The 72,089-nt window shown below is 41.5% G+C and overlaps 1 protein-coding gene and 2 long non-coding RNA genes across 3 annotated transcripts; all 3 read left to right on the top strand.

Annotated features, from left to right (window-relative positions):
• Nucleotides 1–2,762: 2,762 nt before the first annotated feature.
• On the top strand, nt 2,763–9,733 carry LOC138967622 (uncharacterized). Its single transcript, XR_011455997.1, has 3 exons — nt 2,763–2,936; nt 6,629–6,711; nt 9,314–9,733. It is a non-coding gene; the product is annotated as an uncharacterized lncRNA (long non-coding RNA).
• Nucleotides 9,734–44,963: 35,230 nt separating this feature from the next.
• On the top strand, nt 44,964–55,963 carry LOC138967621 (protein rtoA-like). The gene is made up of 6 exons (XM_070340228.1): nt 44,964–45,665; nt 46,519–46,583; nt 49,755–49,876; nt 52,737–53,147; nt 53,838–54,097; nt 54,349–55,963. The coding sequence occupies exons 4-6, from the start codon at nt 53,022–53,024 to the stop codon at nt 54,746–54,748; spliced, it is 786 nt and encodes a 261-aa protein (XP_070196329.1). The 5' UTR covers nt 44,964–45,665; nt 46,519–46,583; nt 49,755–49,876; nt 52,737–53,021; the 3' UTR covers nt 54,749–55,963.
• A 5,029-nt stretch (nt 55,964–60,992) lies between these two features.
• On the top strand, nt 60,993–62,120 carry LOC138965914 (uncharacterized). The gene is made up of 2 exons (XR_011455562.1): nt 60,993–61,400; nt 61,681–62,120. It is a non-coding gene; the product is annotated as an uncharacterized lncRNA (long non-coding RNA).
• Nucleotides 62,121–72,089: the final 9,969 nt, after the last annotated feature.

The raw sequence follows: 72,089 nt of genomic DNA, 5'->3' as shown, positions 1-72,089 counted from the left end.
CCTGATGACTGGGTCTGAGTAGGTTACCTCCCTTCTGTACAGGTGACGCTCGTAGTGTCCTGATGACTGGGTCTGAATAGGTTAACTCCCTTCTGTACAGGTGACGGTCGTAGTGTCCTGAATACTGGGTCTGAGTAGGTTGCCTCCCTTCCGTACAGGTGACGGCCGTAGTGTCCTGATGGCTGGGTCTGAATAGGTTACCTCCCTTCTGTACAGGTGACGGTCGTAGTGTCCTGATGACTGGGTCTGAATAGGTTGCCTCCCTTCTGAACCTAGTTGCTTCCCTCAATGTTCGGCCAGAAAACGAACTTTGATTTTAACAAAAATCTGTCACTGAAACAAAATCCTCGGCGCCGTGATATTTCCAAGTGCCTTGTACATGATGTATACCGCATTTTGTTTTTCAAATGTTTTTATAGCACAGAAATGTACGTTTGCCCAGTGTCATTTCCGCCTACTTTTAAGTGATCATGTTGACTAATATAAGAACCTATCGTTGGTTCTGTGAAATTCACGTCAAAATTTAATGTCTGACAATTGCAATGCACACACACACGCGCGCTCGCACGAACACACTGATGCACGCACGAACTTGCCGTCAGAATGATAAGTTCAGACTTTAGTACAGTTGAGAGATAATTCACAGTACCAGGTACCATCAATTGTTGTCTGTTGTGTGTATTTTGTGTCCACTTCAAGGCCGATAGTTCCAAGTTCTTGTCAATTTTGTTTGTTTGTTTGTTTGTTTGTTTGTTTGCTTAACGCCCAGCCGACCACGAAGGGCCATATCAGGGCGGTGTTCTTGTCAATGAAACTTCTAGTGCTGACAACGTTATTATCGATCAGTTTAATATACTCTGAATAAAACAGACGCAAAACCCATGCCATGTGTGCGTAAATGTGTGTGTGTGTGTGTGTGTGTGTGTGTGTGTTAGTGTGCCGCGAAATGTGTGTGTGTGTGTGTGTATTGTGTGTGTGTGTGTGTATGTGTGTGTGTCTGCGTGTGTGTGTGTGTGTGTGTGTGTGTGTGTGTGTGTGTCTGCGTGTGTCTGCGTGTGTGTAGGTGTGTGTGTGTGCGGAAGTGTGTGCGTGTGCATAAGCGCCTGCAGACACATGTCCACGCACTAAGCTTTGTTGTACTTTTACTCTCATAACCAGGGGCGGACGAGGGGGGGGGGGGGGGGGGGGGCAGAGGGGGCACGTGCCCCCCCCCCCCAACAAAAAAAAAAAAAAAAAGAAGAAAAAAAAAGATTTTTCTATGCTGATTCTATGACCATTTCTAAGTTCAAATGGCACCAGATGGCACCATTTTGCTTCTTTGGGCAAAACATTTTTTCCGGGGGGGGGGGGGGGCATGCCCCCGGACCCCCCTAGCAAATTCGGGCGCTTCGCGCCCATCACATTCACTTTCGATTCAAAGTGCCCCCCCCCCCCTTACAAAGCAACTGATCCGCCCCTGATAACCAATGTAGATTTTTACCTCAACGTCAATTGAAAATTTCCAATACCCTCAGGGAAGGACCTTTTGAACCTTCACCGATTTGGTTTTCGTTACATTTCAATGCACTCTATGTACACACGAGTCACACATGGGACCTTACCAGGTGGTGTCAACTCCCAACGTTATTACAACATCATCAACATGAAACCAAAATCCCGGTTGGAGGTGACTCACTTTCCCATAAATCGAACATATATGAAATATTGATATTTTCGTCAACTATGTTCTCACATATGTAGCTGTTCAATCGGAAAGCAAATGAGGGCGAAAGCGCGCGAGTGCTTTAACACGCTCACGCAGAATCATGTGCACTGGGGTCAGATTGAGAAACGGTGCAAAGTCACACAGACATATTATGAGCTTTGATCCACACATAGAGCTTTCATCTGGCGGCAAAAACTTCCCCAAAACAGTCACATTCTGAGCAAAGCCCGGGCGCGCGAGAGGGGGGGGGGTGTTGTGGAACACACACGCACGCACACACACACACACCTCGCATGTGCTGTCCGACAGACTGACAACGCATCTAAGCATGTGCAAAAACTTCCCAAAACAGTCACAGTCTGAGCAAAGGGTGCTCTGAAGTGCGCGAGGGCGGGGTGGAGTGCTGTGGAACACACACAAACACCTCGCCTCTGCTGTCCGACAAACTGACAACGCATTTAAGCACGTGCATAAACCTTGGGTTCGGCGGGTGGGCTTGGGTTGTAGAACACACACACACACACACACACCTCGCCTGTGCTATCTGACAGACAGAGAACGCATTTAAGCAACGTGGTGCATATCTGATTCGATCTGGCTCCTTGCTTGCAAAAAAGAATCGCACCGAGAAAAAGCGTCTAGCCTGAATGACACTGAGCATCAGGGCACACCAACCAGGTGGCTGGGGATTGGGGTCGGGGCGCAGGGGTACGCGCACGTACGCAAACACATAGACAGATACACTGATATGTTGCTGCAGAACATACATGCACAAGTATGCGCGCATGCACCCACGCACACACGCAAACTCGTATGACTGATGCATCCAGACATGCACGCTAACACAAAGTGACCCCATCCTCCACCCTCGCACACACTCACACGTTGTAGATACGTTCAAAATAATCAACCAACAAACCAACCAACCAACACACACACACACACACACACGCGCGCGCGCGTTGTAGAAACGTTAAATATTAATCAACCAAAAAACCAGCCAACCATCCAACGAGAACCAACAAATCACCACTATCATCATCCACAACAAACGAACTTGACTGACATACATATGACTCACATGAGTTATCAGATATATCTCAACAGATAACAATGTTTAATGGAAATCACCAGGATGTAAAACCCGAAATGAAAAGGATAGAATGATGAAAACATCCGTGGAACAGATGGTGTAGCTTTCATTTTGCGTTTGATTGTTCGCTGAAAAAAGGTATATATAATTATGTACATGTACTGCAGTCTCGTGATTTTTGCTTTTATTTTTTTATTTGGTGTTTAACGTCGTTTTCAACCACGCAGGTTATATCGCGACGGGGGAAGGGGGGAGATGGGAGTGATTTTTGCTGTTTTGTTGATCTATGTATACGACGTCAAAACAGACTTTCATGTCTTGTGCGTCTGGACACAAAGATGTGCTTCTTCTTGAAAACACGAACATCAGTATTCTCCACATTTTTCTTGCACTCTCCCAAAAAAGTTTAGCCGACCCAGACTGACTGGAGTGCGACTATTGATTGCTTGAATCGTAGCAGACCCCGAACTAGTCCAAGGGCGTTGGTCAAATGCGTCGTCTTTTTCTTTCCACAGCTGCCGTGCACGAGACAGCCAAGTCCCACCACTGAAAGCGAGGGTTCGTTTTGTATTGATCGGATGTGACTGGACTGTTAAATCTAAGGAATGTCTGGGCTGACGACGTAAACTGAGGGGTAAAAAAAACCTAAATTAACAGTCATGCTTTCACCGTCCATCTCTGCTGCGTTTCTGGTTCCCCGACCGATCACATCTCTACATTCCGACCCTAGAATTATTTGCAACAATAATTCAAAATGTAAAAACACGTTACTATCTTTAGTGACCAACGACCAGCGACAGCTGGACGGATTTAATTGGGGTTGACCTTGAACTTCGAATTCATTGTTCGAGGATCGCGGCTGTCGCGGTGTGTTGGTCGGTTATTATTATTTTTTTAATTTTTATAATGTCCCTACAACCGATATGGCTGTGCGGGACAGACTCGATGCAAGTTTGTGTACTTTCTCACTGTTCTTGGTGGTCTCTGTCTTTCAAAGTTTTTACCTTTAAATATATCGCTGTAAAACGAACGTTCTAAAATCTCTGTTACTACTAATCTTGTTAAAATTATTGATCTCATTTAAAATCTTGTCTGGGGGGACGTCCTGGAATAAAAAAAACTTCAGAATATCTGCACTGTGGTGTTTGACATGAATTTCATGTACACACACACACACACACACACACACACACACACACACACACACTCGCATGCACTTACGCACGCGCACTGAGGAAAATTGCTTACAATTCGTTTGCTTCATCATTATCAACATTTAGTCTTGCGTATTTGAACAACTCGGGTTCATTCAGTTCCACTCTTAAACACTCATACACTTGTTCACATACTGTCCGAACCGCGTGGCTTGGAAAAACTAAAACTTGCGCAAAGTGCAAACGTGTACTTCTATCAAAACGATCAGTATTTGTTTGATTTCATCAGTCACGACCATGACACCGATCTCGAAGAACACGTCACAACGACCATGACACCGATCTCGGAGAACACGTCACGCGTATAACGGCTTCGCGAAAGAGGTGTTAGATTTCTACTCGGTAAGAGAAGCATGTACCTACACGTGGCTTAAACCAATACAATATTCATTAAACGTTTCTCTTTCATCACGAGTGTGCGACAGGTGTATGAACGGCCATCTTCAGACACGTGGATAGATGCACAGGTGGGAAAATAAAAGTCTGATGCAACTAAGAAATATGATGGCTGAGCTATATGAACAATAACATAAGGAAATACAAAAACAAACAACACTTCACGTACATACACGCTTGCATAGTACACGGTGGGACGCACACGAAGAGGCAAGTTATGCAGCGGATCGAATACGAACGCCTGGATGTTTGGAAAAGTAAAGCTACACGCACCAAAAAAACTATCAACTGATTTTTTTATTTTTTTATTTCCATGTTCATGTTTGTTGCTCGTTCAGAAAGACTATGTGTAGAACCAAGAATTAAAAATTCCAACGTCAATTAGTCATGATCACAACTTATCCCTCACTCAAAAATGGTCTCTCACTTCAGACATGGCGACAACATAGGCACTTCGCACACAGCAATAGCATGCATGACTGAACGTCGGTGCGTGCATGTGTCCGCCGAAAGTACAAACTTACCCACTGAGTTACAGCTGATCGGTTGGTTGTTGGTTGGTAATGTCCCTTCAACCTATGTCTATAACCTCTTTGTCTCTGTTCAACATAGTTGTCTATTTTGGTGCGATTCACTTCGAGTTTTTTCTCTCAGTTTGCATGATGGTCTCCGTGTTTGAAACTACATGTATATAGTTTAAAAAAAAAAAATCTCTATTCAGCCTATTGTCCCATCGCTGGGAAATTCGGATCGCTTCCTCCCAGTGGAAAGCTAGCAGCAATAGAGTCGCGCTACCCCAAAGTCAAGGGATTCATTAGATTTGTTTTACTTTCTTTTTCCATTTCGTTATTTTCCTTCATCGCTGGCGAATTGGGATCGCTTCCTCCCAGTGAAAAGTTAGCAGCAACAGAGTCGCGCTTGTGGTCTAAGTTGTGGAAATTTCCAAGTTGTGGAATGTGTCCAAGTTGTGGTATGTGTCCAATATGTGCAATGTTGTGGTATATGTCCAAGATGTGGAATGTGTTGAAGATGTGGTATGTGTCCAAGTTGTGGTATGTGTCCAAGTTGTGGTATGTGTCGTCCAAGATGTGGAATGTGTTCAAGATGTGGTGTGTCCAAGATGTGGAATGTGTCCAAGTTGTGGTATGTGTTTAAGTAGTGGTATGTGTCCACGTTGTGGTATGTGTCCAAGATGTGGTATGTGTCCAAGTTGTGGTATGTGTCCAAGCTGTGGTAATGTGTCCAAGTTATGGTATGTGTCCAAGTTGTGGTATGCGTATAAGATGAGGTATGTGTCCAAGTTGTGGTATGTGTTCAAGATGGGGTATGTGTCCAAGTTGTGGTATGTGACCAAGTTGTGGTATGTGTCAAAGACGTGGTAATATCGTCATGTGTCCAAGTTGTGGAATGTGATGGGACAATAAAGAAATGGAGAAAAAAAATCTAATAGATTCACTGACTTTCGGGTAGCGCGACTCTGTTGTTTCTAGCTTGTCACTCGAAGGAAGCGACCCACATTTCCCAGCGATGGGACAATAAAGAAAAGGAAGAAAAATCCCATAGATCTCCCTTGACTTTGGGGTATCGCGACTCTGTAGCTGCTAGCTTTCCACTGGGAGGAAGTGATCCGAATTTCCCAGCGACGGGACAATCTAGTAATGATATAGAGAAAGAAAACAAAATCAATGGAGTCGCGCTACCCCAACAGTCAAGGGATTTTGTTTTTGTGCCTTGACTTTTGGGATGACAAGAAGATATCGAGAACATTAACATGATTAGTAAAAAAAAATGATTACAAATCACGGGGCGCGCAGACCCTTGATTTTAACTCCCAGGCTCAAAACTGTAAGGTCAAGTTCAGCAGCTAAAGTTGCTTCTATGAATACGGCTTCTGACGTCATTTAAAATTTTAACCAGAATTCACCACTTCCGTACTCTCGCGGACGTTCGAGATACAATGGCCGCCAGATCAGAACGCGAAACGCTTCGTTTCAGCCACGAAATACTTCGGATTATGGCCTAAACGATTCCGAAATAAACTAAACCCTGTGAGGGAAGGTGAGAAAACATTTTCCTACGGCATGCATATTAGGTTAACCTAAGTCATGCCAAAACGCAAATAAACACGTTTTTGACACCAGCCTGTTGGGGTCCTTTAAGTTTGATGATTCCACAGAACATTGGCACTTCTTGATATTCTATTGCAATTAAATATTACAGCCAATCAAAGACGTGCAGAGGAAGTCAAGCCTCTGGCTGAGGTAAAACAAGAACAGCCGGCTGAAAACGAGTCAGTGACAGTGGTAAGTAAAAGTTTGTATAATCTATACATCTAGAAGAATTAGCTGTTGAAGAAAGGTTAGATTAAAGGCACAGTAAGCCTCCCGTAAACCATCACAGATACGGTCAGGCTTTTACACACAGTACAAACACTCTTTCATTTAAACACTCACCGATTGAGAACATCCTAGGTGCCCTCCGTAAAGAGCGAACAATTTTCAAAGAATTTATTTTTGCGTGGTTTATCTTACCCCTGAGCCATCGTGAACCCGTGTGATCCAGTTTCCCTTTTTCACAATGTAGTCGCCATTAGTCATTTGAATACGACTCGATGTGAGCTTATCTACAATAGCACGTTTTTATGCACGAAACAAACGGCTGTGGTTCACAAGAACTCTAGCGATGGCTTTTGACTGCAGAGAGGAACGGCGAGATGCATAAACCGTCGTCTGCTACGACCCTTGCGTGATCCTGCTTCCGGGCTTTTCAGTCTTTTTTCAAACTTTCAAAACTTCGAATTGTACTGATCTTGTCTTGATGAAAAAAGAATTCTTTTATGATTAAAGAATGTTGGTGTAACAAGCTGTCAATTTATTATTTAGATTTTAAAAGTTAGGTCTAGCGCAAAAACGCACCACGGTCGGGAAGTAACTCATTTTTGACAATCTGCAAAATTAATTCTTTAAAAATTGCTCGCTCTTTACGTAGGGCACCTAGGATGTTCCCGTTTGGTGAGCGTTCAAATGGAAGGGTGTTTGTACTGTGTGTAAAAGCCTGACAGTGACTGTGATGGTTTACGGGAGGCTTACTGTCCGGGCGTGATTTCCGGTAAGTTGAATATTCACAACAGCCGTCCAGCACCAAAACGAGGCGCCATTGTTGTAAAGCACTAAGTCCACGAAAATAAATTCTTAGAAAATTTCTCACGCTCGACAGAAAGCAGCCAGGATGTTCCCGTTCGGTGAGCGTTCAAATAATAGTATGCTTGTACTGTATGTAGACGCTCGGGGAGCTCTGTGATGGTTTACGGGAGGCTTACTGTGCCTTTAATTACACATTAACATGCTTCCATTTGAAACTTCGAGGTCTTCATCGGGGATTGACGCCCGACCAAAGCTAATTGAAGCCCGACAGAGCAAAGCGACGAAGGGCTTCAATTAGACTTTGGGAGGGCGTCAATCCACGATGAAGACCGAGAAGTTTCAAATGGAAGCATGTTAATGTTATTGTAATTCAATCTGACGACGATCTCTTTCCTGCTTTCATGCGGTTGTAAACAGACATAATTGGTTCTGTTCTGTTCACACACTACTTTCAGTCCACCTACCTGCAAGGGTCAAGTCCCAAGAAATATGTTTCTGTGTTCCTATCGTATCACTCTGCTCCAGTTTTGTTTTCTTTCACACACATGTTTCCTTCTTTTTTGACGAGTTTCTGGACAGCAAACTCTAAAACAAATTCTGTTCATCACAAAAGCGATCTTTGGAATTGACTGACGTAGTCCGGAAGAATTCATGCATCAACTTACGTCAAATAATGTTTAAAATCTCAGTCGAAAAGGGTACCTAGGTTGTTCTCTAGCAGTAAGTGTTTTAACGAAAGGGTGTTTGTACTTTTGTGTAAAAGCCTAACCGTGTTTGTGGCCAGAAACTGATGGTTTACAAGAGGCTTTCTTTCTTTCTTTATTTGGTGTTTAACGTCGTTTTCAACCACGAAGGTTATATCGCGACGATTACAAGAGGCGGAGTGAAAACATGTTTCACTGCATAAATTTTCTTGCCAAGATATATTAAGGTGCATACCTTCTTGTGAAAACAGTTCTGATGACTAAATTGTTTGTCACATCTGCCAAGGCTTATGCATGGGATAAGACCATTCATCCACTCATAAACAAATTCAACAGCATGACATCTTTCTTTGCTGAGTGTGTGCATCGTTTGTTGGCTCACGTAAGTGTAGCCTATGCGATGCTAACTTTTGTCTGTCTGTGCGTGTGTATGTTTTTATGTGTGTGATAGAAACTTTAACATTTGACTGAACTGAATTGCGGAAAAACTCAATTTTTCAACATAAAAGCTGATCGAACACACATTCTCAGTCAGTGGGACTCCGGTGCCAGATCGACAGCAAAATGTGTTAAGAGAAGAAAAACAACCTATGATGAGTTGAACGAAGAACTCTTCGAGTGGTTTTCAACAGCTTGATCAAAGAATCTTCCAGTGAATGGCTCATTGCTTCAGATAAGAAACCGATTGCACCTCTCTCTCTCTCTCTCTCTCTCTCTCTCTCTCTCTCTCTCTCTCTCTGTATGTGCGCAGTCTTTGCTTTTGTTTACAATTATTCTCTGTATATGTTCCAAGGACAGGTTGGAAGTATCCTTATGTAATAAAGTTCTGAGCTCTCTCTCTCTCTCTCTCTCCTTTTCTTTGAACAAAAAACAAAAACAATAAAACTTGAGGGCTTCAAAACTTTGAGTTTTAATAATCACTGTGAGCCTTGCCACTGTCCTTTGCTCGCAGGTTTTACTGAGTAGTTCACTCTAATGATTACCTGCATATGCAGATGGAATTATATGTGTTTGTGTGTGAATGAATTGGCATGTTAACAAATTACCTACTATTTCAGATTCCAAACCATTTGCTTGGCAAAATAAATCGAATCTGCGCCCAGAAGACAGTTAATGATATTCTCCATGGCCTGCACAGCACAGACTTTTCAGCATCACACTGCCTGACTGGTAGCTCCGACATGGAGGGTCTGCCAGTGCATGAGGTGAACGCCATAACCCGTGAGTAATCAAAAATTATTATGTTTTATAATAAGATAGTACAGTAAAATTTGATATACTTAATTTGAAATTTTTGTTGTTGAAAGGGAACGGATTCTAAGAATTGCGTTAAAAAAGAGATGTAACGGTCGTTTTCCGGAAATAAATTAACCCTTTCGCTGCCAATCAAAACTTGCGTATGTGCATTCCTGACTGCCAGGGAATATTGGAGTTCGGGGTGTAATAATTCACAAAAAATTCTAGCTCCAAACTGGCAGTAGGTAGGTTATATACACACACAAAAAAATAGGGAAAAAAAGGAGGTTCTAAAAATAAAATTAAAAACACAATTACACGCATCTTCTCACATTTGTTACTTCAAATCTTGTTTAAAACAAATCTTGATCTCCTTTCAAAAAATAAAAACAACTGTTGCCAATGGTAATGTTCCGGGTTCACGTCCTTTGAACCCGGAAGGGTCACGCAGGACCTGTTCAGTTGTGTTACTTCCCCTGTCTTAGGATCTGTTCAGTTGTGTAACTTCCCCTGTGTTATGGCTTCATGCGACACGTCTGATAGTGCGCCTGTCCAATACAGGGATTTTGTCACATCCTAATCATTTTTCATTTGTCAGCATATTTGCGCACTTCAACGTCTCCTTTAATATACAGTGATGTTCAGACATGAAAAACGTTTCTTTTATGATTAAAAAAATGTAACATTTCATGATCATCCACATTATTTGGTTTCTTTTCTTTAAAGATTTGTGTGAAAAACACGATACTATGTGTTTGTGTCGCTTGAAGTTTCAGTCTGATTCGCAGTCGTTCACATCTAGAGATTGTTTACGGTGGTCCTGGCGTAAAATAAAAAGAAATGTTCTTGCAACACGTACTGATAAGGGTACAGAAAGTAAGCGATTGTTGCGGAATTCTCTTTATCGTTCATTCTTTATCGTACACAATCATTACTACATATCGCTCTCAGTTCTCACTAGCAGACAACAGAATTTTAGCTTTTAAGGTTTTAATCATTAGGTGCATTTCAGTGAAAAATGGACAAAATGTAAGAAATATATTTTTCAGCAGGACCATGTTGTGACGATTTATTGGAACGACCTACAATTGAGGACAACCGAGACTATCGCGGAAATATTCTATCGCATTGACCGAGACTATCGCAGAGTAACATAACTCACGTCATCAATCACAGATGACGTAAGCAGAATTTTACTTGTGTCATTCCGAAGCAAGAAACAGTAGAACAGATTGTTTAGAATATTGATTGCTAACAAGAAAAGAAAATACAGGTAGACAATAGAAAGGAACACCTGAAATTATATTTCTTTCTTTATTTGGTGTTTGACGTCGTTTTCAACCACGAAGGTTATATCGCGACGGGAAGAAGTATATTGAATAGTCCATAAATGTAAAAGGTGAGAGGATTATTTCTTGGTGATAGAATGTAGGAATTTCATAACCAACGTAAAAATAGTTCTAACCGATTTGTGAGATGGGAAGGCAAAATCTTTCCATGTCCACAGGAGAATTCGTTTGTCACAAGCTTAATTTGAAGTAAGTACACGAGATTAATTATCGTTCAAACCAAGCAAGTAACAGGCATACTAGTATGTGAAAGCGGCATAGTTAGAACAAGAACAAGATGTAGAATTCATAATTCATTGACTGTATGTAATTGACTTTCATGACAACGGACATCAACGATTCGTTTTAGGAACATAACTAGAATTTTGGTTAGTTGCTTGATATTAACGCAGACAAGCATTGTTGATGTTCGTTGTGTGTAAGTCTGTCTGATAATCCTTCACACGTATTAAATCATATCCAAATTCTAGTCTAAAAAAAAAAGGAATGTACAAGATAAAACCCTAGACAACAAGAAGGGCAAAGCCCATACGACTCACATGCTTGACCTTGACCTTTACATGACCTTGACCTTCAGGGTCAAGGTCAAATAACTAAACCTAGCAATGACATCATACACTAAGAACTGCTTTACACATTTTTCCTACCAAAATACATGTGACCTGACCCAAGGTCAAGGTCATCCAAGGTCATGCAACACAAAGCTGTTAATTCAAGACAGGAAGTACAATGGTGCTTATTGGCTCTTTCTACCATGAGATATGGTCACTTTTAGTGGTTCACTACCTTATTTTGGTCACATTTCATAAGGGTCAAAGTGACCTTTTTTTTTTCTTTTTTTTTTGGTCAAAGTGACCTTGACCTTGATCATATGTGACCACATGTGTCTCATGATGAAAGCATAACATGTGCCCCACATAATTTTTAAGTTTGAAACAGTTATCTTCCATAGTTCAGGGTCAAGGTCACTTCAAAATATGTATACAATCCAACTTTGAAGAGCTCCTGTGACCTTGACCTTGAAGCAAGGTAAACCAAACTGGTATCAAAAGATGGGGCTTACTTTGCCCTATATATCATATATAAGTGAGGTATTCAATCTCAAAAACTTCAGAGAAAATGGGAAAAATGTGAAAAATAGCTGTTTTTTAGACAACATTTTTGGCCCCTGCGACCTTGACCTTGAAACACGGTCAAGATGCCATGTATGTTTTTTTGGGCCTTGTCATCATACACCATCTTGCAATTTGGTACTGATAGACTGAATAGTGTCCAAGAAATATCCAACGTTAAAGTTTTCCGGACGGCCGGACGGACGGAAGGACGGACGACTCGGGTGAGTACATAGACTCACTTTTGCTTCGCATGTGAGTCAACAATAATCATACATTCCTCCAAGAAAATCAGTAACACCTGTTAACAAAATAAAGGCGGTATGAAAATAAGCCGCTATTATGGGACTGGAGCTATATTGGAATGAAAACAATGTTCTGCTTTTCGACCATAAAGAGTTAGTTACAGCACGTTCTTATAGATTACATTTAATAATCTAAACAACGAAGTGACTGTGGTAAGATGAACAAAGTTAAAAAACAAAGGAATACATTTAATAAGTAAAACTGAACACAACCCTTGTCTGAATTTCTGGATGCATAAGTTTAATATAGAAATAACTAAATGGCATTGGCTCATCGTAAGGAATGTATCTAAAGAATCAAGACTGAGAGAATTGCACTGGAAGATACTGCATAACATATATCCGACTAATATATTGCTGTGTAAAATGGGAATTAGAATGAATAACAAATGCTCATTCTGTCCAGATAAGATTGATTTTGTGGAACATTTCTTTTATGAATGTTCTGCTATACATCCAATTTGGGAAAGAATAACCAATAAGGTATTTCAGCAGTATAATGGTAATATAAAAATTGATGTTCAAACAGCACTGTTAGGATACATGAAAACACCTGGTATTTCAAACAATTTAGTAAACTATATCAATTTACTTATTATTGTGACAAAAATGTGTGTGGGAAAATTCAAATACGGGAAACCAATTGAAATTGTGTGCATGTTTAATTCAGAGTTAGATTTGCGACACATATAGACTGAGAATAATGGTAATTGTAAAATATTTTAATAAAATCGTCCATTGTTGGTATTTGTCCATGATAGAGGTGAAAAGATAAGGGCAAAAGAAGTAAATTTAAATGTGTTGTTGGGTTTGGGTTTTTTGTTTTTTTCAAACCCTATCTTTAAGCTGTTGATTTAAAAAATGTAAGAAAAAAGAAAAAAGAAAGAGGGAGAAGGAAAAAAAAAAAAGGAAAAAAAGGAAACTGAGCTGAACATTAGGAATAAATTTATGTTATGATTATTTTTATTTATTTATTTATTTAAACATATTAGTTTACTGATAAAGTTTGTTGATTTAAAAATGTACACATTTGACAGAGAAAAGAAAAGACCTATGAAGAAGGTTTGCTCCAAGCAAAAAAAAAAACAAACAAAAAAAGGCAAAAAAATAATTGTAGTAGCAAACCTGCATGCAACTGAGGTTAAAAAAAATTAAAAAAAAGGAACAAAAACGTGGAAACACTTGTTTTCTTCTTTTTTTTCAGTTGCATGGTTGCTTCAACTTATCTTTTGTGTGCCTGATTTCTGGATGGGGTTTTGTTGTTGATTGTTTTGGTAACACAGGCAAATACTTATATAGAACTTAATAAAATGACTGTTCAGATCCACTGTGAAGGTGGAGGCGAAGGCCAATAACGGAGATGCACGATTGGTTGGCAACCGGCGTGTGGCCATGAATGAAGTACAGACGATCAGACAGTATGTAGAGGAGGGTTGGTTGGTAGGTTATCATTTTTGTATGATCTCTTCAGCTGATATTGCTATTCGAGATCGATGCAAGTTTGTTTTCCTTTTCTCAGTTCACAAGGCGAGCTCCATACTTAAAGAAAAAAGTCCCCCCCCCCCCCCCCAAAAAAAAAAAAATACTGTAAACATCTGGTCTAGTGTAATTATTATAATGTCAATATCAAAGCAAGCTTTTATGTCTACGTGTACGACGCCAGTTTATAACTATGTTACTAAATCTAGCTCTCCCTGTGCACATCTGCCTCACCGTCTCATCACGCCATTTTTGCCGCAGCTGCTACAACTTGTTCAAACAATGTGACGCACACACACACACACGCACACACACTACATGGCAGCGTTTGCCGCTCTACAAAGAGGTTGCAGAGAGACCCGCCGAATACGGAACCGAGACAAAGTTGGTTGGTAAATATTGTGTATCGACCAAGGTCGATGCAAGCACGGTCTGTTTCCTTTCTCAAGTAACATAGTTAGCTCCAAGCTTAAATGCATATGTACTCGATGACTATACACGCTAATTGCTTTACCCACAGCTGGAGACATGCTAAATTAAGTTCCCTGCAAAATATTGTGGTCTAGGACCCCTTCAATGTTGAGATATGTTAATTTTCATTTTGATCTGGATCGTCCTATTTATAGATTTGGCAACACATGTAACGTTGATGCAAGGGAGCTAACACCGCGGCTTTGTTGACATCCTCACTTTTTCAGAGGCTAGAACAAGCTGTAATGCATGTATTATGGTCCGCGCATGGTGACATATCGTCATTATATGGTCTTATGGTGCGTTTGACATCGATTATGGGCAAACTACACTTTGTAAACACGGGAGCGCGTACATATGTCTTTAAAACTCTTGACAATGGCGTCTATAACCGTACAAAGAAGGGTCTAAAAGTTCATACCTTTCACTTTTCTTGCATTAAATGTTGCTAAAAATATTGATCTCCTTTTAAAAGGTAAACATACCGAGACAAAGATGACATGCATTGACTTCGTCTCAGACTCTTGATTCAACTAGTGTTCTGCCTCCCTACCCCCCCACCCCCCACCCCCCACACACACACACACACACACCAAGACGACGAACTGTTATCTCCAAACGGGATGTTACCAAAGCTATCCGAGACGAGAATAAGGGACACCAAAAATGATCTTTGTAACGGTTCCGTATATTGGGTGTGCGGTCGTTCTGCCCGCAATATCTATATTACAGCAAACAACACGTGGTGTTGACTGTTGATTTAGGTCGATAGCGAAAGCGACAGTTTGTGCTGATGTAAAAACTAAACGTGGAAGTGTCATTATAAGTACAGAGCGTACGGTGCGACTTTTAGTGAATCATTTACTTATTGTAATCCATTCATGACTATATATGTTCCACACGTGGAATTGCCTGATGAAACACCTTGAAACAGCTTGCATCAACTGGGCGGCAGAGGAGGATGGATGTGTGTGTGTGTGTGGTGGGGGGGTGTGTGTGTGTGTTGGTTGGTTACTATTTTGTATTGTTTTGTATTGTCTCTTCAGCTGTTATTGCTATTCGAGACCGATGCAAGTTTCTTTCTCAGTTCACATGGCAAGCTCCATGCTTAAAACTATCAGGTATATCACTGGGTTTTTTAAATCAAAGTTTAAAACTTTCACATTTATTTCTTGAAATCTTGCCAAAGTCCGTCCGGGGGAACATCCCGGTGTGTGTGTGTGTGTGTGCAGTGTGTGTGATCGTGTGAGAGAGAGAGAGAGAGAGAGAGAGAGTGAGTGTGTGTGTGTGTGTGTGTGTGTGTGTGTGTGTGTGTGTACATGTGCGTGAATGGTGCTGATGCCACCGAGGCACGTGTGTGATATACAGCTCAATAAACGGAACCCAGTTTAATGACGAAAACCGTGATCAAGAGTAACATCACACAACGTTGAAAGGAAATTCAACACTTCACATCTTTTTTCAAAGATGAACCTCGCGTCAACAGAAAGGGGACTTATCTTTAATTTCTTCTTGGCAGTGGTGGTTGTTGTTTTTCGTAATTCTGTCGCTAGTTGCATCCATTACACAGCAAATAAATACCAGAGATATACGCAATAATTGGCAGACAGACAAACAGACAGAGTGAAACCAATACACAACCCGTTTATACGGGTGTGTAAAAATGTGACTCTCCACCACGAAATGAGTCGCATGTCACCTCGCGCGGTTCTGCGCGAGGCTTAATATAAGTCCGGGGAGTGTCTGGTAACAGTGCGTGGGTCACCTTAGTCACAGGCTTATAACTCAAAACAGTTTTTGCTCTTTTCTAAAACGGTTTTCACCACTGGATAGAGCATAAACAACTCTTTATGAAAATGTAAAAATATGAAAATCATGCAAAGGTGATATGCGACTCATTCCGTGGTGGAGGGTCACAAATAGTCTTTAATAAGGCGAGCAATACTTGTCAACGAGAGAGAGAGAGAGAGAGAGAGAGAGAGAGAGAGAGAGAGAGAGAGAGAGAGAGACAGACAGACAGACAGATAGAGAGAGAGGGAGACAGACAGACAGAGAGAGAGACAGAGACAGACAGAGAGAAAGAGACAGACAGACAGAGAGAGAGAGTCAACTCAACTAGATATGCATATCGCTGGTCGAGGTGAGTTAGTTAGTTAGTTGTTGCTTTTTGGCTGGTCGAGGTCAAGTATGTACTGTCTAGATTAACCACAGAATAATTATGCTATGTAAGAAGACTGAACTCAAAGGGGAAGTTGGTGATTGGCTCAAAGGAAAATGTGGGACATTATTTGAACATGGATACAAGTGACTGTCGAGCAAACAATGCCCAAAGTCGAACGCGTACGTGCGTGCTTGTGTGTGTGTGTGTGTGTGTGTATGTATGTGTGTATGTGTGTGTATGTGTGTGTGTGTGTGTGTATGTATGTGTGTATGTGTGTGTATGTGTGTGTGTGTATGTGTGTGTATGTGTGTGTGTATGTGTGTATGTGTGTATGTGTGTGTATGTGTGTGTGTGTTTTTTCCTTCATTGACTGTGAAGGCGTACATTTTGACCTTTTGCTCCTGTCAAAATATAGCCTTCTCCAGCTGAGATAACAAATCCTAATTAATTAAAACTCAACTGTAGTGTCTGGGTTAGTTAGTTAGTTAGTTAGTTAGTTAGTTGTTGATTTTTGGGTCCAACGGACCATATAGGCCAATTCAGGACCCCACAAGTTGAACATTACACATTTGTGTAAGTGCATGTGCAAACCCAATGCTTGTAACATCGTAAAAAAAACCGACACAGAAATAAAAATGTTCACCAAATACAAAAACTTGACCTTTCAGCTTGCTGGAATCTTGCGTAGAGACGCTAAGCTAAGCTCTGTGCGGGGCACTGTCCGCCGCATCGGTCAGTTCCAGCGGTCCGCTACGAGCCAATCAAAGAAAGACGCATGCAATCGCACAAACTGTCCAACGCCACGAGGGTGACCGATAATTAATCCAACAGATCAGAGAGGATGAAGGTGGCTCTCTTTTATGACTGCAAACGTCATACGCTTATCCGATATAAACAAAAGCGACAACCTTCAAATCACTAACGTTTTCAGCCGATACAACTGAAAGTAAGCCAGCGACGACGCACAGGCATTCACACCATCTTTGCGAAATGTATCACAGTAAAACTATTGTGACGGGATTGCCGTCAACACAATAACGTTTGCAGCAGCAAAGGCAATTCAGAGTAGAATCTGGGTTGTTATTGCCAATGCCAGCTTTTCCCGACATGTTATAGAACGTAAGCAATAATGTAGTTAGGATTTCCGTAAGGACTGAGTTCGTAGTTTCGTTATTGGCAATGGCCGCCATGTTTGTTTACTCGACAAGTTAGATGCTGGAAACAAGATTAAAGGTTAACAAACCTGTTATTATAGCGTTATCTGACTAGTTGAACGTTTGGAATAGCTGTTGCTTTTCGGGTCCAGCGGACCATAATAGGCCAAATCAGGACCCCACAAGTTAATCATTGCACATTTTTAGATGAAAACACTTCTAATACATAAAATCCGTAACGTCACCCGAAGGCAACAAAAAAGTCAAAGCAAAACCCTATATGTCAAATAAACTAGGTTGTTTTAAAATTTAAATCTTAAAATAAAGACCAGACTCCTTTAAAAACCCAAAAAGAGCTGAAGAGCTGAAATAGTAGGACTCGACAGAAGTTATAATTAATATGTTACCGGGTCATTAGTAACTCGTTTCAATGCTCGGTAGAAGACGCGATTGGCCTAGTGACCGTCGTAAGTTGCGTTCTACCGGTCAACGGTCCGACGACCGGAGTGGACGGAATATTAATTTAGCGTGCGAGTAAAGTTCTTTTGAAGAGAATAATATTGCAAAGTAAGTAAATATGTCGAAATGTTAACGAAACGATGTCTGCGGACATCGTAATCGTAAGGAAAAGATAGATAAAGAGGGATTATATTTTTGCTGTGGACGAGTTCGCGAGAGAGTCGGCCATTGTTGCCATTTTAGCCAATGCGAGACATCCTTATATTATTTTGGGTTGCTAGGCGGGGTATAAAAGACTCGGGAGACAAAAGCTCGTTAGATTTTGCAGAATAAAGACGAGAGTAGGGTAAATTGCTAGCAGTAAAGGATCTTGATATTCTCTTTTCATCTTTCTTTCTTTCTTTCTTTGGTGTTTAACGTCGTTTTCAACCATTCAAGGTTATATCGCGACGGCTTTTCATCTAAATAGGCAGCGTAGGAGTACAGGTAGTTCTAAAGGACGATCCACAACATTCGGGCCGGCCAAATTGCTTGGTTCCGAACGATCTAAAAGATAGATAGGAGAAAGATCACCGTAGCTAGATAGAAAATAAACCAAATCGGACCGGTTAGGTCCGACAAACTGAGAATAGTTAGGTGGGATTTAAACTAGAGGACGTACGTGCGCTCGTTAAACCCATTGCAGTCGGGTTTGGACTTCGCACGGTGCGTTCATAAATAGGAGTAGCACTTTGTAACTAGGGTCAAATTGTCGTTGGCGAGATAGGGCTGCGGCCTTGGTTTCCCAACGATCAAAAATAGTACTTCGAAGTCTTAGACAGCCCTTGTAATAAATTATTAGCCTGGTGAGGAAAGAACCGTTCTTCCGTTTGTAGCCAGAAAAGCAAGTAGCATCCCTTTCGGAATTTTATCCACCCAAACTTCGGTTAGCTGGGGAATAAACATATCCTGTACGGGATCAAAGCCATAGTTAGCTTGGCGTCGGACTGCAAAATCTCATCGTAGTTAGTATTGTGGGTTGGGAGATTAGGTGTCTTTTTAAATAACCTTTACCTGAATGAAAGCGTGTGACTGAAATGTGAATTTTGGATAACATGTAGTTTGTATCGACATACGATGTTATGCTGGTCACTTGACCTTTTGGTAAAATAAAGTGTTGTTTGGAATTATACAATCTAAGTGTGGACTCCCTTTGTGTCTGATTGACGTTCAAGTTGATTGAGGTCTTGTTCAGTTGTGTAGAATTAGTTATTGACCAGTCAAGCCGGATTCTTAGGAAAAGCGAAGAGTTAGCAGTAGACTAGGCTTAGATTTGCATTGCACTAGGAAATAGAGAAAACACAACGCGAGGTAACATCACATAAAAATAACATCAACTGCATGCATTAGTCTGCAACGCTGGGCAGAGAGAAACATATAGGCAAATTATCTCTCTCTGTTCCTCTTCACAACTTTTACTAGTTCTCGCCGGCAATCAGCTTAGAAATAATAACGTAGTAAGCTGTAGAATTAGCAGAACTGCCACACTATTATCACAGGCGTGGCACCATGGTGCCTCTTCTCTTTAAGCAGGTGAACATGTGTTATATAAGTGCGACCAGTGTGTAACCTAGCCAAAACACTTTCTTCTTTTCTACTTGAAGCCATCAAAACTACACAAGATACGCCCTGAGCATTAAGGTGTCAGCCACTCATCCCCTGGTCACACATGACAAACTCGGAATTCAAATGGTAAGTGAAGACCTCCTGGAGTCAGAGATACTCGGATGTTATCAAAACCTATTATCATTTACACCCGAGTGTCTCTCAACGTGACCAGCTCGACGCCAGGGGGTATTTGAAATTAAAGTAGCAGCTCTGAATGATTTGTATGTGTGGTTGCCGTTGTCACTTCTATAGTAAGCTTAATATTACCACAAATCCAAAAACAAAGAAAAACAACTGATTCTATCAAGATAAGTTTTGTGTGAATATTTGTTTGGCTGTTCACTTAAAAGACCGTTGGGTCGAAATATCTGTGAATGTATTGTTTTGTCAATAACAAACGTTCCAACAACCTACCTTTCTTGGGTTTTTTATTCTAAATATTACCACAGTTACGTTTTCTTACTTTCATAAGGTGTGCTGTTTTACTTACTCTCAAATATGTACGGATAGGTTGTAAGGAAAGGCTTAGCTTCTATCCTTTTCATCACCATCTCTCTGTCTCTGTCTCTCTGTCTCTGTCTCTGTCTCTCTCTCTACTTAACTTCTATTTCTTCTTGTTATTAATCGAGTTACCCTCAATGGGCGAGGGCCGGATGAAAAAAAGCATGTATACATTGCTTATTCTGTTACCCTCGATGAATAAATAAAGTTCAAAGTTCTCTCTCTGCGAACGACCTAGCAACCGCATTACGTAAAAAAAGGAAGGAACTGTGTAGAAGTAACACAACCCAACTCTATTCTCACTAAAAGTGCTTTTTCTTTGCCTATTTTGCGACATTAAGCTTCTTTATTTTTAAACTTGCTTTTGCACAGTGAAAGCAGTTCTCCTGCACGGAAACAATATTTAAAACGTAGAATCTTATGGTATACATTTTGAAGCAATCTAAAGGCCTTTTTTTTATTTGTAGGTATTATACCATAAAAATTAATTGCAGCCTTCACCGTATAGACAACAAACACTGCATGTGTAAAAATTCTCCAGGCAAATGGTTGTGGACAGTTAGGTGACACAACGTTTGCTGGTCAAACACTCGGCAGGCCACGAAGGACAAAAAAAGGCTCCATCCTGGATAAATGTCTAAATGTAGGCTACCCCTTTTTAATTTCGGAGAGAGACTCGTTTCCCGTCCTTGTCAGATAAACTGATTAAACACGCGGGCGCTTACACTGGGTTTTTTTTAGAACAAAAGATGGTTCAAGGGGAAACTGAGTAAATGAGAGAGGACGAGGAAGTTGTGAAAAAGGGTGTTGTGCACTCACACGCGTGCGCTGTACTTTCAGGCTCTGCATCCCAACGCAAAGGCAAAATGCACGCGGAATGTTGCAGGTCCGTGTTGTGCCGTCTTCCAGGATCTTTTTCACATACTCTTGATACCCCTCAGTGTTTCACAGTTTAAGGCTCGATTTTGCCCAAATATTCCACTATTTTTCAATGTGTGACTAAGCTCTTCTGGTGTACCGTTTGGCACCGTTTAACAGGCATATGTTTCGCTTAAAACAATTTTAGCCAATGAGTTAGTTTGCATTAGCAGATACTTTTCGTAAAATACATCAGACACTTGCACACAATCTCCCAAAACAGTGCCAAACAAAGCCTTGTCGGGTTACTGTCCTAAACCCGATTCAAGGGAAACTACCGTATAACTGCCCATCTCGTGAAAAGCTATAAATGCGTACGTAATTCCCTCCCTTGTGTTGTTAGCCTAACGAGTTCACCCCAAATTCACTCATGGCTAAGTCAGATTGTTGTGAAGAATTTCAAAAGATGGCGAGTCACCAAAGAGAAATGGAACAAGAGCTTGAGGCACTCAAACCTAAACTTTCAGAAGGGCAACCACCCAAATACAGATTCACACAAGACGGAAAACACATTTGTTTAAGATGCGGTAAGCCTGGCCACCTAGCCAGATTTTGTACTCAGAAGGGATCAAACGACAAACCGACTGTGCAAAAAAATCATACGCAGGACGGGGAGGGGGAAGGATCAGTGTTTCCCAGAATGATGGGTGAAAGACCAGTTGCTATAGTGGAAATGGGGTGTGTGACACTGGAGATTTTATGGGATGCTGGCTCACAGGTTACAATCATCAGTTTGTTTGTTTGTTTGCTTAACGCCCAGCCGACCACGAAGGGCCATATCAGGGCGGTGCTGCTTTGACATTTAACGTGCGCCACACACAAGACAGAGGTCGCAGCACAGGCTTCATGTCTTACCCAGTCACATTATTCTGACACCGGACCAACCAGTCCTAGCACCAACCCCATAATGCCAGACGCCAGGCGGAGCAGCCACTAGATTGCCAATTTTAAAGTCTTAGGTATGACCCGGCCGGGGTTCGAACCCACGACCTCCCGATCACGGGGCGGACGCCTTACCACTAGGCCAACCGTGCCGGTGAGAGTTTGTATCACAAGCACTTTAGTGAAGAATTGATAAGGAACAATACGTTGGTACGGCTAGTGGGGGCAAATGGATTGGAAGGTGAGATGTAAAAGTAGGGGAGCAGACCATTCCTGGAAGAGTTATCCTTATCCAGAAAGATACTTCTGATTCAGAGCGTCATGAACCGTTAGTCATACTTGGTATGAATGTGATCCGTGATGTGAAAGGAGATCATGGCTGGCGTACAGGTAAACGCTCCATCCAGTCTTGGGTCAATGAGGGTTCCGAAGGGTGGCGTACACATGCCAGCTAAGTCGATTTCAACTGTTTGTGCGAGTGGAGGGTATAGAGAGGTGACAGATGCTGGTGAATATGTCATAGAGGCACTAGAAGAACAGACCAGTGATTCTCTGTTTGTTTGCTTAACGCCCAGCCGACCACGAAGGGCCATATCAGGGCGGTCAGACCAGTGAGAAATGTTTGTTTGCTTAACGCCCAGCCGACCACGAAGGGCCATATCAGGGCGGTCAGACCAGTGAGAAATGTTTACTTGCTCAGACTTTGGTGAAAGGGAAAGGTCCTTGAAATGTTCAGATTGTCAATTTGAGTGATGAAACCTGATCTGTATGAGTATTTGGCGTCTCCAGCCTCGTACGCCTCAGAGACAAAGTATGCCACCTGTTAGGGATTAGATAACCTTGGTCTACCTTTTTGCTCTCTGCTATTGTTTAGTTGGTCTTTCCTGTTGTCTCAGCTCCCAATTTCTCACTCTCTTAACTGTATTTCTTGTAGGACTTTTTTGGTTCGAGTGCCTGAAGGCAGTGTATATAACTGTTTTTATTCATAGGGTTGTATTTGCTATGACCTATAATTAATAATAATTTTTTTGAGGACCATATTGACTATTGCGGACTGTGACTGTGTGACGGGATTGCCGTCAACACGATAAAGTTTCCAGCAGCAAAGGCAGTCCAGAATAGAATCTGGATTGTCACTGCAAATGCCAGCTTTTCCCTGTATGTCATAGTGCATGAGAATGATGTAGTTAGGATTTCTGTAAGGGATGCGTTGTAGTTTCGATATTGGCAATGGCCGCCATGTTTGTTTACTCAGCAAGTTAGATGCTGGGAACAAGACGAAAAGTTAACAAACCTGTTATTGTAACGTTAGTTGAATAGTTGAACGGTTGAAACAGTAGAAGAAGTTATAATAAAGATGTTACCGGGTCATTAGAGCCCGTTTTAATGCTCGGTAGGAGACACGATCGGCTTAGTGACCGTCGTAAGTTGTGTTCTATCGATCAACGGTCTGACGACCGGAGCAGACGAAATGTTGATATAACGGGCGATTGAAGCTCTTTTGAATAGAATAATATTGTAAAGTAAACGAATATTTTGTTGACCAGTCAAGCCGGAATCTTAGGAAAAGCAAAGAGTTAGCAGTAGATTAGGGTTAGATTTGTATTGCACTAGGAAATAGGGTAAAACACAACGCGAGGTAACATCACACAAAAGATAACAACAATTGCATGCATTAGTCTACAACGCTGGGCAGAGAGAAACATATATAGGTAAATTTATCTCTCTCTGTTCCTCTTTACAACTTTTACTAGTTCTCGCCAGCAAATTAGCTTAGAAATAACAACATAGAGTAAGCTGTAGAATTAGGAGAACTGCCACAGATGGCGCCGTGACCATTGGATAGAATTTTGACTGGTCAAAAAGGGTCGGAATCGGACCAAGAACGAAATTTTAGAACAATTTTTTTTCTCTCTTAGGTTTTTTTAGTGTAGAATAGTTGAAATTATTACATTGAAAGAAATAAGGAACCCAATATAACTTGAATGTCGGTCAAACGGAGGGAGTGAAATGTGTTAAATGATTATGATGTGATGTGTTGAACATGGATGTGTTGATTTGTTACTAATTAAGACATAAGGGAAGTAAGAAAAGAAGTCTTATTAGGGTGCGTAGGGATACGATAAATCTAGGTCTAGGATTTCCTCCCTTTTCAAGTTCAACGGCTGAAGAAACAGACAGAATGAAAGGTAGGAACATTTTGGATCTAAAATAGTATTAGATCGTATGATGACGTATTGTGATTAGCGGAAACAATGGCTACAAGGTTGACAACAACCGGACTCTGCGTCAGAGAATAGTCAATAAGAACATTGACTTGTTAAAAAAGAGACATGTTACAAATAAAAATGGACCGGTCGTTTTGTCGAAGTAAATACGTAAACATATTGATCAGGGTTTGGTGTTCTAACAAAGAGACATAGACGGTAAAGATATACGTTTGGAGTATCGTAGTTAACATTTAGAATCTAGTTGTGAAAAAAAAAATGGGCGTGATATCATTCGTCACCAACGCTCTGAGCAGCGCAGCGAAAGCCATGACTCCTAGTTTCTTAACAAGGGATGATAACAAACGAGAAACTATAAGAAGAGAAAACGTCGACGTACCTTGGGAGAAGAAACCTGAAAGTAACACATATACCTGTAGTCCGCTCGAATCGCGAGCACAAAGAACGCCGGTAGCAAATCTGAAAGGCCTCTTCCGAGACAACTCATTTGAACTAGAGAATGACTATGAAACTTTGATTGACTCGGGGTATGTGGGAGAAAGTAGAGCAGCCAGACTGAACCGTTGCAAGGACAAATCCGACCAATGAAGGGAGGGGTCTGTATTTAGATGAGGAGTTTCCCAATCTTCCTGATCGAAGAGAAAGACGTAATGTACGAACATTCACAGAAGTCGAAAGCGCCATAGAAAGAGAAAGAAATAGGTCATTCGAGAGAGAGATGGGTGGTCAGAACGATCGAGGAAGGGAATCTAGCATGGGACGGGGAATAGCCGAGAAAAGCCCTTACAGAGGAGGAAAGTCAGGACAACGTAGACGACAGACAGACGCTGACAAGTTCGACGGGAGTGCAAACGTAGATCAGTACTTGAGAAAGTTCGAAAGAGTGGCTAAATGGAATGGTTGGTCATATGAAGAAAAGGGGATACAACTGAGAATGTGTTTGAAGGGAAAAGCAGATTCTATAGTGGATAGAGTCTTGAAGGGGATGGACGGGGAAGACTACGAGTCATCGGAAAGGGTACTAACTAAATGTCTCACGCCGGTAGGGGCGATTAACATGTACAGGAATGAGTTCAAGAATAGAAGAAAAATACGAACAGAAGACGTACAAGAATTCGGACGGTCTATTCAAGAACTTGCCGAAAAAGCGTACCCTGAAGACTAAAGCACAGGCCTAGAAGGGATCCTAATAGACAAGTTTATCGGGGGGCTAGATCACCCAGCCATGAAAGAACATGTCCTGTATGGGAAACCCAGAACACTTACCGAAGCTATTGAGCTAGCAGAAGAAACTGCGTCAGTACAAAGCTACGACAACGAGAAGGTGTTAACTAAACCAAGAGAGTGTGATGTATCAGTAAATCTGATAGAAGAAAGGAAGAAACCAATAGACGGGAAGAGTCTGTCTGAGGAAGACAAGAACATAACTAACCTGGAGTCTGTCCTGAACCAAAAATCAAGCCTTTGCATAGCAAACTGACAACTGCCAACGGGGAACCTCTTGAACTAAAAGGGATTGGGAAATTTTCTGTTGGGATTAGCGGTCAGAGAAACCGAATGAACATGATAGTGGGGGAGGTACAAGGAGTACATGGCATTCTTGGAATGGATTTCCTCATGAAAAATAATGTACAGGTAGATCTGTCATCGGGTGTGTTACATCTTCACGGTCGGGCTGTGGAGTTACAAAAGGAAACAACGTCGAGTTGCGCCAGAGTCAGGGTTTCGGAAAACATTCGGATCCCGTCAGGTAGCGAAAGGATTGTAAAAGCAATTGTAACCGGGGAGTGGAAGGAAGGGAAAGAAGGCCTCATAGAGTCAATGCATCACCTAACCAAGAAACCAGGTCTAGAGATTCCCAGATCCATGGTGAAAGTGTCAGGGAGAGAAGTGTATATTCCTATAACTAATCTGTCAGATCACGAATCAAACATTAGTGCTGGGACGACTGTAGCATCGATACAAGAGGTAGAAGGTATCGAGACAAGAAAAGAAAATAGACCGACAACAGAAGAAGTAACCAGGGATAAGGAAGACCTGCCAGAGGCATTGAAGGGTATTTTGAGAAGGGTGGATGAAAACGTGACTAATCCTACAAAACAAAAGATAGGAGAGTTGGTGGAAGAATTCAGAGACATCTTTTACGAAAACTCCGAAAAACTAGGGCGGTCAGACAAGACAAAACATACTATAAACGTGGGTGAAAACAGACCCATAAAACTTCCCCCAAGAAGACCTCCCATAGCACAAAGAGAAGTCATAGAGGTTGAAGTGAAAAAGATGTTAGACGCACAAATCATAGAACCTAGTGATAGCCCGTGGACTGCGCCTGTGGTTTTAGTCAAAAAGAAGGATGGAAGTGTTCGGTTTTGCGTAGACTTTCGCAAGTTGAACTCAGTGACTAAAAAGGATGCTTATCCTTTACCAAGAATTGATAAATCCTTAGATTTGCTAGGGGGATCAAAATGGTTTTCTACGTTGGATTTAGCTCAGGGCTACTTTCAGGTAGAAATGGAGGGAAAAGACAAAGAAAAGACTGCATTTAACACGCATGTGGGGCACTACCAGTTTAGGGTTCTACCCTTCGGGTTGTGTAACAGTTGTTCCACTTTTCAAAGGCTCATGGAGTTAACATTGAAAGGGTTGGGATTTGACAGAGTATTAGTGTATGTTGACGATGTTATCGTCATGGGAAAGACAGAAGAGGATGCGTTGGAAAACCTGAGAAAAGTGTTCCAGAGATTCAGTGAAGCTAACCTTAAGCTTAAGGCAGCAAAGTGTAACCTATTTCAAAACAAGAAATTCCTCCGAGGTAGGAAAAACACCCCCGTTGGTCAAAGGGAAATAACCATTCTCACTGCCACCAACTGAGAAGGTTATTTCCCTTTGACCATTAATATGTCCCTCTATAAGTCCTTGTAGAATCTTAATCCACCAATAACTCCCTAACCGTGTGTTTGACTGGTCCCAATTTTTGTAAGGACCGTCTCAGGAATGTATAGAACCTGTTCACCAAGTTTGGTGACGATCGGTCCGTTCATTCTTGAGATCTATTTGCGAACACAAACACACAAACAAACAAACACATCGGGGGTGTAAAGAGGTAACATTTCTGGGACATGTGGTTTCAGAACAAGGCATAAAATGTGATCCCAGGAAAATTGAGGCAGTAAAAACATGGCCAGCGCCAGAAAACGTCACAGAAGTCAGAAGCTTTTTAGGATTAGCATCCTATTACCGCAAATTTATACCCAATTTTGCTGAAAAAGCAGCACCTTTAACCAACCTCACTAAGAAGGGACAACCATATGTTTGGGACGAAAGATGTAATGAGTCATTTGAAAAACTCAAAGAAGATTTGATTTCATCATCGGTGTTAGCGTACCCGAGAAGAGAAGGCATGTTCATATTAGACACAGATGCTTCCGGTCATTCTGTGGGGGCTGTGTTGAGTCAAGTTCAAGATGGGGAAGAAAGGGTGATAGCGTACGCTAGTAGAACCTTGTGTCCAAGCAGGCAAAGATACTGTGTAACTTACAGGGAGTTGTACGCCGTAGTTACGTTTGTTAAACATTTCCGTCACTATTTGTGGGGAAAGAGGTTTCTCATCAGAACAGATCACAGTTCACTCAAATGGTTACAAAACTTCAAGTGGCTCAGAGTGAATCTGCCCGATCTTGTGATTGGGATGTTGCTATGACAGAATCTGACTCGAGAAAGAATACGCCCCCTTTGCCACACCAAATGATTACTCGGTCCCAAGGGAGGGAACAGGTAGCAGACTCGGGGGGAAATAATAATGTTCAGAGTGAATCTGTCTCATCCAATGATGAAGATGAGGATGCATATGTTTTAGCCTCGAGTGAATTCAGTCTACCTGAAGAGCACTTTGTAGATGCGGAAGGGTCCCATAATGCTAGCTATGGGGATGCCAACTTTGATCTACGTGAAGACGTTAACCAGGAGACCTGCTCGGGGAGTGAGGTAAATAACGTTGAGGTATCTAGTGCTGTGGAGCATAGATCGGTGGTTAACATTTCTGAGTCAGTTAGCTCCAGGGAGCCACAGGATGGAATGGATGCTAATGACGAACCTAATAACCCTGCAAATGAATCTGATCAAAACTGGGTTGGAAGGTGGACAAAAGAGGATCTTAAAAAAATGGCAAAATGAAGATCCAGTAACTAGAGTATTCATACAACTCAAGAAAGGGGGAGAAAAGCCCGACAAGGGCGAGAGGTCACAATATAGTCATGATGTAAGAACACTCATGAGTCACTGGGACGATACGATGGTAACAGATGATATATTGAGCATCAAGGCTACGGTAGACGCAATAGGGAATGTCGAAACCGTGTGGGTAGCTCCCCATTCAGTTAGAAGTGAAATACTAAAGCTGGCTCATGACCAGAAAACTGTGGGACATTTGGGGAGGGACAAAACGCTAGCTAGAATCAAACGTGTCGTCTACTGGCCAGGGATGAACGAAGATATAGCTAGATGGTGTGCCAAGTGTCCTGTATGTGCACGAAAGAAACCGGGTCCGGGTAGAGGAAGGGAACCGATGCAACATATCAATGTGGGTATACCTTTAGAAAGGATAGCAATCGACATTGTTGGACCTTTGCCTCAGACGGAAAAAGGAAATGAATACATTATGGTGGTAACAGATTATTTCACTAAGTGGGTTGAAGCCTACTCCATACCTAACCATACGGCACAAACTGTAGCGGATAAACTGATCACTGAATTTATTTGTAGGTTTGGCATGCCTGATGCTATTCATACAGACCAGGGGAGAGAGTTCGAGAGTATTTTATTTCAGTGTTTGTGTGAAACATTAGAGATAAACGAGACTAGAACCACCCCATACCGCCCTCAGAGTGATGGGTTGGTAGAGAGATTTAATAAAACCCTACAGCAGATGTTGTCACTGTTTGTAAACGAGAGAAGGGATGATTGGGATGATCATATTCCGTTTCTGTTGATGGCATACAGATCCTCAAGGCAACAGTCTACACTGTGTACGCCTAACTTATTGATGTTCGGGAGGGAAGTTGTACTCCCTCTAGAAGCTATAGTAGGTAAGCCAGCTGATAGCCCTTACGAGGAATGTCCAAGTGTGTATGTGGAATGGGTGAAGGCAGCGTTAGAAAACTCTTTCGATGCGGCTAGAATAAACCTGCAAAAGAGTTTTATCCGACAAAATAAGGGGTATGACAAGAAAATAAAGAAAAGAGACTTTCCTGTGGGAACAAGAGTTTGGAGATGGTACCCTCCTAAAGCTAACCAAAAACTGGGATTAGGATGGGTAGGGCCATACCAAGTCTTAGAAACCATTGGACAAACTTCGATGAAAATAGAAAAAGGGGGCAAAGTGGTGATCGTTCACAAAGATGATTTAAAACCTTATGTTGAGTGACCTCAATAGCGCATAAAGCCGAAATAAAATAAAGAAACAAATGAGTTTTTATGTTTCAGATGGAAGTAATGAAGATGGAAGAGTATAAGTGCGAGAGATGTGAATGTGTGTTTGCGACAAAAATGGCGAAGGAAAGACACCGTATAAAAAATCACGGAAAGAAAGAGAAGAAAAGCGAGGTGAAAGAAGGAGTGAAAGTGAAGGAGGTGAGATGTCAAACCAACAGAATGCCTGTCATGGCAATCCCACCGATGCCGGGAGAATACATATATGCCAGGCAATGGATGAAAGAGATGAAAAGAATGCGAGTGGAGTGCAAACGGGCGAGACAGGTGGAGCGGATAGAGTACCGGAGAATCAGGGATGAAAGAAACGCGAGAATGGCACAAAGAGTGAGATAGGTGTGAATTTGAGTGTTGAGCGAGAGAGAGTAGGAATTTGGTATGAATGTGGGGGGGAGGTATTAAATAGGATTTAGATAGTAATAATCGGCGAAACGAACTGTGCGGAAAGGGGTACATATCGATATCCCTTTGCTTTCCGTCCCGTCAGTTCGTTGGAAAGGTGGTTACTCGAAACCGGTAATAAGTACGGTAAAGCCAAGGAGGTTGGAAGTATATGTCAATAGACAGTTGGTTACTCAAAACCGGTAATAAGTGCGGTAAAGCCAAGGAGGTTGGAAGTATATGTCAATAGACAGTTGGTTACTCAAAACCGGTAATAAGTGCGGTAAAGCCAAGGAGGCTTAAAGTATATATCAGTAAACAGTTGGTTACTCAAAGTCTGTAATAAATAAGGTAAAGCCAAGGAGGCTCTAATTTAAACAGTTGGTTACTCAAAACCGGTAACCTTTTTCATTATTCATTGCCACTTGTATAGAGATGAATTGATGTTGGGTTTGTTAATTGCAACATGTTAAACGAAACGACATTGTTTCGCAAATCGATTAAGTTAAACTTTATCGATAAAATGTTCTATTCAATGTGTTTTATTGACCACATAGAGTTTGGGTTGGGGGGAGTGTGACGGGATTGCCGTCAACACGATAAAGTTTGCAGCAGCAAAGGCAGTCCAGAATAGAATCTGGATTGTCATTGCAAATGCCAGCTTTTCCCTGTATGTCATAGTGCATGAGAATGATGTAGTTAGGATTTCTGTAAGGGATGCGTTGTAGTTTCGATATTGGCAATGGCCGCCATGTTTGTTTACTCAGCAAGTTAGATGCTGGGAACAAGACGAAAAGTTAACAAACCTGTTATTGTAACGTTAGTTGAATAGTTGAACGGTTGAAACAGTAGAAGAAGTTATAATAAAGATGTTACCGGGTCATTAGAGCCCGTTTTAATGCTCGGTAGGAGACACGATCGGCTTAGTGACCGTCGTAAGTTGTGTTCTATCGATCAACGGTCTGACGACCGGAGCAGACGAAATGTTGATATAATGGGCGATTGAAGCTCTTTTGAATAGAATAATATTGTAAAGTAAACGAATATTTTGAGATGTTAAGGAAACGATGTCTGGGGACATCGTAATCGTAAGGGAAAGAGGGATAAAGAGGAACTATATTTCTGGTGCGGATGAGTTCGCGAGAGAGTCGGCCATTGTTGCCAAATTAGCCAATGCAGAACCTCAGTACATTATTTGAGAGACGAAAGGTCGTTAGGTTTTGCAGGATAAATTTGTCAGAGTAAGGTAAATTGCTAGCAGTAAAGAATCTTGAGATTCTCTTTCATCTAAATAGGCAGAGTAGGAGTACGATTAGCTACAAAGGAAGATCATCAACACTCGGGCCAGTCGAATTGTCTGGTTCCGAGAGATCCAAAAGATAGAATAGGAGAAGATTCACCGTAGCTAGTTAGAAAGTAAACCAAATCGGACCGGGTAGGTCCGACAAACATAGACAGTTAGGCGACAGTAAAATTATAGGACGTACACGTGCGTTCGTTTAACCCATTGCAGTCGGGTTCGGACAGCGTACTGTGCGTTCATAAATAGGAGTAGAACTTTGAGATTAGGGACAAAAATATCGTGGGCGAAATAAGGGCTGCGGCCTGGGTTTCCATACGATTAAAAATAGCAATAAGAAGTCTCAGACTATCCACATGATTAATAATTTAGCTTGGTGAGGAAAGAACTGTTCTTCCGTTTGGAGCCAGAAGAATAAATAGCATCCCTTTCTAAATTTTAGACATCCAAAACTTTAGCTAGTTAGGGACCAAATATATCCTGTATGGGATCAAAGACGTAGTTAGATAGGCGCCAGACTGTGGAACCTCAACTTAGATAGATTCGGGGATTGGGAGCATAGGTATTTTAGATAACATTTTATATGAGCGAAAGCGTGTGCCTGGAAGGCGAATTTTGTATCATGTAATTTGTATTTGACTTACTATTTTATGCTGGTCGCTTGACCGTTTTGGTAAATAAACTTGCTTGAAATTATACAATATATGCGTGGACTCCCTTTGTGTCTGATCGATGTTCAAGTTGGTTGAGTTCCTGTTCAGTTTATTGAATTAATTGTTGACCAGTCAAGCCGGAATCTTAGGAAAAGCAAAGAGTTAGCAGTAGATTAGGGTTAGATTTGCATTGCACTAGGAAATAGGGTAAAACACAACGCGAGGTAACATCACACAAAAGATAACAACAATTGCATGCATTAGTCTACAACGCTGGAAAGAGAGAAACATATATAGGTAAATTTATCTCTCTCTGTTCCTCTTTACAACTTTTACTAGTTCTCGCCGGCAAATTAGCTTAGAAATAACAACGTTGAGTAAGCTGTAGAATTAGGAGAACTGCCACAGATGGCGCCGTGACCATTGGATAGAATTTTGACTGGTCAAAAAGGGTCGGAATCGGACCAAGAACGAAATTTTAGAACACATTTTTTTTTCTCTTAGGTCTTTTTAGGTAGAATAGTTGAAATTGTTACATTGAAAGAAATAAGGAACCCAATATAACTTGAATGTCGGTCAAACGGAGGGAGTGAAATGTGTTAAATGATTATGATGTGATGTGTTGAACATGGATGTGTTGATTTGTTACTAATTAAGACATAAGGGAAGTAAGAAAAGAAGTCTTATTAGGGTGCGTAGGGATACGATAAATCTATGTCTAGGATTTCCTCCCTTTTCAAGTTCAACGGCTGAAGAAACAGACAGAATAAAAGATAGGAACATTTTGGATCTAAAATAGTATTAGATCGTATGATGACGTCATTTTGGATCTAAAATAGTATTAGATCGTATGATGACGTGATTAGCGGAAACAATGGCTAAAAGGTTGACAACAACCGGACTCTGCGTCAGAGAATAGTCAATAAGAACATTGACTTGTTAAAAAAGAGACATGTTAAATTAGCTTAGAAATAACAACATAGAGTAAGCTGTAGAATTAGGAGAACTGCCACAACTGCATAGTCTATACTACTGCAATTTCGGCTGGTAGCCTTGTGTTGGTGAAATTTTAGTCACGCTTTTGTCAGTTAAGTAAAGTAAAACCAGCCAGATTACCTATAATATTAAGGGTCTGATTGTTTTTTATATTTCAAAGGTGACTGTGCCTATAGTACCTTGCTCCTTTAATTAGGCAGGGCATTATATTATTGGATTGTGTGAACAAACCAGGTGTGAAGATTGCTGTGAGGTAGTCGGTGTAGGCTGTGATTCTTTATTGACAAGTCAATGACGTCGTATTGTAAAGATCGTGCTCGATGACGTAATTTGTGCAGTGAACGAAATGCAAGTCTTGGAATGGAAGATTATTTTATAGGAACAGAATGTTTTAGTTAACACACACTTCTCGATGGTTCTAGCGAAGATAACATACACGAATACCAATATTTTGTATTATTTCGTAATTATTATCGATCGCATTCGTTCGGGATTGAGGTAACTATTAGCATCGCCTTGACGACAAACAACATCCCAGCAAACATTGCACCCTCGGATCGCATGCGTAAAACACTCGGCACCAATTTCTGCACTCGAATCGAGCGCGTCACGCATGCAAACAATCGAACACAGATTTCTGCACTCGAATCGAGCACATCACGCATGCCGAAATTCTACCGCAGATTTCTGCACTCGAATCGAGTGCGTATCGCACATGTGATATCATTAGCGATTCCTCGTCACTGTGTGACGCGTTCCTTCCGAGCTCTATTTGCATTTGACGTCATGCCTGAGTTAGGAACAGCGCGCGTCAATTATTGACGTCACTACTCGTCAGCCATTTTCGAACGATTCTTTCTTTTCTTTCTTTATTTGGTGTTTAACGTCGTTTTCAACCACGAAGGTTATATCGCGACGGGTAAAGGGGCGGAGATGGGATAGAGCCACTTGTTAATTGTTTCTTGTTCACAAAAGCACTAATCAAAAAATTGCTCCAGGGGCTTGCAACGTACGTAGTACAATATAGAACGATAATAATTGTCTTAACCTGTTTTCGTGTAAGAACAACTGATTAAATTTATTCTTACATTAATTGAAGATGAAATTATGTCACTTAAAGGATAACTCAAATAGTTAATGCATTTGTGTGTGTGTGTGGTCAAATCCAACGATCGAGCTGCAGTTGGTGCGGGCGAGTTTTTGTTGCAGCTGATGTCCTTGTCCGTTTGCCAGCAACGTAAACGTTTACACTAGCGACAAGATTTTCAAGATAACCGACTATTAAGGTACATCTGGTCAAAAGTATTGTAGTTTCTATCTGTTTTTGTGTGTTTGAGAGACAGGGAATTAATTGTTGTAGGGGTGAAAATTCATACTATGAATCACTGAGTGTCAAAATATGATCTGTCAACAGTCGACCATTTGGTTTGGCCCGTCGGCAAAATGAAAACAAAGGCTAGTTTGGATGAATCGAAAGTTCTTGCATTGAACCATCAGGTGTGTCAAAAATGAATAAGGCCCGCATGTGATATACGTATGTTTTCTCGATTGAATGAGTGACTTTGTTTGCAAGTTAATAGTTATTCAGTGAGAGCTTGGGGAGGAAAATATTTTAGTTCTTGTTGGATTTGCACATGCATTGTACATGCACTTATGTAGTGTTTTTGGACCTCACTGTTTGAATCTGTACTCTCTGATTAAGTAACTTACAGTCCAAGATTTGTTTCTTTCGGGTCTGGTGTTGTCTTTAAGAGTATTTTGTGGGCATTGTATTTCAAAGGTTAAACATGTACTTCTAAACCTTCAAGTCATGTAAGTCTACCGAATTTAATTGGATGTGCCAACTAGGTATTATACCAAACTGACTAAGTCAGAATACAGTAGTAATATATTATATATTTAGCATGGTGTAAACAATCATCTTGAAAAAAAACATTATCATTAGCATTCTGCCAGATGAATTGTACTGTAACTTTTTCCTGCTCTTTGTTGGCATCTTTTGCCCAGTGAGCCCGTCCTTGTGTTACAGTCATTGTGACATTGCGATGGAGTTACTCCACATTTATTTAGCATGGAGAAAAAATCATACTGGTCGAAGAGGCGACGTGTGCATGCACGAGTGTCACGGCATTTGGAGGCATGTGCATTGAAAGTTAAACATTCTGACAATTGTGAAACTGTACTGGAAGAAGAAACTGATGTTTTTAATGTATATTCATGTGCCAGCACCAGCAGATGTTCAGTATCAACAACTTGTGACGCATCACAATTTTCCGATACATGTCGCCATGGGGTGTTTCAAGATGATTATGATCAAGATTTTGATGATGATCATCAAAACTACCATTTGAATGTAACCGACGAGGAAGAGCAGTCTGATGATGATTTGGAAGATGTTCAAGATCCAGAGCAGAAATTGCAATCTGATCTCATATCTTGGGCAATGGAATTCAACATTCCACACACACCCTTGTCAGGTGTTTTGGGCGTTTTGCGAAGGTTAAATCCTCTGCCCAAGGATCCAAGAACCTTGCTTGAAACCAAGCAAGGGTCTGTTTCAAGCAAGGGTCTCATGTTCCTCAGAATGTGGCTGGGGGACTACCATCATTTTCGTATTTCCTCTGCCCTTCTTGAGCATCTCTATGTCCCGATATAGCCAAATTATGCTTTGTGTTATTTGTACAAGTTTGTTTTCAGAGCATCTCTATGTCCCGATATAGCCAAATTATGCTTTGTGTTATTTGTACAAGTTTGTTTTCAGAGCATCTCTATGTCCCGATATAGCCAAATTATGCTTTGTGTTATTTGTACAAGTTTGTTTTCAGAGCATCTCTATGTCCCGATATAGCCAAATTATGCTTTGTGTTATTTGTACAAGTTTGTTTTCAGAGCATCTCTATGTCCCGATATAGCCAAATTATGCTTTGTGTTATTTGTACAAGTTTGTTTTCAGAGCATCTCTATGTCCCGATATAGCCAAATTATGCTTTGTGTTATTTGTACAAGTTTGTTTTCAGTTATGTTCAGTTCTCTTCTGATGTCATGTTGTCCTGTTCAAGATGTTCATTGCACAGTGTTTCTCTGCTTATACATTTTGAACATTTCTAATGAACAATATCAATATCCAGTTTCCTGGGGAACATTTGTGTGTGTCTAAGGTCCTGTGGACTGGTCTGACAAAGCGGAGAACCTTAGGAAGAGTTGGTCATCGGCCGAGGACGTTGACATCTCGTGGATCTTCTGCGAACCTCTGCAATTCCTATTGCCATTCTGCAAGATTCGCAAAGGCACAGACAGTTTGGTAAGTAATGTATGTTGTTTATCTTTTGCTGAAATGTTTTTTTAATGTGTCTGTTTGTTTGTTTGTTTGCTTAACGCCCAGCCGACCACGAAGGGCCATATCAGGGCGGTTTTAATGTGTTATGTTCATAAATTCAGAAGTATATTGAATGTCTCAACGTACTGTCAATATTTTGTTCTGATGTAGGGCTCAAATGTTTTGATAAGTCGTAAAGACTATCATTATTTTTTATCTGTCAAATGGCGAACAAATCTTTGCAAAGTGAACCATGGATAAGCCTCTGTTGAGGATTAGTTGTGAATTTTTGCCAACGTGTGTGAAGTCGTTAAATGTTGACAGGAAATATGATTGTTGGTGCTGGAAAAGACTGTGGAACAATGTTCTCCAAGTACAAGAGAAACAGCGACAAATTGGCCTGCTTAGGTTCGACGCAGGTCAATGAAAGCTTCATTGGCATGGTGGCAAGCAAAGCGCCTAAAAGGCTGTTCTACGCAGGATCGTCGAGTCTGGACTACCGGGTTTCCGCTGCTATATATGTCTCGAAAAACAAGGGCCATGCTTACTTGCTACACGTACGTTTCAACATGTTTATTTGATAGAACAATTCAAATAGCTGCGATTTATCATTACTTCCGTGGCTGGTTTTTAATTCTTGTCTGAAAGATATATTTCTTTCCCGTGCAAACGATGCTGTATATACCGCCACAGCCTGATCTGTTCAGACTTGTGTGTACTAAGTCTTAAAATATTATTTTAAAAAGAACAATTTGAACACACAAACAAGCAAATAAACCAACACAAATTTCTTGTAAGATATTGACTCACCCTCATAGGTGGTATTTTTATGTTGCAGGCTAACGACAAACTGGGCCTTTCCCTCGGAAAACGCACTCCGCAGAGCCCAGGCGCGTGACGCAGAAACAGAAAAGATACGGCACAAGCGAACCTCGAAATTTGCCAAGTTCAGGCGACTGCAGGGGGTTGAGAGGGTTGGGGGTTTTGTCAGGAAGGTGGGATATTCAGTTGGGGGAAGGGGAAGCAGTAGGGTGTGCCTGGGGGCAACTGGGGTGGTTGCCCTTTTTTATGTGTCTCTCATGTATATTGTGCAATTTATATTTACATGATAGTGAACCGTGTACGATTTTGATTTTGTTTCAGCACGTGACAGTCACATCACACAGTTGGCAGCCGTTGGTCCTTCGGGCACCTTTTGCACACATGTCCTTCCAAGGAAAGAAGCGGAGAAGGGTGCAGAGGGTGACTGGGATTAGGTGTGATGGAGACCAGCTGTACCATAAGGGTGTTCCGGTCGAGGCAGTATCAATCGAAGACGCCTTTGACCGCGTCTTCACCTTCCTGGGAGAAGAACCGGCAGTCCTGCTAAGCCACAAGATCAGTGCATTTGACTGCTAGGTATTAGCCAATGCTGCTAGCGCATGTGGCAAGGTACATACATGGTCTCAAACAAAAGACAGCTAAGTTTGTGGACTCGCTTCCACTCTTTCGACAAGGATGTCCAGGACTGGACTCATACAAGCAGGAGTCATTGTATCAGCATTTCTTTGGTGACGTTTTCGCAGCATACGGCGCACTTGCTGATGCAGAAGCCCTGCATAAATTGGGGGAACATGTGCAGTTCGCAAAAGAACTTCTGGCTCAACACTCGTTTCCCTGGACTTTGTTTCAAGATGCAGAGTTTCTCAGCAGCAAAGAAAGGCATGATTACCAGCTGGGGGCCTCTTGCGGCAAAGAGTGCTCTGTCAAAGTCAATGGCAGAAAAAGCTGCTTGTTTTGGTCTAAGTGTTAAGAGTGCTCTGTCAAAGTCAATGGCAAAAAAAGCTGCTTGTTTTGGTCTAAGTGTTGACCATTTGAGGCTGGCTTAATGTAGGTGTGGTGCAGATGCAGTTGAAGAGGTTCTGTCTAAACAAACTGCAGAGAGAAAAAACCGCGTAACAAACCAGAAGAATCTTCTGACAAGGTTGTCTACTTTTGTGTAGATGAGTGGCCAGAAACGGCAATAATTGCGTGGTCTTTTACTGTGTGCATTCAAACTGTTTAAGATCTTGATTACTTCCATTGTCCCACACAGCATGTGGCTATAAGGATAAGGATAGTTGTGTGCTGTTAACGTTCCTTCAGCCTCTATGGCTATTACGAGGATAAGGATAGTTGTGTGCTGTTAACGTTCCTTCAGCCTCTGTGGCTATTACAAGGATAAGGATAGTTGTGTGCTGTTAACGTCCTTTCAGCCTCTAGGGCTATGACAAGGATAGCATAAGGATAAGGACAGGTGTGTGCTGTTAACGTTCCTTCAGCCTCTGTGGCTATGACAAGGATGGGATAAGGATAGTTGTGTGCTGTTAACGTCCTTTCAGCCTCTGTGGCTATGACAAGGATAGGATAAGGATAGTTGTGTGCTGTTAACGTCCTTTCAGCCTCTGTGGCTATGACAAGGAAGGATAGTTGTGTGTTGTTAACGTCCTTTCAGCCTCTGTGGCTATGAGGGATCGTGGCAAGTTTCCTTTCTCAGTTTGATGTTCTTTGTATTTGAAACTATTTATATTTAGGTCTATCGCAGCTGACAATCCGGCTTGACTTGGGGGACTACTGTCAGAGTATTATTTAAATCTTGCTGGAACAAAGTAAGGAATGAATCAAGTAAACAGAAAATGATGTCTGCGTTTATTGTTTTGAATTAGAGTGGGTTTTTTTTAGGAACAGTGTTGAGTGTGTTACTCACACCACTCGCACATCGTGAGAGGTAACACACTCCAATAGTTTGTACAGTTATCTGGAAAATTATTTAAATCTTGCTGGAACAAAGTAAGGAATGAATCAAGTAAACAGAAAATGATGTCTGCGTTTATTGTTTTGAATTAGAGGTGTTTTTTTAGGAACAGTGTTGAGTGTGTTACTCACACCACTCGCACATCGTAAGAGGTAACACACTCCAATCGTTTGTAGAGTTATCTTGAAAATTATTTAAATCTTGCTGGAACAAAGGAATGAATCAAGTAAACAGAAAATGATGTCTGCGTTTATTGTTTTGAATTAGAGTGGGTTTTTTTAGGAACAGTGTTGAGTGTGTTACTCACACCACTCGCACATCGTGAGAGGTAACACACTCCAATAGTTTGTACAGTTATCTGGAAAATTATTTAAATCTTGCTGGAACAAAGTAAGGAATGAATCAAGTAAACAGAAAATGATGTCTGCGTTTATTGTTTTGAATTAGAGGTGTTTTTTTAGGAACAGTGTTGAGTGTGTTACACACACCACTCGCACATCGTGAGAGGTAACACACTCCAATAGTTTGTACAGTTATCTTGAAAAGTATTTAAATCTTGCTGGAACAAAGTAAGGAATGAATCAAGTAAACAGAAAATGATGTCTGCGTTTATTGTTTTGAGTTTCTTTTAGGAACAGTGTTGAGTGTGTTACTCACACCACTCGCACATCGTGGGAGGTAACACACTCCAATAGTTTGTACAGTTATCTTGAAAATTATTTAAATCTTGCTGGAACAAAGTAAGGAATGAATCAAGTAAACAGAAAATGATGTCTGCGTTTATTGTTTTGAATTAGAGTTTCTTTTAGGAACAGTGTTGAGTGTGTTACTCACACCACTCGCACATCGTGGGAGGTAACACACCCCAATAGTTTGTACAGTTATCTTGAAAATTATTTAAATCTTGCTGGAACAAAGTAAGGAATGAATCAAGTAAACAGAAAATGATGTCTGCGTTTATTGTTTTGAATAAGAGGTTTTTTTAGGAACAGTGTTGAGTGCGTTACACACCTACTCCCAATAGCCTGATAATTTACCGTATATGGTCATAATATTGTTTAGGTTTTGTGTTCCTATGTTGAAGGTTACCCAGCAGCATGATGGGCAGACTTTCGGCCGATACCTCAAACCATGGGGATCGGCCTGGAAGTTCTGTGGTACTCTGACCTGATACCTCAAACCATGGGGATCGGCCTGGAAGTTCTGTGGTACTCTGACCTGATACCTCAAACCATGGGGATCGGCCTGGAAGTTCTGTGATACTCTTACCTGATACCTCAAACCATGGGGATCGGCCTGGAAGTTCTGTGATACCCTGTCCTGACACCTCAAACCATAGGGATCGGCCTGGAAGTTTTGTGATACCCTGTCCTGATACCTCAAACCATGGGGATTGGCCTGGAAGTTCTGTGATACTATGACCTGATACCTCAAACCATGGGGATCGGCCTGGAAGTTCTGCGATACCCTGTCCTATGTGGAGGAGTACCAGATCCCTCCCCAAGACACCCTGATGAAGATGCAGGATGTCTTCCTCCACGATGATGGGAGGAACGTTTTTTACACATTTTAGTTGTAGCATGTAAATGTAATACAGTGGAACCCACCTATTGAAACCCCCGCCACCGATGTAAAACTCTTCCTTGTTAAGACTCCCTTTTCTCCAATGTTCTGTTCTTAAACTCTGTAAATTTACAGCACCGTCCACCCCCCCCCCCCCCCATCCCTTTTATCCCTCTCTTGTAAGACCTTTTTTTTTTTTTTTTTTTTTTTTCAAACAATTTTATTCACATAAATAACAACAATTAACAATATCTCATACAATGAATTAAATACAACTTATCGAGAACAACAAGCTAACTTTTTTAACGTTTTGTTCTTCGAACACTCACACAAAAATGCTTCTTATCTGTAACTGCCTATTAAAAATACTTTCCAACGGTAAAAACGAATTTGTTTTTTTATATATACTAACGCACATCTTTCCGATTAAGATAATGTGGTTCAATTTGTAAGACCTGATTTTGTGTCATATAGACTTGGTTGTCTTTACACGGTGCTTCACTGTACCTTGTCACGTTTTCTCAAGGAGCACAGACACTCTACTTTTTTTGTGGCAAGTTTCCTTGTGTGGTCATCAGTGCTATTAAGGGTTTGTTCGCTTTCCCAACTTGTGTTTCTGAGCCACGTGCTATATTTCCTTATTTCTGTGTTCAGTAAACCTACTTTTTGATAAAGCAATCATATCTTTACACAACCAATAGGTGTTGGAGTTGTATTTGAGGCCTACAATTAAATTTGCTTAAAGCAAGCCATGCAAGAAAGACTGCTACTGTGAAAACGACAAAAATTGGTGTTGTGTAACAAACTCAGAGACACTTTCTTTGCTGATATGAATTTACCAGCATGCTGAATGTGTCAACAATAGTTTCAATAGTTGTGTAGCAACCATGGTGTCATTCTTACAATTAATTTCACAATTAACTGAATTCACTGAATAGGGACAACGTTTTGTTCATGTTATGACAAGTGTTTTGTAACACACTCATTGGCGAATAAACAGCATTTTTCTTGATAACTTCAAAATCCGCCTTCAACCTGAAGATTTTTTGTTGGGTTTATCAAGTTTTTTTGTACAGTGTATTGTTTTCATTACCAAGTGTGACGAATGGAATTCGTGTATCGCCTCCCTCTCATATTAATCGAGACTTCACTAGTTGCGTACACAAAACGAGGTTGAGTGACCGAGACTACGTCATGACGACACTGTATACATATGACGTCAACGCTCGCGCCATTATTCCAAAACTATCGCAGCGTACAAGGCAAGAATTTGTTTGTCTTCATGGAAAGAAATTTAAACGAAGAGAGCAAAAAGAAACAGCGTGCCATCGTATTGTGCAACGAATATGCACATGAATGATATTCAGTTGAGGTTGCTAGGATGCGATGCTCTGACCGTTTGCATTGACTCCAAGATGGCAGCAGTCAATGAAGCCACGTAGATTGCACTAGCATATGTTTCACCTTCCGTGGACGGATTTCCACATTTTTGCGATCTCCAAAGGTCCACTAACTGCAGGTAAAACACGCTAGTACCTTTTAACATTATTGATTCACAGGAAAACACAGGTATTGTTCATTTTTCCATGTGTTTGTGTCAGTCTGTGAACTTTTGTTTCTGTGTTTGTTTTAGAGAAACAAATTGAATGATATCGATTGAAATCATACTTGATAATAACAGATATTACACGTGTGTGTTGCAGAAGGTGTAAGTGTACATGGATGTACAATGCTCGTGTAAATGATGTCGAGCGGACACTATGGGGGAGGGCAACGTCAGCGGTAACTACGGAAGGAACCACCAACGTCCCCAAGTGCTACCAAGATCAAGTTTATTGTGATGAGTAGTCTACATTTTATATTTTGTAAACATTAACCCCTTCATGTCTTCATCTGTGTAATCCAAGAAACATTTTTCAACGAGAAAAAGAAATACGTTCCGCTCTTCGATACCAAACGTCAACGCAACAAGAAGAAGAAAGACAATGTTGTCACGTGTGTTTGAAATCACACCAGCGAAATCATAATCTATAAGACTTTCATGTGAAGATTCTAAGAGAAGAAGATTGATGTCTGCGAGAGTGATCATGTGCATGTTTTTGAAAGTACAGAGTTATTAAATTTCTTATTACTTCTTTGCACTTGTCTCTGTTGAACACTGATCAGCCCTAGAAACGAGAAGCAGACGTCACACCAAGTGGATGGATATATACTTTATACCTTACAAAATAATGTGAAGTAAGACTTTTTTGGTGAAATGTAACACACTCAGTGTCAAAAGTGAGAAAATCTTCTCTGTATTGTGAATTGGAGCATGGTAGAAGTCATAAGACATCATTGTTAGGTTGTTATGGTTTTGCTCTTTCATTTTTCATTCTTTTGCATGCATTTTTCATGTGAATATCTTGACAGTGTCCTAAAGTTTGATTTTTTTTGGTGAAATGTAACACACTCATTGGAAACTTTTAGGAATGACTTGACAGATAACTGATAATGGGAATAACGGGTCCGGTATCATTGATGCATTTCAACTCTTTACTATTATGTACTTGTTTCTCTTCCCATTACATGTATTTCTAAGGTTTTGTGTGTAAAATAAATAGGAATTTCGCAGTTTTGAATGTCTGTGTTGTGAGACACAAAAAGTTGATTTTTGTTTGAATACATTTTCACATCTTGTTCTGATTTGATTTTTTGCAGACTGTCCGTATGAAGTGTGTGGAACTAAGAATAGATTGACTGCTGAAACAGTAATCTTTTCAGTTCTTTGAGTACTTGTTTGGTCGTTGTTTTGTTTATTGGTGTTCATGTAACACACACACTTTCCTAGGGTACCTAGATATGCAGATTATTGCTGTCGGAATGTGTCAACAATAGTTTCAATAGTTGTGTAGCAACCATGGTGTCATTCTTACAATTAATTTCACAATTAACTGAAATCACTGAATATGAACAACGTTTTGTTCATGTTATGACAGTGTTTTGTAACTCACTCATTGGCGAATAAACAGCATTTTTCTTGATAACTTCAAAATCCGCCTTCAACCTGAAGATTTTTTGTTGGGTTTATCAAGTTTGTTTGTACAGTGTATTGTTTTCGTTACCAAGTGGATGGATATATACTTTATACCTTACAAAATAATGTGAAGTAAGACTTTTTTGGTGAAATGTAACACACTCAGTGTCAAAAGTGAGAAAATCTTCTCTATATTGTGAATTGGAGCATGGTAGAAGTCATAAGACATCATTGTTAGGTTGTTATGGTTTTGCTCTTTCATTTTTCATTCTTTTGAATGCATTTTTCATGTGAATATCTTGACAGTGTCCTAAAGTTTGATTTCTTTTGGTGAAATGTAACACACTCATTGGAAACTTTTAGGAATGACTTGACAGATAACTGTTAATGGGAATAACGGGTCCGGTATCATTGATGCATTTCAACTCTTTACTATTATGTACTTGTTTCTCTTCCCATTACATGTATTTCTACGGTTTTGTGTGTAAAATAAATAGGAATTTCGCAGTTTTGAATGTCTGTGTTGTGAGACACAGAAAGTTGATTTTTGTTTGAATACATTTTCACATCTTGTTCTGATTTGATTTTTTTTTTTTGCAGACTGTCCGTATGAAGTGTGTGGAACTAAGAATAGATTGACTGCTGAAACAGTAATCTTTTCAGTTATTTGAGTACTTGTTTGGTCGTTGTTTTGTTAATTGGTGTTCATGTAACACACACACTTTCCTAGGGTACCTAGATATGCAGAGTATTGCTGTCGGGGAATGCCACTTTTCACAAATGAAGATCAAGGTAGATACTAATAAATGCAGTTAACTTTTATTGTGTAATAGGTTTACTGTTAACTGTATATTAGAAAACAATGTGTGACACGGTGTTATGTAACACACTCCAGTTAAAATTTAAAATGCAATTCATTCCGCAGTAATTGATGAAAATACATTGTTACTGCCCAGACACAACTAAACACATAAACAGTTTCGCTGGACCCCAAAATGGAAAGTTATCCAAGAGTTTGTATTTGTGACTCAAGTGTCCCACAAATTCGACACCTTTTCTGAGCCATGACCACATACAATTAACTTACGTCATCATCAAGTACGTAAAGTACAATTTGTGACGTAAAGTACTCAGAAAGAAGCACACCACGCGCTGGTCGAGACTACGTGCATGCGCTTTCTGACTAATAAGATTTGAGACGCCAAGACATGAAAAGATAACTCTCTTTTCCGCCATAGTGCCTTCCAACTAGTCTCGGCCCGCTCAAAATAATGAGCCAAAATGACCGAGACTTTCCGTAATTCCTTCGCGTGACGTCTAACCCTCTTACGCCATAATGTGACGTCTTCAAATGACGAAATGTTAAAGTTTCTACCACAGACATACACACGCACACACACACACACACACACACACACACACACGCACAGACAGACAAAGTTACGATCGCATAGGCTACACTGTCACTTACGTGAGCCAACAACCATGACCAACCGTAGCATTCCGGGCAAGAAAATGTATTTAGGCCTGATGATCAAGACTAAGAAGATTCCACTGAATTCCATTCTACTGAATATAGCCAGTAGAAAAAGAAAGTGGGTAGTGCATCATGATCGACTAATGCTATGTACAGACCGTACGGTGCCAGCATGGATACAGCGGAGAAGAGTCATGAGCTACGAGAACACTCAAGTTCCCCCAGCCTATTCAACGCAGATGGAACATTGCTGACATCAAAGAAGAGTGTCTTTCTGCAAAAACTGAAAACCCCTCCACCCGCTTCAGTCGGTACAACCTCAGCTGCGCCTGCAGATACTGTGCTGCTGGATGGTATGACTATCCTCCACAAACTACACATCCAGAACACGTACCACAGATCCATGTTGTGTTTGACAGGTACAACCCATCAAGTACCAAAGAAGTGATGCTGCAGAAGTTGACGGAAGTGCAGATGGTTGGGGGGCGGCCCACATCAAGGAACCTGTTGCAGTCAATACACCATCATCGTTGGCTTGGTTGGTTGGTGGGTTATTATTGTTTATCGTCTCTTCAGCATTTTATAGCTATTCGAGACCGATGCAAGTTTGTCTCCTTTTTCAGTTCACATGGAAACTTCCATGCTTAACACTATGTACAACCATGCTCTGGCAACCAACATAGATCTCTGTCATTTGAGGCTTTGCTTTCGCTATTATTGCCGTTTTGTTGTTGTCAGCAGTGTTCAGCGAACACAACGCCGAGAGACAGCCAAGCAGGCATGCCATGCGTCAAGACAAAAACAGAGAAATTCAAAAATAGGCATCACTCCATGACAAAATGCTGACAGCTCGCTTGGAAACACTCTCAGGTGCCATAGAGTGATAGACCGCTGCTCTTTTTGTGATCAAGAGGAGAGCAAGATCCGCTGTCTTGACTGTGGCCACAGTGTTGTCTTTTGTGAACCGTGTAGCGACAAGCTGCATGTAGTGCTTCACCTTCACAAAGTTTATATCTGGAGTCTATGGCAATCCGTTTGTAAAGAAATTACGTTTTTTCCTGTTGATCTAAATAATGAATTATTTAGCTAAATAATGCATTATAGAGCTAAATAATGCATTATTTAGCTAAATAATTCATTATTTACACAAAAGTAAAAAATGTGATTGTTGTATGTAATTAAATAAATCTTTTATTTACTAAACAATTCATTATTTAAGTAAATAATGCATTATATACGTATATAAGGCATTATATACGTATATAATGCATTATATAACGTTACGAAACTCAACTCTGAAAACTGAACTAGCTCTATGTTAAATATTTATCGAGTGGTTCTTGTTTTCTTTACGCGCGGGAACCATTCAAAATGGCAAACGTAAATGAAATTGTTGCAGCCGTAACAAGTGCTGTCACTGCTGCCCTGAGGCCAGACCGGGACGCTGAACATTTCCAAGATGCGGTACGTTTTTATAGGTTAAATCCTCCATTGTAACAGAACGTAAGCAGTAGTGGTATAGCAGGGGGCACCGGATTTTTATAACAAGCAGTCCGGACCGGGCCCGGTCGGCTTCGCCCGGGTGTTTTTCACTTTGCATCATAAAAATTATAAGCTTACAGTACTTGCACTTTGAGGGCACCTCAATGAGTTATCCCCTTAAAAAAAGAGTAGGCGCTGTACTGGCACTTGCACTAAGCTTATATAGGCTGTATTCAATAACAAGGAGGTTATTTATCCGTAAAGTGAAACAATAAATCGAAAAATCAAACCGAGGTGCACATCTGTGGCTCTGGAAGACAAGTCGCATGCAAAATATCTTGTTATTGCTTCTGTTCATCTCTGATGAATCACACATATAGACACACACACACTCACATCCATTCTTATATAATCATATTAGGTATGAATAATATAAACAGGGTTTCTTTAAATAATTAACAAGAAGGGCAAAGCCCATACGACTCACATGCTTGACCTTGACCTTTACATGACCTTGACCTTCAGGGTCAAGGTCAAATAACTAAACCTAGCAATGACATCATACACTAAGAACTGCTTTACACATTTTTCCTACCAAAATACAAAATACAAAATCCAAGGTCATGCAACACAAAGCTGTTAATTCAAGACACAGGAAGTACAATGGTGCTTATTGGCTCTTTCTACCATGAGATATGGTCACTTTTAGTGGTTTACTACCTTATTTTGGTCACATTTCATAAGGGTCAAAGTGACCTTGACCTTGATCATGTGACCAAATGTGTCTCATGATGAAAGCATAACATGTGCCCCACATAATTTTTAAGTTTGAAACAGTTATCTTCCATAGTTCAGGGTCAAGGTCACTTCAAAATATGTATACAATCCAACTTTGAAGAGCTCCTGTGACCTTGACCTTGAAGCAAGGTAAACCAAACTGGTATCAAAAGATGGGACTTACTTTGCCCTATATATCATACATAGGTGAGGTATTGAATCTCAAAAACTTCAGAGAAAATGGGAAAAATGTGCAAAATAGCTGTTTTTTAGACAACATTTATGGCCCCTGCGACCTTGACCTTGAAGCAAGGTCAAGATGCTATGTATGTTTTTTGGGGCCTTGTCATCATACACCATCTTGCCAAATTTGGTACTGATAGACTGAATAGTGTCCAAGAAATATCCAACGTTAAAGTTTTCCGGACGGACGTCCGGACGGGGGGGACGGACGGACGGACGACTCGGGTGAGTACATAGACTCACTTTTGCTTCGCATGTGAGTCAAAAAGGTCATGTTTCCTTTGGTAAATACTAAATGAAACTTTCTCCTGAGCAACCTTCTGCAAATTTCAAGATCAAAAATATATTTGTATCTTTGTGGACGAATACTGTAATTTTACTGTTACTCTTTTCCTGTCCGAAATCTCGCTACTATCCACTATATTCCGCTACCCGATCCATCTTTTCAATGCTAAGGCCGTTGCTGTTGCTTGCAGATCTGCGACAACACGTGCAAAAAAAGTTCGCGTACGCTGCACTGCATTTCAGATGAAGCATTTTCACCGTAAAGTGTGCGTGTGTGTGATTTTGTTCTCAAAGTCAGTCAGAGAAAAAATAAAATGTACGTACTAGTCTAGCTAGCTAGCTAAAACTGACGGACACGTACATGCTTCAGTTATATCTCCCTTTAGTCTTAGAGCGCAAGTTAACCCCCTTGTATTTAGAACAGAAGAGAATTCATATAATTATATAGTAGGTATGTTACAAAGTGCGCGCGCAGCTAAATTTTTGACGTCAGAGAAAATGGCCCCCTATTTTCTGATCACTCTCGCTGGCTCAGTTTTGGGGTCCTCTTTTCTATTCTTGTCCGAATTTACTTCACGTGCGCACCCTGTCGATGATGTAGAGCACATTTTTGACTTCAAAGATTGAGAAAGATGTCGAGTCCAACAGTTTGTAGCTCGCCGGCCAGATTATCCGGCGAAGAAGACACACAAGAGGTACTTTTATAAAACAAGAGGCGAAGCCATCAAGGCTCACGTAAGAAATCGACAAACAGTAACACAAACTCAATCACTCCGTCACACACACACACACACACACACACACACACACACACACACACACACACACACACACACACAGAAAGAGCATAGGTGAAACTGTGCAAGAAAGCGAGACACTAGATCTAGATCTGTCTGTCTGCATGTAGCCTACTTACAGGGACACGACTGCCAACTAGTCTCGGCCCGCTCAAAATAATAATGACCGAGACTTTCAGTACTTCCTTCGCGTGACGTCTAACCCTCTTACGTCATAATGTGACGTCAATGTAATGTGACGTCTTCAAATGTTAGAGTTTCTACCACAGACATACACACGCACGCACGCACGCACATACGCACGCACAGACAAAGTTACGATCGCATAGGCTACACTTACGTGAGCCAACAATTTATAGCCTATGCACTCTTATGAGACGACTATGAACACTTAGTTTGACCATTTTCCTGCTGCTTAACATTTATGAACGTGCCTTCATTCGTGATTTAGGCACAGCAATGCAAGGACCGGTTGTCAATCTTTCTTTCTTTCTTTATTTGGTGTTTAACGTCGTTTTCAACCGTTCAAGGTTATATCGCGACGAGCCGGTTGTCAATGGTGTAGCTACTATTTGATTTTTTTTCCCAAAATGAGTGATTAATCAAGCAAATAGTGTAATATTTTACACGGGTTTTACGGGATTGCCCCATCGCAAGTCCTTGACTAGTATGGCCGTCCGTTCCTAGCGACCATGTTCTACTGGAACGGCAAGCTAAGCACTGGCGACCATGTTCTACCAAGAGACTTACTTGATACGGGGATCCCTTGAGGGGCGACGTAACGTCTGTCTGGGTTCTGATTTCTCTGATAAACTGCGCCTCCCCGTTGGTGATTTGCCGCCTTGTCGCCTGATTGGCCTACCTCGTCACGTGGTCCGTCAATGGTCTGTCATTCGTCAGTCGTGTCATGTGGTCAAACCCCCCTCTTTGCAACTAAGTTATTTCCCTTACAATAGCAGTTCTTGCATACACTATATTCATTTACCTGGGCAAATAACAAGAATACGTGCACGGATGACCATGGAAGTTAAAATTTGAATCTGGGTTTTAGGCAGATACGGACTCCATGCCTTCCTACCGTGCACGGCTGGGCGGAAAAGGAAGAACGTCGTGTCAGGGGAAATAAGCAGGCTCCAAGGGAGATTACTTGCCGCGCGTCCCTACGAGTTTTAGGTCAGTATCCACGCGCTTAGAACAAGGATGCATTTTTTTTCTCTCTCTCTCTCTCTCTCTCTCTCTCTCTCTCTCTCTCTCTCTCTCTCTCTCTCTCTCTCTCTCTCCCAATCTCCCTCAATCACTCTGTGAAACTTTCTCATTGTAAAAACTAGTCTAATTCCGCTGAAGAAGAAAAAAAAACTAATTTAAAGCTTACTGGATCTACCGCAAATGAAAAAATCCAAAAACAAAGAGACTGCCAACGTTCCAAAATTCAGAATCAAAAAACAAGAAAGGTAGGTTGTTGGAACGTTTGTTATTGACAAAACAATACATTCACAGATATTTCGACCCAACGGTCTTTTAAGTGAACAGACAAACAAATATTCACACAAAACTTATCTTGATACAAGTGTAGTTCTATCACGTCCACTCGTCAGGAAGCCGAGCCAATGAATGACTGTATGATGAAATGAATGACGTAGAAAGGGAATGACGTCAGCGTCGAAAGAATGTTCCATAGGTAAATACAAAGAAACTACAATGGGACCTTATGTACAGTGTTTGGTAAATAGAACATGGCAGCAGAGAGAGAAGGAGAGAGAAAGAGAGAGAGAGAGAGAGAGAGAGAGAGAGAGAGAGAGAGAACGAGCGTGGTTGTATGTGATTTGTGAAGAAAAATAAAGAGAGCTAAGTTTGAAAGTAGTATACACCTAATGTGTATATAATTACTGAGGTATGAAGTCTTGTGCGGATTTAGATTTTGTTTGTTTGTTATGAATTAATCTCAAAAGCCAATGTTTGGAATTGTTGTGGTGAATTTCTTTCTTAAACGGCTGCAGTGAGCATTCACAATTTAATTAATTTAACAGAAACTATGATCACTCTGAGCAGAGAGCACCAAGGCTGTTTGTTCTTGGTATGTAAGGATAAGGACCGGGCTGCTTTCTCCCTGGGGAAAGCGAGCTGCCATACAGTATACGGCGCTACCCATTTGTTTAGTGGGTTTTTTCCTGCATGCGTGTATTGTGTTTTATATGAGTCTGTAGTTATATGTGTCTGTATTATTTCCTGAGAGAACACACACACACACACACACACACACACACACACACACACACACACACACACACACACACACACATGTAGATTTTTGTTGTGACAATGACGAAAGACAACCCGGAGGCTGGCGACGATGCCATTTTTGGATTGCTTCCCTTCCATCGGTATTCTTGATCAAGATCACTGTCGGTGATGTTATAATTATGTGCCGAGAGCTGTTCAAGAGCTTTCTACCAGGCGACTGTTCTGTGTGCTACCTAAGAATCAAAACAGGTTTGATGACAACTATGCAGTAGTCGCGTATCAACGTTTTTTTCAGCGGATTCAAAGAAGCTCAGCAGGCATATCTTGCTGTACTGTTCCAATCTGAGAACACATCTTGAATAAAACACCGATTCATATGTAACAACACATTTTTGCAAGGACGGCAGAGATAGAGAGGGAGAGAGACAGGGAAAGATAGTTAAAGACACGACTTGGTCTTTGTTTAAAATAAAATCAGCTTCTCTGTAACCATTCGTGTCCAAAAAGCTGGTTTGAGTGAGGGTGTTCAGTCCACACAATGAATCCACATAATTATATGTCTACAACAATAAAAAAAATAAAAAAAATAACAAACAAATTAGTGTCCATTATCACATGTCTAGATAGATACAATTCTTTTGTAAATGGTTTGTTTTTTGTTTTTTTGTACAAAATTGATGGTCTTTGGCGCATCCACACCCTGTCACAAGTGTCATTCTGATAGTCCGAGGACACTGGACACGAACAACCTCCAACATCGCCACGTTCAACGCATGAAGAATTCACACCGGGAAAGCCACAGGAGCTTAATAATTAGTTTACGCGATTGCATGCCGCAATGGACTAACGGCTAATGGTCACAAGAAAGCGGCAACTTTGATATTTAATCCCCGGGCACACTTTGAGTCGTGGCTGGAACTGGGTGTGACACTAATGCCTGGCGTTGCCTGTGGTCTACACACACATTAATTGTTGTATTTAGCACACCTGCCGGTGAGACTGCCTCTTGTCTATACACACATCATTGTATTTTGTACACCTGGCAGGTAGTTTCGTGGACACTCAGCGGCTCACCACGAAGGAGGCATATTTCTGAGATAAAACAACAACGAAAAAGGAAAGATTGAGAACATAATTCAGTAATGAACAAGAGCAGTGTTGGAACTAGAATAACACAAGGGATCCTGATCCTTTTGCGTTTTTAAAATTCAGTGTTATCAGGTATTTTTACTGCCAAGCTGGCGGTTTGTTTACTTGCAAGCTCAGTGATTGATTTTGACTTTGATGTGCTATTCATCGATCATTCCTGGTTGTTGTGATTGCAACAATTACGAAGGGTTGTGAAGAGAATACAAGTGAGATTTTTGTGTTGGTTCCGTGGACTTGTGTTTAGCTGATTGGTGTTCTTACACAGCAGTGGAGCAACACCACAACACATACAATTAGACGACATGTTTGCATTTACAAGGAACTGAATTTCCCTCATTATTTCGCATCCGTTTTTGAGGATTATAATGTTGTGCCTACCATAAGAAAAGCAAAGGAAATTTCACACCTTCAGCTGCAGATCCACAGTTTAACCTGTCACCGTATCTGCGTTCAGTGTCTGTCGGCGTCTTAAGCCTGATATTAATTTGGCCAAGTCCACTTCGCGAAGTCTACTTAACGAAGTTCGCTGCAAGAAGCTAAGGCATATTCGGGCTCAATTAGGGCCAGCCTTTACCAAGAGACATTTCATCTTGTACACGACGTTGTTGAAATCAGTCTTTGATTTAACCACATACATTTTCAGACAATCTGACCTCAAGCCTTCACTACCTGTATAACTTCAACAGCAAGCACCAGCGACAATGCCTCTGATTCACAACGACAGCTCAAACTCTTTCAAGCCCATCCCAGAACACTCCATCCCTGCACATCGTGATCTGGGCAAACCGCCGCGACCCCAGAGTGCTGCGCAACCGGAAACGACCTCTACACCGGAAGCCGGCGTGCAGGAGTTAAGGAACATATTGAGTGATCTTCAAGACGATGCGGCGGAGTGAAACATGGAGCGGGATGAGATGGGGGACTGTGGATGGGGGGAGGGGGAGGAAGCCGACCCTCCAGTCGATCCAGTGTCAGGTCGTCGTCGCGTCACGGGTCACGTATCGGGTCACGGCGGAACAGCTTGGTGATGAGCGAGGATGAGGAAGAGGCAGAGGTGAGATGAATACAGTGGACCCCCCACCCCCATCCCCCGTCCCCCATTTCTCTTTAAAAAAAAATTTACAAAAAAGATTTAAGATTTCCTCATTTTTGAGACCTTGATTTGTCACATTATCTGTTCATAATCTGTGTAATCTTACCTCCATTTCAAGGCCAATGCTTTTCATTAGTGCAAGGGAGGCCACTACATCGATACAAGATTAATTCTTATAACAAAAATATCGCTCAAATATGTATGCGAGATCATTATTGAATTGCATGTTGATCGTGCTTACGTACTGTAATCTGAAAAGTCGACATTGTGCCCTTCTGAAGATAGCGAAACTGAACGATACAAGTTTACACCCTGTAGCAGGGATGGCCAAATCGTCCGCCCGGTTTACCAGGGACGAGCAAAACATTCGCCGGGCTAGTAGAAACCACGTGGCAACTCGTCCGGCTGGCCAGTGAACATTCTGGTCCAATGCAACACTTTTGGTTGTAATATCGAGTTACAAAGCCATATAAACACTGCAGATGCAGTAACTGTGGTATGTACCGGGCCAGCGACAATTCTGGCGGGCTAGTAACTTTCTTGAAGTTACTCGCCCGGTTGGCGAGTTAACATTTTGAGATTTGGCCATCTTTTGCTGTAGTCTATGTCTGTCATGTCAATGCTGAACTAATCTTCTTTGTTTCCCTTTAGGTGTCAGGCAGCCAAAAAGCCCATCTGCTCGTGGCCTCCCAGCAGCGTCTCGTGCACAATATGCAGGGCTTGCGTCACGAGCTGAATTCTCTGGACGAGGAGGTCAACCGCATCCGCAACGACATCCTCAACAGCCGCAGGTTCTTCAATGCCATGCAGGGCAGGCCGGAACAGCCTCGCTGGGGCAGCTCGTGGAGGAGGTACTACTACCCTGGCAGCGGGTCCAGCTCGCCTTCAGTATACAGTGACAACAGCTACAGGTCAGTGTGTGTGTGTGTTTTTGTGTGTTTTTGTGTGTGTGTGTGTGTGTGTGTGTGTGTGTGTGTGTGTGTGTGTGTGTGTGTGTGTGTGTGTGTGTGTGTGTGTACAGGCTACGGTTGTAGTTCCAGTAGAGTGTTTTCGTGGATAAACAGCGGCATGATCGTCTCTCTGTTTCCTTTCCACAGTCTCTGTGAATTTCTCCCTGTTCATGCCGTAGTATATATTGATTGTCCTTTCTATGTGTTCACAGCGATGAAACAGAATCCATGGATAGGAGTGAAAGCTGCTGTTCCTTCAACTCCTGGCGATCCGAGACAGAGCTGTGTGGCGTCTTTCGAGAAACCGAGGACAACTCAACGTCCGACAAAAGCAGCGTCAAAAGCAATACACCGCGCAAAACACACAGACACCACACGACTTACAGCAACGAAAACGGCAGCAACAGCAGCGGCGGCAGCAACAACGGCAGCAAGAGCGGTGTCAGCAATACCAGTAGCAGCAGCAACAACACCAGTAGCAGCAGCAACCTTAGCAGCAGCAATAACACAAGCAGTCCTGGTGGAAAAGACAGATTTGCTTTTCAAGGGCCTGACTACACTAGATCTACGGGGCGTTACCGTCAGCTGGGCACTCCCACTCTGAGAGGATGATATTGTAACGGCTGCAGCGATTGGACAATTGCAACAGCGGCAGCAACACCAACAGAAGCAGCAACATTGCCTGCAGTAACAATACATGTATAGTCCGAATGGTAAAGGCAGGCTCGTTTTTCAAGGCCCTGACTATACTAGATGTACGGGGTGTTGTATTTGCTGGGAACTCCATCAGATTTGCTGACCGGTGCAGAGACTGCTCTGCAATAAACTACTGCGTTGGAGAGGAATAATCAACATACCCGCTGGTACTTAGTGTGATATAATAACTATATACTGCCACCCAGACACATCTGAAAAGCAAAGTGTGTTAAACTGAACCTGCCAAATATGGTGATGTCGGAAGCTTTCAACATATAATGGCATCAACAGCAATTCATGAATTACTCCGTTGTACAACGCAGTGACCAATTGCCATTCGGGGAACTGAGGTAATACGACGTTTGCCTCCGGATGAGGGGATACGAGTTGCTGTTCCCAGTAAACTGACAATATAACGAACTGGGATTTAATAATATTGTGATAGTAATTTTTAAAAAAAAACAAGAAAGGTAAGTTGTTGGAACGTTTATGTTATTTATGTTATATCACATTGTGATAGTGGAAGAAAGGGAAACATGCCTGCTTATACGAGTAGGCGTTCTAGCTTCGAAAGCCAGAAACAAATCACACATCCCTGCAGACTCTGAAACACTTTCTGTGCAACTGAATGTCCTGTTTCAGCTTTCTGCTTCGAATAAGCAGGGTTTCCCTCTAACTACTTACTGTTTCATTCGCAGCTGGTTGTATCCTGTCGACACGACCACAGGAGCTTGTATCAAAGCACCGGTCGATTATTAGTATTACTCCGTTACCCTTACTGTAGGTAGTGAATAGTAGTAGTAACTCTACAGTAAGGATAAAGGAGCAGGATACTCCAATCGACCGGCGCTTTGATACAAGCTCCTGTCGTCACCTCGTACCCGTTTTTGTAACGGATGACTTTTGCAACTTTTGTGGACATCTTTCATATCGGTCTGATTTTCCCCGTGCACTATAGCACAGCCACACTGACTTAACACGGGGTTGCATCGTTAATGTCATCAGTGTGATTTTACAGGCATTGAAATGAACAAGCGAATTTCATCCTCATGGGTATATATAAAATTGAGGTACTACATTGGTTGAGTTGTGGTGTACAGTTCGTGGTGTATGGTTCTGAAGACGCTCCCTCTCAAAGACGGAACCTGAAAAAAGCAGACCGGGTGTCTTTTACAGCAAAATGTTCTCTTCATCTTACAGAATAAACCATTTTCTCTGGGAAAGAGGATCCTTCATCTATTTTTACAAACACGCTCCACAATATTGCTACCAAATTCATTCAAAACATCTACTTCAACCAACCGTACTAAGGTGCCATGTTTAAGTGCAAAATGTCAAGAAGCCCGGACTGCAGGAAAGAAAAGTCAGTGCAAATTCTTCACATGTCTAACCTTGGCAAGACATTGGAGTACTTTCGATGTACTGCTAAAAGTCGTTCTGTCATAAAACAGTCCAAAACAACATCCTGGGGATTATTTTGCTCAACCTTAAATCCCAAGGTAGCTACTAGTAAAGTCTGTAAGGATAAATCAATGTCAAACCGGCCATCCGATTTCCGTTAGTGGACATTGCCCTCAGTCGTAAATTTGGATGCAATTTGGATTCCCCGTGCAAGTTCCCAATTATGCTGTCAAAATGAAAAAGAAGTCTGAAATGAAAAACAAACAGACATGCCTTGTTTTGAAGAATCAATATTTTTCATTAAAATCTTCTCTCTCTAGGCTCAAAAAAGAATTTAAATGGAGTCACATATAATTTTCCCCGGACACTTTAATTGGCTATTGAAGGTAAAGGCTGACAGTGTGTGTTGTTCGTCCGTCGATTCGACGAGGACCACTCATCCGGGGGTTGCTGGGGCTGGCTATTTCTGTGCGTGCGTAGATGGCTGACAAGGCCGATCCTGGCACGGAAGGTTCGGATACAAAAGGGACAAGGGACGAGTGGGACGTCTCCAGGAGGGTTGATGGCACGGGCTTTTCGGGTCTGTCTCATCAACTCAGCGGCGGTCGTTCTGCTGGCCTCGCACATCTTGGCGCCTTTGTGGATGGAGGAGCGCCAGGTGGCACGATCCAGTGCAGATTTCTCCCACGTGTCAGGGTTGATGGAAAACGCTTTCAGTGAGGCTTTGAGAGTGTCTTTGAAGCGTTTCTTCTGTCCTCCGTGGGACCGCTGGCCCTGTTGCAGCTCGCCATAGAACAGTCAGGATGGTAGTGATGCTGGGGAGATCTGCTCTGGCTAGCACTTCTGTATCTGGGACTTTGTCCTGCCACTTTATGCCCAGGATCTTTCTGAGACTTGTTGTGTGGAAATGGTTCAGTTTCCTGGCATGTCGTTGGTACACTGTCCATGTCTCGCAAGCGTAGAGCAGCGTTGGGAGCACCACTGCCCTGTACACTTTCAGCTTGGTCTGGGTGGTGATGCCTCTTCTGTTCCAGACATTTGGGTACAGTCTGCCAAAAGTGGAGCTGGCTCTCGCTATTCTGACGTTCACTTCGTCGTCGATGGTGACATTTTGCGACAGTGTGCTGCCCAGGTAGGTGAAGCGGTTCACCGTGTTGAGTCTCTGGCCATTGACTGTGATGTCAGGCTCGACATAAGGTTTTCCAGGCGCTGGCTGATGGAGGACTTCAGTCTTCTTTGTGCTGATCGTCAGACCAAAGTTTGTGCAAGCGCTGGAGAACATGTCAACGCTGCATTGCATATCAGCTTCTGAGACAGCGTTGAGGGCACAGTCATCAGCAAACAGGAAGTCTCTAATGATATCCTTCGTGACCTTGGTTTTTGCTTGGAGCCTCCGAAGGTTGAACAGTTTGCCATCTGTGCGGTACCTCAGGTCGATCCCGATATCTCCGTCTCTGAAGGCGTCTGTCAGCATGGCCGAAAACATGAGGCTGAACAGTGTCGGCGCCAGGACACAGCCTTGTTTGACCCCATTTGTGACTGGGAAAGGCTGACAGTACGGCCATATTTAAGGTCCACCCTACCTCGTGAATACTGTTCGCCTCACTGTCTTTATAGATGACAGGAGACAGTAGGTATCCCCACAAAATAAATCACAAAAGTTTCACACGTTGGAATCGACACAAAAGAATCACAACTGACTAAACTAAAACCTCTTCTGGTATTCGAAAACAGCAGTCATTTAGAATCAACAAAACATCACAACAGTTTAACATGAACAACTGTTCATGTATGCATATCGAAACGGTCTGTTCTGTTAAGATAGCCCGCCTAGCAACGATGCAATGGCCTGCATCTGTTGGACATGCTTCGAACACCAGACCGTGTGAATTAGCACAAAAATACAGTTAGACCATTAGAAATTGTAAGTATTCGTCCGATGTGTGAACATAATAGCTGCGCGTTTGTAGGAGCATTGGTTTGTTCCTCAGGCAAAAAGTTTATTTGAGAAGCAAGGTTTTTTATTATTCAGAAATGAAGCAAGATTATTGATAATGGTGTGTTTGTCATTTGTTTGTAACATTTCGGAGAACTTTCGTGTCCATGAAAAAGCTTATTCTGAGATGGAACACAAGTTGTTTGTTTATAATCTTGTGTGGAGGAGTTTCATTCTACACTCTACAAACTCTACAGCAGAAGAGAATTAATTAAACTTTCTCATTTTCTGAGTAATACAGAAAGTAAAATAGATATTTCTCAGAAAAAAGATGGAGGTTACTTTTCCGTGATGAAGCCCTGTTACACGAAATTAATGCTAATCATTTTGAAAATGAGAGAACATGATGACGCTGGCGAGTTTGGAAAACTTGCGTTCGATAAATGAGGACTAGAGTAATTTGTCCTCCGGCAAAGTTTCTTACGTCCACTGCGGACGTGTCTCGTTGAAAGCATTGATGGTTTTTTTCCCTTTCGTCGCCTTTTTTTGGGTTTTTTCTTCTTCTTTTTTTCCAATTGCAATTTTCTTGTCGGCTAAATTGTTCGATTCCGTTTCTTGAATCCTCTATCTCTGGCTATGTCTCTGTCTGTGTGCCTGTCTCTCTGTCTGTCTCACTGTCTCTTTATCTTGCTGACTGTCTATCTGTTGGTCTCTCTCTCTCTCTCTCTCTCTCTCTCTCTCTCTCTCTCTCTCTCTCTCTCTCTCTCTCTCTCTCTCTCTCTCTCTCTCTCTCTCTCTCTCTCTCTCTCTCTCTCTCTCTCTCTCTCTCTCTCTCTCTCGCACGCATGCTCGCAAGCACGAAAACACACACACACACACACACACACACATACACACACACACACACACACACACGCAGGACAATGGCTTTGATCAGACTAGTAACAAGTTGTTGTAAAGCAACACAACAACAAAATTGCACCATCAAGAAGCACTCGCCCACAGGGTCTTTCCAGTCGAGAGAGCCCCATGCTTTCTGTATCTCTTAGAGGGATACTATTGAACTAACCATGTGGGGGAATCTACGGTACCCTAATCTACGGTACCCTAATCTACGGTACCCTAATCTACGGTACCCTAATCTACGGTACCCTAATCTACGGTACCCTAATCTAGACACACACGGCTCGAGTTGCTCGAAAACGCACCACAAGAATGGGAATCAGTTTTATCAAAGTGAGTGAATGCGCTTCAGAGCGCTGCCTCTCTCAGGTGTTAAAGACGAAATGTAGTCCAGATGCGCCGCCCGGCGGAAAGACTAGAGCGCCATCTATGACGCGGCCCCGTGTAACGTTCATGGAAGTTACTCAGTGGAAGCCATCGTTATGAGTGCCCTTTCCTTGTCTATTTCACGACATGTACCTAAGATTCTTAAATACCTCCTTTTGCAAAGTGAAGGCAGTCCTCCTGTGGGGTAGCATTATTTGTATCGCGGAATCGTATGGTATAACTTTGGAAGAGACCTGAGAGCCTTATATCCCTTCAAGCAAAACTCAACAATCAGTCCGACTTCTTCCCACGAGAGAGCTGTACACACTCTTCACTCTTAAAGTGATGGTGTCTCCCAAAGCTCAACGCTGGATTTAAATCCAGGAATCGTGTCAAACGGGTAGACCTGGGGCAGGTTTCCTGGGCCATCAACACAGTCGGCCAACTGCAGTTGAAAGAGTTACATGCAGTATTCCGACATGCCGCCTGGTGGGTTAAGAGTGGAGATTTTTCCGATCTCCCAGGTCAACTTATGTGCAGACCTGCCAGTGACTTAACCCCCTTCGTGTGTACACGCAAGCACAAGACCAAGTGCGCACGGAAATGATCCTGTAATCCATGTCGGAGTTCGGTGGGTTATGGAAACACGAAAATACCCAGCATGCCTACCCAACGAAAGCGGAGTGAAGATGACTATGCTCTCAGAGTATAGCGTGGGGAACCCAAATGGGCATTCGAGCTCACGCGTCACCAGAATTTCTGGAACGCTGAAGAAGAAGAAGTATTCCGACAAAATCAGGTTTTATGAAAACGATTTCAGTCGGCTGATAATGCTCTTAACGCCTTTTAACGCGGGGAATTGCCTGATGACAGTGCTGCTCTCCCCCCAGCATCGCGTTCGGACAACCGCAGTCGGGTGACGCAAGGGTGATTCGGTCCGACTGTCAGCGTAACTACCTCGAGTCCATGATTCCGGCTTCTGCACACTTAGTCATTTCAACAACCTTGATGAAATATCTGCTGACGATAAAAAAAACCATAACCAACCAACCAACCAACCAACCTAATAGTGAAGCATGGCGACCGTTACTCAGAAGAAAAGGAGGAATTCTTGTTCCGTGTTCTGAAAAATGAAAACACGCTCATAATTATACGGTCATTACCACTTTAACAGAAACCAAAGAATACAATTTTCCCCAGGCATTAATTAGCTTTTAGTGCGGAAGAATTGATGATTTGATGGATCTGTTTTTGCTTTCAAGGTGACCTGGTTGTGCCCTGAAAAGTTCAGTAAATAACGAGTGTTGTTGAAATATAGGTTAGGGAGATGGTGATTAAAGGCCCAAAGAAAGTGGAACACGTCAAGGACAAGCAATAACAAGAAGAAAACAAGTCGCGTAAGGCGAAATTACTACATTCAGTCAAGCTGTGGAACTCACAGAATGAAACTGAACGCACTGCATTTTTTCACAATGACCGTAGTCCGCCGCTTGTGCAAAACAGAGTGAAACTAACGAGCCTGTTTAGCGCGGTAGTAGTTTCGCTGTGCTGTGTTACGAAGCGGTTTACTCGTATTTTTGGTAATGTGTATTGTTGTAAATAGAATAGACTATAGCGATGGTCAGACATTGGAAAGGGCTATAGGCTGCATACCGTCACGTTGACCGCAGTTGAACCTTCGTGTAACTGACAAGGTTTTTCACGTGCAAGTAATGCAGACGACAGCTCACTGGCAATGTCATAGCAAGAACGACTTTGTAAAATCAGTCGCCGTCAAGGAGCCAAGCTCGACTCATGTTTTTCGTAACACTTTAGCAGACGGGCTCCTGTTTTAGGTATCTGACTGAAGAAGGATGAAGACTGACGAACTTTCCCTATCAGCTTACATGATATCTTCCATTTTCATATTCATGCCAGGCAGGCCGGCGACTGTACTAAATGTTGGCTTTACACTCTTTTGAGGTATGTTTGAAACCGGTTATATTTTCATGTCATGTTGTCGTATGTGAGAAGAGTGACTGTTTCTGTGTTTAACGTTATTGTGTAGGCCTAAGCTATTGTGCTACACTGCTTAAACATGTGAGGGTTTTACGTAACGTTTTCTTGGTTTTAGAAAACAGGAATTAACGTGTAAATAATTATATTGGCTCATGCAGCTTAATATGTTGGACGAGTGAGTATTTTTATTGTGCGAGTGAAAGAAACTAAAGACAAGTTGACTTATGGACTATAAACTTTACAGTGTTCCAACTGGAGGGTTTCATCGACGGAGGCTGAACTGAACTGGTGACTGCGGCTTGGTGTACATGACCATGGCATGGAGAGCTGGCAGAGTTCTACAGTTAGCCGCCGAGACGGACTGGAAGGATCAAGGACTACGTCAAGCAATGGTTGCGGTGTCGTGAGGACTGGTGCACCCTTATCAGTCGTCTGAAGGACTTACAGCCATACCAACATCTTGAGGGCCGAAAGATGGCAGTAGGGTAACGTACAGTAGAATACCTATTCGTCTTACCTGTTAAGCTGCTTTGTTTGAGCCAAAAGGTGTCTGCGTCTTGGACTGTAGAGTTTCTTGCGGTGTTGTCGGCCTAGAGTACTGGTCGAAGCCCGGAAATGATTTTGTGATGTAAAAAGCTTTGTAAACAATAATAATTAGTCTTGGCAGTGTCAAGATCCATTTAACACCAGGTTTTTGCGTGTGTGAGTGCGTGTACGCTTGTGCCTTGTAAGCTACTGTAGCGGACAACTATTCAGATTACATTCAAGCCTGTAAACAAATACTAAACTTATAGAGTGGTGTAGAGACATTTATGATTGTCTAGAAACCGGGCTATACCACTCCATAACATGCTGCATAGCACGCTTTTCTGTGCCTCTCTTCGTTTTAACTTTCTGAGCGTGTTTTTAATCCAAACATATCATATCTATATGTTTTTGGAATCAGGAACCGACAAGGAATAAGATGAAATTGTTTTTAAATCAATTTCGGATATTTAATTTTGATTATAATTTTTATATTTTTAATTTTCAGAGATTGATTTTAATCCAAATATAACATATTTATATGTTTTTGGAATCAGGAAATAATGTAGAATAATATGAACGTAAATTTGGATCGTTTTATATAAAAAAAATTATAATAATTTTCAGATTGTTAATGACCAAAGTCATTAAATAATTGTTAAGCCACCAAGCTGAAATGCAATACCGAAGTCCGGTCTTCGTCGAAGATTGCTTTACAAAAATGAGGGTGTAACAGCGACGCCTCAACTTTTACACAAAGCCGGATATAACGTCATCAAAGACATTTATCGAAAAAATGAAAAAAATGTCTGGGGATATCATACCCAGGAACTGTCATGTAAAATGTCATAAAGATCGGTCCAGTAGTTTACTCTGAATCGCTCTACACACACACACACACACACACACACACACACACACACACACACACACACACACACACACACACACACCACGACCCTCGTCTCGATTCCCCCTCTATGTTAAAACATTTAGTCAAAACTTGACTAAATGTAAAAAGGCGTGTAAAGCTAATATCTCAAGTTTGACTAAAGTTAGGAACCTAATTTTTTTGCACACACCCTAGGCCCCACAATTTCAAGCTACTCACCAAGTTTGAGCTTAATCGACCACAGAGTACCAGAGATACAAGTCTACACTGTCGTGGGACAAATGGACAAACAAACAAACAAACAGACACAGTGAAACCTAATAGCCGCTTTATATACAGTATAAAGGTGGCTAAAAAAAAAAGGAGAAAAATAATAAACACATCAAATTAATGACTTTTGGATCATATTTAAGAGGATAACATTTAAACTTAGATTACAATTTAAGTCTGTACCTAAAAACTGTTTTCATCATTTTCACGAGTTTTCATTCACAAGTACCTGGGAAATAAATCTCATGTTTCCCAGGCAATAAATCCCCGGTTACCATAGTTGCAGGAAGCAGGTTATACATGGATAATCAAAAGCAAACCCAATAGAAACGCTCGGGGATTCTTCGGCTCTTTTCATTGGTGTTTCCCCAGACCTAAACAGACGACACGACACTGCTTTGCAAAGTTCAAAAAACGAACTGGCAAACTGGCAAAAGTAAACAAAAAACAAAACTACTTCATGAAAGGTCATACATTCATCAAAAACAAATGAAACCTAGCGATATGTTTTGTCTTCTTACAGAGTCATGGAGTGCGTGTATCTGTGTTTCGATACACAGACGTTCGGAGAAACACGAACGTCAAGTTCAAGTAAAACGACCCCTGACACACACATTTTGACCCGTGCACAAGACGTTGTATCGATAAACGAAGCACAAATAAGAAACAATAATAAAAGCACAGAAAATAGCAACAAGATATGCAAACATCTAACAAAGCCGAGCAAGCAGAATGACAGGTCTAATGAAAAACAAAGAGGTACTGGGTCGGAAACAAGATCGCGATTCTTTCCTTCGCTGCACGACGCAAATCTTCTGTGACCTTTGACCAAACGTAGCTTCCACATTCGATCACTCAGCTTAATATTTACAACAGAAAGCCGAGGGGGTGGAATACCGAGATGAACCTACAGAACTGTGCATCCTCAAACCTGACATATTCATTCCAGCATTTAATGAACTCAAAAACACAGAAAGTTACTTTCACACGCCAGCTTTGATTGCCAGTGGTTATCAAACCGGGACTCGTGTGGTTATCAGCACGGAACCCGTGTTTCAAAGCATGGCTCCCTGGGTTGATTGTGCACTTATTTTCTCACTACCAAAATGATGACAAAAACTGTGTTTGGTGGTTTGTTGACAGACGAGCTTTTTTGTCGGTCCTCGGCGGTCATATCGACTTTTGTTTCATATTTATTGACCGCGGCCTTCGGCCTTGGTCAATAAATATGAAACAAAAGACGATATGCTCCCCCTCGGACCGACAAAAAAGCTGGTCTGTCAACAACCCATCAAACATCTTATATTGTTCATTGTAAGTGTTGCAATATTGAAAAAATGATGTTGAAAAAAGGAGATAGAAAGATCACAGAAAGTGGAAAACGTGACCAAATATTAAATTTGTACGTTACCAATAATTTGGAAGTGACCATAATTCAAGTCTGTGGCATGAAAACAATTGTAAACGATGAGTTTTTTTTTTTTTTTTAATATTTTAAGTTGTGTTGAGACAAAGGTGATAGACCAATCAAAGAAAGTGGAAAAAGTGAAAGGCAAATGACAGAAGAAGAGAAAAAAAGAGATTTTTTTTAAAACAGAAATTATAAGAATAAGAAAGACATATTACATCTGTCCCTTGGTGATATCAAATCGAACAAGATCACAATCCTGAGCACGTACCTGATAGAATGGAAAGCTTAAAATGCAATATCGCCACAGAGTCAATTTTTAATGGTAATGATTAATAGGTTACTTCCATCATCATCATCATCATCATCATCACCACTATCACCACTATCATCTTCACCATCACCATCATCACCACTATCATCATCATCATCATCATCATCGTCGTCGTCGTCGTCGTCGTCGTCGTGCACCAATTGTATCAATAACAACAACAGTACTATAAACTTAACAAAACCAAAACGTAGCACAATAATGACACCAAAAAGGAAAAATGACCAACATTTAACAACACAATCGTCATTAACATGAACACAACTCAGGGTTAAAGCAATTTTTGTAAGTGGTGTTCCCAACTCAGCTGATCCAAACCAAACTGTCCTCAAACTGAACTTTAAACGTACCCAACGGCGTCTTTGATGTTGGGTCTCATTTGATACCCCTTTCTTTCCAACATGTACTTATGGGAGCTTACGACTTGTTACGGCAATGATTTCTGGCCCGTGATGTTCGCTTACAACGTGTTTTGACCGAGACCACGCGGGTTTGGCTTGACGTCACGTGGGTTTAGGAAACCAAACATGCTTAGCATTCACTCCCAGGGACCAGCAAGCAATCGGCTGCGATTCTCCGGTGTGCACATTTTCAAAAGAGAGTATTATCATATCGAGCGCACACTATGCATAACAAACAAATCAGATTTAGTTGAATGTCGCGATGACAGGTTAAAGCCGGTCAGTAGCGAGCTGGTTGCTGGTTGCTTGTCTAAATGCTTGGGTCAGTAGCGAGCTGGTTGCTGGTTGCTTGTCTAAATGCTTGGGTCAGTAGAGAGCTGGTTGCTGGTTGCTTGTCTAAATGCTTGGGTCAGTAGCGAGCTGGTTGCTGGTTGCTTGTCTAAATGCTTGGGTCAGTAGCGAGCTGGTTGCTGGTTGCTTGTCTAAATGCTTGGGTCAGTAGCGAGCTGGTTGCTGGTTGCTTGTCTAAATGCTTGGGTCAGTAGCGAGCTGGTTGCTGGTTGCTTGTCTAAATGCTTGGGTCAGTAGAGAGCTGGTTGCTGGTTGCTTGTCTAAATGCTTGGGTCAGTAGCGAGCTGGTTGCTGGTTGCTTGTCTAAATGCTTGGGTCAGTAAAAGGGGCTCTTATTCTGCCACACCGCTTAAAACTTCTGACAGAATTATTTCCGGAAAACATCTAATGTGTCTACAAGACTAGAAAAGTACACCACTGATCAAATTTAAAATGAAACGTTGGTAATACTTGTACTAATAATACAAGTGTTTGTTTGTACACAAAGTTACACATGATGGAATGCAAACCTTTGGCAGGTTTTAAAAACTTCCGACTGCAGGAACGGCGTACCAAACCAAATACGCAAAATACCTACACAGAATTTAGTTTTCTTGATTAAAAAAAAAATTATTAAACGTTCTCGCAGTATTCAAATCCGGAGAAGATTTTTAACTTTTTGAAGGAGATGAAGGTTTTTAACAAGATTTGAAGAAACAAATGTAAAAGCTATATGTTATAGGACCTTCGTTTTACAGTGATAGAACTTATCCATAGTTTTAAGTATGGAGCTTGCCATGTGAACTTAGAAAAGAAACAAACTGCATCGGTCTGGAATAGCAATGTCAGCTGCAGATACGATAAAAAACAAGAAATTCCTTCGAGGTAGGAAAAACACCCCCGTTGGTCAAAGGGAAATAACCATTCTCACTGCCACCAACTGAGAAGGTTATTTCCCTTTGACCATTAATATATTACTGTATAAGTCCTTGTAGAATCTTAATCCACCAATAACTCCCTAACCGTGTGTTTGACTGGTCCCAATTTTTGTAAGGACCGTCTCAGGAATGTATAGAACCTGTTCACCAAGTTTGGTGACGATCGGTCCGTTCATTCTTGAGATCTATATGCGAACACAAACACACAAACACACAAACCCATCGAGCGAAACCTATACACACCCCTATACCGGGGAAACCTATACACACCCCTATACCGGGGGTGTAAAAATAAGAACAAGACAGTATTTAAAAGTTGCCCAGTTGTGGCTTTTCTGAGTTTTGGTATCTTACGATTTGTCAGGGGGATTTTGTTCACACCCTAATTTGCGCGGTGGTCACGTGACCCCTGTAAAATAAATCTTTGATCCGAAAGTTGTGCCAGGTGGCCAAGTTAAATGTCTTTAACTGCATACATAAAAGGCTTGAAGGTTATGACACGAGAATCAATGGTTTAATTGGGGTGAGAAAAATGTGTCGCAATAATTTTAGTGCGCAGGGTCAACATTTATTCATAACAGTTCACACTAGAAATTGGAAAACAGTAAGGTTTGAGGTGTGTATGTGTGTGTGTGTGTGTGTGTGTGTGTGTGTGTGTGTGTGTGTGTGTGTGTGTGTGTGTGTGTGTGTGTGTGTGTGTGTGGGTGTGTGTGTGTGTGTGTGTCAACTTGACATCACATCCTGCTAATTCTTTCCCTCCCCTTCTATCATTATTATCATTTTGACTGGCAGCGTTAGCGTCTTTATCATCATCACCAGCAGCATTATCATCATCACCAGCAGCATTATCATCATCACTAGCAGCATTATCATCATCATCACCAGCAGCATTATCATCATCACCAGCAGCATTATCATCATCACCAGCAGCATTATCATCATCACCAGCAGCATTATCATCATCACCAGCAGCATTATCATCATCATCATCCTCATCACCGTCGTTGTCGTCACAACCTTTAATATTCACGATTCTCTTCCGCTTCATTATGTTCATTAGCGCAATTAAGATCACCACCTCCAACACCATGCTTTTTTCTTCTGCTTATTCGTTTTTCTTCGCAGCGTTTCTTCAAAGAACATGGAATAAAAATGATATTTGACAGAAAGAGCCATGAAGACTTAAAATTAGGACACAACCTCGTCTTTTCGGCCAGTCACACAAACGCGCACATAATTATTCTATTCTCCAAAACGGAATGACAGTTCGCTGAAACAAATACCACAGAAATCCTTGGAGAATTCAAATAATTGAAAGTGGTTAACTGCTCCTAAAAAAGAATCACAGGTTTTGTTGAAAGTCGTACATGAGACAAATTGGAGATACGTTACGTGCACTTTCAATTTAAAATGGGAATGGGGCAAATCGATAGCTTTGAATGTTAAATTGACAGGTATCTTGCTCATTAAACTAGCTCTAGAAGGGACACGGTTTCTTGCAGCGTATTTCGGGACTTGAAGACGCATGACCTCAATATCATTACTGCGACAGTGTTTTCCGCTACAAGAAAACTACTGCCGCCAGAATAGATATTGATTACTAGATGAATACCCGCTTCGCCGGGTACGGCTTCGCCGGGAAGAAGTCGAGCCGAATATCCGGCTGAGCCGGGAACCCGGCTTTGCCGGGTGTACGCCGGCTTTGCCGGCGCACCGCACGAAGGAAGAGAGATAAACGCGCAAAACACTGGAGAAGAGTAGTGACCTTCTAAAAATAGTATAACGGGAATATGGATTGAGCGTTGTCGACAGTGATCTTCTAAAAATAGAAACGGGAATATGGATTGACGCCACACGAAGGAAGGGAGGTAAACGCTGAAAACACTGGACTGGAAATGGATCCAGAGAAAAACCAAAATCGGTTCAGCGCTGCGCGCTGAGAGCACGTGTTGAAATATCTCATCGATGAGGTTGTGTCCGGGATGTAGCTGAATATGGCCTCCAAATTTGAAAAAGATCGATCGAGAACTTTGGCTTGGCATCGCGGACACACACACACACACACACACACACACACAGACACACACACACACACACACACACACACACAGACACAAGTCGTATATATATATAGATGCAGTTAGCTATTCTGATGGACACGTGGGGGAATTCGGCGGCTGTGATTGGATGGTCTCACACATCCCTTTTCCGATCATCAAAGCATAATGCTACGGAAGTCGGCCATTTTTGCCAATATCCAAAAGCATATTGGCAATAACAAAGACGCATGGTTCCGGTTTCTTCCACGTGTATAAAGTACACGCATACCTCGCCAGGTTTGTTTATGTGACAAGTCGACAGAGGATGTCATTTGCTTTGTGTGTGTTTTTGTTTTTGCTTAATGTACATGACATACATTACGTGTAAAATCCAGTTTTTTAACAGGCAACAAACCATGCAAATTTCCAAAAGCTGCAATCTGAAGCGACCTATCTCTGATTCTAGCAGACGATCTCTCCAATGTTTAACACAAAATCAGCAAACTCTCCTGTCACATAGAACGTCCATTGTATAGTGCAATGTTGAAATGAAGTTACCGGTCTGAAACATTTAGTCATTTCTTCTGAGACAATCCTTGTTCTCTTATCATCTACAGATTTACCGCAGTCTTTACCACGCGAATTCCCAACAGAAGTCAGACTTTCGAACATACAATCTACGTAGACAAGCATGATACGTCATGACGTCATATGATTCCTAGCATATTGACGTAATGCTAAACATCCGGTTATCTCGAGTTTTCTCCGTAATACATGTCCGTGGGTTTTTCAATGTTCGGTTATTTCCGTGGCTTCATGCGGAAAGGGAACCGTCGTCTGCAATCAACGACATGGACCATTCTGGTACTTGTTGCTGACAAAAACATGATTTTAACACAGAATTTAATGTCAGATCGCTACATAAACGCTATTGTGTTTTCATCGTAGCAATAGGGTCCGATATTTAGACTCGAACAAATGCTACGCTGAAAATACAATAGCTGTTAATATCGAGTCTCTCATTTTCCTTTACTACAAATATAAAAAGAATCGTGTTTCATATTCTGCTTATGGTCTAACCTAATCAAATATATTTATTATACTTCGAGATATGAGCAAAAGTCTTTATCGTGATAAGCTTTTTACCCTTCCATCGGTTTTTGCGAGAAAAGATTTAAAACACAGCATCGGGTCCGATTGTGCAAGTTTTTTTTTTATCTGGGTATACTCTAACCCACGAGTATATGATTAACCAGTTCGCATCCTCCTTCATTGCCCATTTTTAACTGCTTGCTTGCTTGCTTGCTTGTAATAAACCGACCATAGAGCATCGTGTCCTGAACAAAATCTTCAAAATCTCCAAAACCGTTCGGAACTTTGGGTAAGGAAATCCTTTCATGCAATAATGCCAGCGCCTTTCGGCGATTGATCAATGCATTTCGGAGCTGGACTACCAACATAATGTCAGTCACACTTGAAATTAATGCTACTTGAGTTTGCTTTCCAAACTAAAACGAATTGAACGGAAGCATAGAGTCAGTTATCAACTTAACTTACCTCGAACAGTGAGATCGACAGAACGTACAGTACACAAATACGAACGGAGAAACTCGGAAACCGACGAGTCGATACCGATACGCAGTGCTCGAGAACTCACTTGTAATATTCGAAGTGAAAATGTTCTATTTTCACCTCGGACGACTGTGTACCGGTTTGGCTCAGTAGGTAGAGTGCCTGACAGGCAAGCAGTACATTGGCGGTCATGGGTTCCAATCTCTTAGCAGGACAAAAACAAGAAACAAGTCGCGTAAGGCGAAATTACTACATTTAGTCAAGCTGTGGAACTCACAGAATGAAACTGAACGCACTGCATTTTTTTCACAATGACCGTAGTCCGCCGCTTGTGCAAAACGGAGTGAAACTGACGAGCCTGTTCAGCGCGGTAGTGGTTTCGCTGTGCTGCATAGCACGCTTTTCTGTACCTCTCTTCGTTTTAACTTTCGGAGCGTGTTTTTAATCCAAACATATCATATCTATATGTTTTTGGAATCAGGAACCGACAAGGAATAAGATGAAATTGTTTTTAAATCGATTTCGGAAATTTAATTTTGATCATAATATTTATATTTTTAATTTTCAGAGCTTGTTTTTAATTCAAATATAACATATTTATATGTTTGTGGAATCAGGAAATGATGTAGAATAAGATGAACGTAAATTTGGATCGTTTTATAGTAAAACAAAATTATTACAATTTTCAGATTTTTAATGACCAAAGTCATCAATCAATTTTTAAGCCACCAAGCTGAAATGCAATACCGAAGTCCGGCCTTCGTCGAAGATTGCTTTACAAAAATGTCAATCAATTTGATTGAAAAATGAGGGTGTGACAGTGCCGCCTCAACTTTTACAAAAAGCCGGATATGACGTCATCAAAAGTATTTATCGAAAAAAATGAAAGCAATGTCCGGGGATATCATTCCCAGGAACTCTCATGTCAAATTTCATAAAGATCGGTCCAGTAGTTTGGTCTGAATCGCTCTACACACACACACGCACAGACAGACACACACACACACATACACCACGACCCTCGTCTCGATTCCCCCTCTATGTTAAAACATTTAGTCAAAACTTGACTAAATGTAACAATGTTCAAACTTTTTTTTTAAATGTATTTATTACATTGTCACGTTTTGACTAAACGTTTTAATACAGAATCGGTGTCTTCTAAACTGATTACCTGATCTGAAAGACAAGACAAACATCACCCCGCACACAAAAACGGTCATTTCATCATTGTAACCCATCAAAGTGTAGTGCAGTAGCTTTAATCAGATACGAATAATTGTCAAATACACCAAACACCGGTTGTCTGACCATTTGGTGAACAACCCACCCCTAACCCCCACCCCCGATTTTTTCATATTTAAACCGACAAAATGTCAGAAATGTTACGTAAACGCAAAAACCGCGGTACTTTTTTTTTTTTTTATAGTTTCACATTAAAACCGGAAAATTATCAGACTTGTCCCGTAAAAAAACGCAAATACCGTGCGACCATCAATTTGGCCGAATTCCGAACTAATCTAAACATCCGCGCGTCCAGACGAAAGTTTTAACAAGCTAAAAGCAACGACAGTGCTCTGTCACAAATCGATACACCGTCAATGGGGCGACAAAAACAAACACAAAGCAAAACAAAGCCTGAACAAACCAGGAAATGATTTAAGGTGTGAGTATTTGCAAGTGTTGACGCTGATTTGGAACCCCCGTGGAGAGAAATAACGAGAGGTGTGAGAGAGAGAGAGAGAGAGAGAGAGAGAGAGAGAGAGACAGACAGACAGACAGACAGACAGACAGACAGACAGACAGACTGAGGGTCAATGAGAGAGACAGTGAAAGAGAGAGACAGACAGACAGAGAGACAGGCACAGAGAGACAGATAGACAGACAGACAGACAAAGAGACAGGCACAGAGAGACAGACAGGAGGCAGGCAGATAGACACAGAGAGAGG

The sequence above is a fragment of the Littorina saxatilis genome, linkage group LG5 (assembly GCF_037325665.1).
Source record: "Littorina saxatilis isolate snail1 linkage group LG5, US_GU_Lsax_2.0, whole genome shotgun sequence".
In the NCBI taxonomy this organism is placed as follows: Eukaryota; Metazoa; Mollusca; class Gastropoda; order Littorinimorpha; family Littorinidae; genus Littorina; species Littorina saxatilis.
The sequence above is the reverse complement of the archived record's forward strand: the minus strand, read 5'-3'. Positions and strand labels throughout refer to the sequence as shown.

Excerpts from the sequence above, each read along its gene's own strand:
- LOC138967621 (XM_070340228.1), top strand. The coding sequence starts at position 53,022 with ATGGGGGGAGGGGGAGGAAGCCGACCCTCCAGTCGATCCAGTGTCAGG. Across the intron at positions 53,148-53,837 it reads AGGATGAGGAAGAGGCAGAG|GTGTCAGGCAGCCAAAAAGC; the intron begins GTGAGATGAATA and ends GTTTCCCTTTAG. Across the intron at positions 54,098-54,348 it reads TACAGTGACAACAGCTACAG|CGATGAAACAGAATCCATGG; the intron begins GTCAGTGTGTGT and ends ATGTGTTCACAG.